This window comes from Hyaena hyaena, unplaced genomic scaffold (genome assembly GCF_003009895.1).
Source record: "Hyaena hyaena isolate Hyena2069 unplaced genomic scaffold, ASM300989v1 scaffold_29, whole genome shotgun sequence".
In the NCBI taxonomy this organism is placed as follows: Eukaryota; Metazoa; Chordata; class Mammalia; order Carnivora; family Hyaenidae; genus Hyaena; species Hyaena hyaena.
The window spans coordinates 2871151-2939131 of NW_024080661.1; the positions used below are offsets into that span (position 1 = coordinate 2871151).

At 54.6% G+C, this 67981-nt stretch overlaps 5 protein-coding genes across 6 annotated transcripts; all 5 read right to left on the reverse strand.

The window, feature by feature from the left end:
• Positions 1-991: 991 nt before the first annotated feature.
• HOXB5 (homeobox B5) lies at positions 992-2984 on the reverse strand. The gene is made up of 2 exons (XM_039227827.1): positions 2423-2984; positions 992-1718 (listed from the first exon to the last, which is right to left on the reverse strand). Exons 1-2 carry the CDS (start codon positions 2982-2984, stop codon positions 1471-1473), a joined length of 810 nt encoding a protein of 269 aa, XP_039083758.1. The 3' UTR covers positions 992-1470.
• A 2038-nt stretch (positions 2985-5022) lies between these two features.
• HOXB6 (homeobox B6) lies at positions 5023-14258 on the reverse strand. Of its 2 annotated transcripts, none has more exons than XM_039227762.1 (3): positions 13789-14258; positions 6969-7493; positions 5023-5923 (listed from the first exon to the last, which is right to left on the reverse strand). In XM_039227762.1, exons 2-3 carry the CDS (start codon positions 7381-7383, stop codon positions 5664-5666), a joined length of 675 nt encoding a protein of 224 aa, XP_039083693.1. In that variant the 5' UTR covers positions 7384-7493; positions 13789-14258; the 3' UTR covers positions 5023-5663. The 2 variants fall into 2 exon arrangements, with proteins under 2 accessions (XP_039083693.1, XP_039083692.1); XM_039227761.1 differs by having other exon boundaries at positions 6969-10299.
• A 2330-nt stretch (positions 14259-16588) lies between these two features.
• On the reverse strand, positions 16589-19962 carry HOXB7 (homeobox B7). Its single transcript, XM_039227763.1, has 2 exons — positions 19485-19962; positions 16589-17413 (listed from the first exon to the last, which is right to left on the reverse strand). Exons 1-2 carry the CDS (start codon positions 19882-19884, stop codon positions 17160-17162), a joined length of 654 nt encoding a protein of 217 aa, XP_039083694.1. The 5' UTR covers positions 19885-19962; the 3' UTR covers positions 16589-17159.
• Positions 19963-22133: 2171 nt separating this feature from the next.
• On the reverse strand, positions 22134-23765 carry HOXB8 (homeobox B8). Its single transcript, XM_039227759.1, has 2 exons — positions 23342-23765; positions 22134-22470 (listed from the first exon to the last, which is right to left on the reverse strand). The coding sequence occupies exons 1-2, from the start codon at positions 23763-23765 to the stop codon at positions 22163-22165; spliced, it is 732 nt and encodes a 243-aa protein (XP_039083690.1). The 3' UTR covers positions 22134-22162.
• Positions 23766-31946: 8181 nt separating this feature from the next.
• On the reverse strand, positions 31947-35533 carry HOXB9 (homeobox B9). The gene is made up of 2 exons (XM_039227880.1): positions 35017-35533; positions 31947-32296 (listed from the first exon to the last, which is right to left on the reverse strand). The coding sequence occupies exons 1-2, from the start codon at positions 35531-35533 to the stop codon at positions 32061-32063; spliced, it is 753 nt and encodes a 250-aa protein (XP_039083811.1). The 3' UTR covers positions 31947-32060.
• Positions 35534-67981: the final 32448 nt, after the last annotated feature.

Consider the following 67981-nt stretch of genomic DNA (forward strand, 5'->3'; position numbering starts at 1 on the left):
AGACTGAGGTTGTGAGGAAGCCTTTGAAACTGAGCTGATTATTATTATTTTGTCTTAGTGGGTGGCAGAGGTGAACTGGGATTTGGGCCAGGGGCCAGGGGGTCTGGGCAGGCCCGAACCACTCCCACAAGGCCAGGAGCCTCCTGCCAGGACTTAGGCCTAACCTGCTTTCCCTGAAGAGGTTTCTAGAGGCTTTTCTGGCTGGCTGGTGGAAGGCCAGGGTGGAGTCCAGCTCAGCCTGTCCCTTACCCCAGCCCCACGTGGGATTTCTGGGCCTCCCAGTCCCCCAGATGCGAAAGCCTATGCCCTGGCCCAAGCCCCGCTCACCAAGCCAGGGGTGTAGGTGGCTGAGAGAGGCTGCTGGTGGGCACCCTGTTTTCCCTTCCCTACACCCCAGATCTGTCAAGAATGGTCTAGGGTGTGCCCAGTGATGGGAGAGGCAGCTCCCCGGAGAAAAGACAAGTAGAAGGGCAGTGGAGTAGGGGAAACATTTATTTGACTTCAAGGAAAGCTACAAACAAATACCAAAAGCGAATCACTGAGACAGGCCCGGCAAAGGCAAAGACAGATTTCACACGTAGCACAGCATCCACTCGCTCACTACAAACGGTCTTAGAAGCGAAATGGGGGGTGGGGGGGGAGGGGATGGGTCTGACCCAGACTCTCCCCATATTTACAAGCTTTGGGCCCTCTACTCCAGACCCACGGACTCACAGAGAAATACACGAGAGACATTTTACACTGAGGATTATTTTTGTTCCCGTACACTCCCAGGCCAGGCCTTGTGGGGCCTACCCAGGCGGCAGGAACCCTACTCTCACGGTTTACCTTCCCCCTTCTCCACATCAGCCTCTTTGGTGCCCCCAGCCCCCTTCCCACCCTAGGACCAAGCCACTGGGAGACTTGGGCCTGGGGAGTGGGGAGGGAGGAGGAGGAAGGTGGAAAGAGACAGTCATGGACTCCATCGCGGAGGCCAGCTCAGCTGGGCCGCGGCACGACACCACCCCACCTCAACTGCTGCCCCTTTAGAGAAGTTTCAAGCTGAAACTCAAAACACAGCGATCATCCTTTTATAAATAAGTTAGAAGAACACAGATGGGGAGGGGAAAGTTCACATTAAACATGCGAGTTTCTTTCTTTCCTGGGGGAAGGAGTGCAACCACAGACACGAACATTCAGAAACACTGGCGGATTTGGGGTGAGTGGCGGGGAGTGGGGAGCATGGAGGGGAAATAATAATTATCATTATTATTAACAATAATAACAAGATTAACCAGTCCGGGAGACAGGGAGCCACAGGGAGACCTAAGACCGAACGAAAAATCGTAACACAAGGCCGGGGCGAGGCAGGCTCGTGGGAACCGGTCCCCAGCGGGCAGTGGCAGCGCAGGGAGGCTCGGAGGGGCCGGGGCAGGGCGAGGGGGGGGGCGGCAAGTGCTCTTGGGCCACCCAGGGCTCCTCCCGGCGGGCTCAGGGCTGGAAGGCGCTGCCGGCTGTAGCCAGGCTCATACTTTTCAGTTTGTTGTCTTTCTTCCACTTCATGCGCCGGTTCTGGAACCAGATCTTGATCTGGCGCTCGGACAGGCAGAGCGCGTGGGCGATCTCGATGCGCCGCCGCCGCGTCAGGTAGCGGTTGAAGTGGAACTCCTTCTCCAGCTCCAGCGTCTGGTAGCGGGTGTACGCGGTCCGGGCCCTTTTCCCGTCCGGCCCGGTCATATCTGGAGCAGACAGAGTAGAGCCGAGAGGCACTGTTATTCCGGTTCAGGGAGGGGGGCCCTGGATGGGAGAGGGGCGTGGAGCAGGACCCAGGCGTCCGTGGCACCCAGCTCGCCGCAGCTCCAATCCTCCCCGCTCCAGACGCCCGGCATCCGAGATCTCGCTTCTGCACCCCCTTCTCCTGCAGCCCCCACTTCTGCCGGCAGTGAATGCGCCCGGCTTTGTCTCTTGCTCCCTCCCTGTGCCTCACCCTTCGCTGGGCTCAGGCGGCCGCTCGCCCCGAGAGGGAGCAGAGCGGCTGCACTTTTGCCCTGGAAAGCTCGTTTTTACTGCTCGTCCCCTCCTTTGCAGCCTCAAAATTTCGGGGGTCGGCAGGACCCTTCCCCACGTTCCATAAACCCCATCCTTCATCCTAGAGCGAGTACAGCTAGCTGGGCGAATAAAACCGTAGCCGAATCTGGAGACAAATGATTAAAAATACTCCTCCCCAGCTAAAGACCTAGCTAGACCTGCTTTGGCTCTATCCCCCCAAGCTGTGAAGACCCTCTTAAAGACTTCTCCCCCTCTGGTTAAAAAAATAATAAATCTATATTTGAGGAAAAGCCAAGCTCTCCTCGCCTCCCCCCCCCCCACCTCCCCAAACGCAGAGAAGGAAAGCCGGGAAGACAAAAAAAAAAAAAAAGGGGGGAGCGAAAGCGAGAATTACCATGGCTGATGTGAAGCTTCCTCATCCAGGGGAATATCTGCGGAGTCTGCCCCTCGGGCGCGGCTGTGGAGGTGGCCATGGGCTCTGGCTGTGCCCGAGCTAGGCTCGGGCTGCTTAGCTGGCTCGCCGCTTCCTCAGGCTCCGAGGATGCGCTGGCCTCGTCTATTTCGGTGAAATTGGCGCTGGAGCTGGCCGGGGTCGCCTGGTCGGAGGGGGACGAAGCGGAGGGCTTGGCGCTGTGGCTGTCGCCGTTGGTGCAGGGCAGGGACTCGGGCGAGGACAGGGAGCAGCTCGACGCCGCCTGCCTGAAGCGGGGCTCCTGGGCGGGCGCGGGGAAGGCGCGCGAGCTCTCGCCCACCGCCCCAAAGTGGCTGGAGGAGGCCGAGGAGCGGTTGACGCTGAGGTCCATCCCATTGTAATTGTAGCCGTAAGAGCCGGTGTGCATGGCAGCGGGATCCCTGTAAGAGCCGCTCAGAGAGCTGCCACTGCCATAATTTAGCAACTGATAGTCCGGGCCATTTGGATAACGCCCCGAGAAGGAGTTTACAAAGTACGAGCTCATTTGGGTGATTTTGGAGGGCTTGATTTGTGGATCGTGGTCGTTATAACCCTGTGCTTCACGATTTATGATGTATTAATGAATTATAGCGATGCACTGTACTTCGTTTTGCTATGTATGCGGCCAAATATGGGGGGGGGTTGGAAGGGGGGATGGGGGGGCGTTAGGGAATCACGTGCTTTTGTTGACCAGTCGTAAATTCTCGCTGATGACCTCAAGAGGTAATTCATGCTCTATGGTTACAAATAATGACGATCCGAGAATCGTTAGGGCCGATTCAATGCGAGCCTCCGAGAGAGGGGGAAAAAAGGAGAAGGGGGAGAAACAGGGAGAAGGTTGGCGGCGGCCTCTGAGCAGAGCGCGCCACCTCCCGGCGATCGGCGGGAGCGCGGGCCGCAGGCTGCCATGGCGGCGACGGCTGCCTCCCCGCTGGCTCCCTGCAACCGCCGGGCGAGAAAAGAAACCCTGGCCCGGCTCACCCGCAGAGTTGAGTCTTTTGGGGGGGGGAGACCCAGTTGAGCCTTTACCCACTTTCTTGGAAGTGGGGTTAGACTACTGGTATCCTTCTCCTTGCCATTATTATTATTATTTCCACTCTGGATGAGATGATCAAAAACTGAGTTGCTTTTCCCTCCTGTGGGCTTTGCAAGTCTCCGAGTTGGGGACGGAAATGGGGGGGGGGGGCGGAGGGTTAGAAGATGTGTGAAAAACAATTATTGCAATGCGTTTCCCCGCGAGCTCAGACCCGCCAGCTTCCTGCCGGGACTGCTGTGTCCCATGCATAGCGTCCAGGCGGAGCTGGCAGCGCTGGGCCGAGGGTTCCACGGAGCCGCTTTCACTTCTGTGCCCTTTAGAAGTTTGGGATCCTCCTCCTGACTCCCTCCCCATCCTTAGCCCAGGCCCGGAGAATGGCAAAGCAGGACAGGGACCCCGGAGGACGAAGCGTGCTGGTGCTGAGCGGCCTGGTTCAGGGGAAACCAGTGGCAGCGACAGACTAGGTGGCCGGGGTTTGGGGTTCTGAGAGTTCGGGATCAAGGCAAGACCCTTTCACCCCGTCACCAGATTCCCCGCTATTGCATTGGGAGGCGCCACTGAAGGCCCCTTGCTGACATCTGGGTAGTTTCAGAACGTGCTCTGCGGCCCACATCTTCCCTGGAAAGGGGTTCCGAGGACCAGCGGCGCCTTGCTGAGCACGCTGGGCGGCCGGAGACCGCCGCAGCTGGGCTCCTTCTGCCGGGTGGCTATTTTCTTTAAAAATAAAAAAGGGAGAGAAAGGGAGGAGGAAGAAAGGAAAACAGTGTCCGCTGCTTGCCGCCTGGGTGAGGGTGAGGGTGGGGGTGGGGAGAGGATGGGTCGTTTTTTTGGTTGAGAGGGTGAGACCACAATGCCCCATCACCTGGCCTCCTGCCCTCAAGTCTCCAAGGAGCAGGGAGAAGTCGTGTCCCCCACCCCACGCCCGCCGGCGGCGCGGCCTCGAGTGCCCCTGCTTGTCAATGAGCTCCTGCTAGAGGCAGGAAGGGGCTCCTGGAGCCTTCAGCTGCGCGCGGAGAGACACCCGGTGGCCCCGATTTTGGTCTCCAGAGCCACAGGCCGGGAGCCCAGGGCCAAGGGCGGCGGAGAGCAGGCCAAGCGGGCAGGCCGAAGGCGCCGGGCCTCGCGAGCCTGAGGACAGAGGCGCTGCCGAGAAGCCAGGCCCTCCTGGCTGTCTCTGCAGGGGCTCCGGGGCTCGGGCCTCGGTCGCGTCCCTCGTGCCACGGACCAACGAGGAATAAGAGGGATAGGAGGGGAAGCGGCCCTTCTCCGTCCCCCAAGTGTGCACCGGGAGAGGCCGTCCTGAGCCTCCGCACCGGCGGCGAGGCGCGCGCGGGCGCCTGGGCGGGACCGCTCCGGCCGTTATCTCCGCTGTAACTTCCGAGTCGTGTCGGGCCCGCCGGGGCCGGCCGGGGCTCCAGCCTTCGCTGCGGAGTTTCCGGCACCGGGACGGTGGGGTGGCCTTGGGGGTGGGGGAGTGGCGGGGGAGGAGCAGAGGTGACCGAGCGGCGAGTTTTAACGTCTTTATTATCATCATCATCATCATCATTAATAATATTAATATTATTACCGAAGTATTTCACGTCCAGAGCTAAGACAAGACTACAAACACAACACATAGAAAATTAATAAAATAGAACTTTGTTTTCTTCTGAGGCTCCTCTTCTTACTTCTAGGTAGTATGTGCTCCTTCCAGTGGCTTTAGGGTGGGGGTGGGAGAGAGGTCTGGGGTCAGGGAGTCTTCGAGGCCCCCGCTGAGGGGACTGCGAATCTACCATTGAACCGTGCACCGGGGACATGGACGGAATGAGACGCGACACAGACAAGAGCATTTTGCTCTGCTTCCAGGAAACATCAAGTGAGTCCGGTCCTCAGTTCTCAACAGGGGAGCCTGACGGGGCCGAAGCGGGTCCCGCAGGGATGGAGGGGGCGCTCAGGGTGCTGGGTGCGCTCAGGCGGCAGGGCCTCCCAGCGCCCGGTGAGAGCTCTGCGGGCGGGGGCGTCCCCGAGGGCGCTGGGCCCCCGCACGTGCCGTGCGCTAGACGGCAGGTCCCCCGGGTCCCCCGCCCGCAGAGCCTTCTCGGGGCTCTCCGAGGCCCTCGGCTCCCCACAGGCCGCTCCCTTCGCGTCCCCCCTCCCTTTCCAACGCCTTCACTCGGCTGGTTTTTCTTCCTCCTCCTCGGCACTGAGCTGAGACGCGCTGAGCAGTTTGCTCTCCTTTTTCCACTTCATGCGCCGGTTCTGGAACCAGATCTTGATCTGCCGCTCGGTCAGGCACAGGGCGTGCGCGATCTCGATGCGCCGCCGCCGCGTCAGGTAGCGGTTGTAGTGAAACTCCTTTTCCAGCTCCAGGGTCTGGTAGCGGGTGTAGGTCTGGCGGCCGCGCCGGCCGCTGGGCCCAAAGGAGGAACCTGTTACGCAGAGAGAAGATGCTGAGGCCTGGGGTCACCGGGGCCAGAGCCCCCTCCCCCACCCGGCCCTCCGACGTGGACTCCAGCCTGTCCCGGGATGCCCTCCTTTCTACCAGTTCCCTGCTCCCCCCCCCTCTACTTTCTCACCCCCCCCAGCGCCCTCTCCAGATGCCCTCCGGGTCTCCCAGGCCTGTGCCTCTGGTCTAGACGCTCGGTGGGGGATGGGAGGAGGGCTTAAAATCCCACCTGAGCCTAGGGGGAGGGGCTGGGGAACCACTGGCCAGGTGTGTCTCTTCCTAGCCTCATCTTTTCCTTCCATCTATCTGGCTCCCCCACCGCCCTGTGATAGATTCCAGCCCTTAATCCGTAATGACGTGGATCGATCCACAGTCGGCATTAACGGCTCCTCACTTTCGTGTCCCGCTAATGGACATCAATTTGGGACTTGAGGCCGACAAATAATCCAACCTGAGACCCAGGCGCCTGCCTCTCCCCGTCTCCCCCTCCGCCGGCTCCCTCTCCCTTTCTTCCCCTGATTCTCCCTCCCTCCTCTGACTACCACCCCTTTCCTGGTGCCTCCTCCTTCCCCAGCGCCGGACCCCCAGGGAAACACAGTCCGGGACAGACACAACTCTCCCTCGCCAGCGTCACGCCGCCCCCCTTCCGATGACGCACTCCGTTTTTAATGGAACCGTCTTCGGGTGGGGGACCCGACCGGGGCTGGGGGCACGAGGGGGGAAAGCCACGCCAGTGGCTGCGGCCCCTGCCCCCTCCCCTGCCCGGGACTCCGGCCCTGGCCTGGCGCTCCCGGGGAGCCCACTCGCTCCCCCTGGCTCCCGGTGCAGCTGGGACTTTGCAAACTTTGGAACTCCTGAGGGCGAGGGGACAGAGCGGGAGGTGGGGCGGGCGCCCCGTCCTCCCTTAGCTCCTCACTGAGATGCCCACCCAGCACCCCGGGGGAGTGGGGGTGGGGGCGCTACTTCTTTCCGGGTGGGGGGGGGGAGGGCCCGCGGGGGTCGCGGCGGCCGCGGGAGGGCTCACTCACTGTTGCACGAATTCATCCGCTGCATCCACGGGTAGACCGGCGTGGAGCACTTCTGCTCCTCCGCCTCGCCGAACACGCTCTTGTCCTGCGCACAGTCTGACTTCCGCGGCTCGGGGTGGAACCGGGGCGGCTCTTCGGCGCCCGAGAGCGCGCAGGCCGACTCCTTCTCGCGGTAGAAGGCCGGCGCCGGCCCGTAGTCGCAGGGCGCCGCTCGGCCGTAGCCGCCGCCAGCCGGCGGGTAGTAGGAGGAAGCGGCAAAGCCCTTGTCCTGGCCGGGCCCGGGCCCGTAGGGCGCGGGGTAGTGCCTCAGCGGGTCCGCATAGCCCGACGAGTAGAGCGGTAGCTGGCCCAGGAAGGACTCCTGCCCGCTGGCCAGAGTGACGGGGAAGGTGGAGTTCACGAAATAGGAACTCATTGGGAGGGGAGGCGCGCTCGGCCGCTGCTGCTCCGCCGGGTTTATGATTTGTTGTGTTTTATAGTCCGAGCGCCGCGCCTATTAGTAGTATATCTGAGATTGGGTTTTAGCTGAGGGGGGATGGCGAGGTGCCAGTGAGGGCCAGAAGGAAATACAACCATCTGATCCAACACTGACCAATAGCAGAGGCAGGAATTGTCAAATAGCACCCAGGAGGAGCGCAGCCCGCGCGAGGGACCCGCGCACAAACCTATCAACCTTTTTTTTTTTTCCTCCTTCTTCTCCTTCTCCTTTCTCTCTCTCTCTCCCCGACAACACAACGCGTCCCCCACCTACGTAGGATCTGCGAGAGAGGCGTCTGTGCCTTTGAGGGAGGAGGGAGCATGTGGATTGAGACCACGCCATCCCCCAGTGATTAAATAAATATATCCCTCCCCTCCCCACGCAGGAGAGGAAAAAGTTAATTGTGTTTTCAGAAAAGTTAACCCCTGCGTTGCTTCAGCCCGGTTCCCTCAAGGGAAGGGTGGGTAAATGTCCCCGGAATGAATCTCCGTGTGGGGAGGAGAGGACTCAAGGAAAAGGTTTGCTTCTAGGGTTTTGTGTGGGTAGGAAAGGAGAAGAGTTGGCTAGTTAGCATCGTTTTCAGAAAGAGGCGAAGAAGAAGAAGAAACGCTCCCCTTCCCAGGTGAAACTGTTTTTTCCTGCTTCCCAGGTCTAGTCTGTCTCCTCCAAGCCTGGGTTTATTATTCTCGCGTCTTCACAATTCCTATGGGCCGGAGGGCAGGCCAGAGCCTGCGGCCCAGAGGACCCAGAAGGCTGGGAAATGGGAGGAGGGTGTGAGCCCTCCGGCTCTGGGGCTGGGTGAAGCCAGGCTAGGCTAGGAGCTAGCTTCTTGGAAGGTTACAGGGGCTGCCCCAGACATCCTGCCTGGTTCCAGCATGTACTGCTTGCTCTTGGCATGAGAAGGGGCGCTGGGGAAAAGGGACTAGTCTTCTCACTTGGGGGATAGGAAGAGGAAGAGGAAGGGGCATCCCCCTGCCTAGCTTCCTCTGATCCCTACCCTGCCTGCAACCCTCACTCCACCCCCACCCTCTACCCGCCCCCCATCATTAGAATATCCTGGGCTACAGATTCTTAAGAAGCAAAGATATCGCAGCACATCGGGTTACAGGGAAGACATTGCTCGTCCTCTATTCTGGGTCGTCAAAAACTGCCTAATATTTGCGGCAGAGACAGCCGGGAAGAGAGGGGCCCCTACTCCTTTTCCAGGTCTCTCCAGAAGCTGGCAGTTCTTTTTAAAATGATTTCTTTCCCAAGACTTGGTTTGGGCTCAGTTTTGTAAGGAGGGAGAGGTGTGTCAGGTGCTGCGGGGCGGGGGGCTCAGCAGGCAGCTTACAACTATCAGCCTGACTCCCCTCTCCAGATGCTCACCACCCTTGGGTCAGGCTCTCAGCGACTCTCCAGTCCCTCCCACAGCTCACATTTGTATCACCAGCTTTGCTGCTGCACAGGCTTGGGTGTGAGAAAGAGTGCTCATCTCTGTTCATCTCCCCCCCCCCACCCCCACCCCCATCTAGGGAAAATGAGCCTTGAAGCCAGGCTGGAAGACTGAGTCACAGTATGTTTTCAACACTCTAACTAGGCTCATGGAAGCCAGGCAGTAAAGGTTGATAATGTTCAGACCTGGGTTCAGGAATGAGCCAGGACATGTGACAATATCTGACGAGGAAGGGGGGCGTCTTGTGCTTTGGGCTCCTTTTCGTGGGCCAGGCTTGCCCACTAAAGATGGCCCAGGATTCCAAGGAAAGTGGTTGGGATACTAGGGAAAGCGCTGAGCTTGGTGGCCCAAAGTGGGAAATTGGTCGGTCGCCCCGTGGCCTACAAGGATCCCGGAACTCAGGACAACTTCTAGGCTATACCTTCATGGCCACATGGTGATCTCTGGATGTCTCACCAACCACTTCCTAGCCCAATTCGGAGGCGGGGGGGGGGGGGCGGGTAGTAATCAAAATTTGAGAAAATAAACTCAAGTCTTCTAATGATGAAGAATGGTAGGTGTCCCAATCTAGCTGTGATTGGGCCCACTCCTACAGAGGAATTGGGAACATTTGGGCCAGGGGAGCAAGGTCAGGAGAGTGCCTGTATGCACCTCTCTCGTCCTTGCCGCCGAGGCTGGGCCTTGGGCCGTATCTGTCCTGCCTCATCCCTGGTCACAACGTCCCCTTCCTAGAAATGGACAGTGTGGGCTTTGCTGTAGAGTCGGGAGTAAGTAGGATGCTGTAAGAGAGGGAGACATCCCTGATAGAGAAGCATGAAAACAATCGCCTCGTCCCTTAGAGTCACGTCCCCAAATTAACCTCACCTCTGCAGGTTGCCTGTCGTGAGATGGAGCCCCAGAGGCAGGGCCTGGGCGCCTGGAGTCCGGCATGAAAGGAAATAGCGCCTCATCGCTCTTATCTAAGCCCAGAGGTATTTATGAGCGTTTATTCGTCTGATCCGTTTGTTTGGGAGAAAGAGCAGACGGGCCGGGCCCGGCCAGAGGCCGCCTGGTCTCTGGAGCCAGATCTCTACGAATCTGTCTGTGGTTCGGTCCACCGCCGTCTGTCTGTCTCCAAGGGGGAATATGTAAATACCCAGCAGGCACAGCCGTCTGCCAGTCTGGGGTGTGTCTCCCAGCCCCACGGTGGAAGAGTGTATATAGAGAGATGGATATAAATGTGTACCAAGTCTTGAGGACACAGCAGAAGGACTGTACAGAAACCCCACAGGCAGAATTTATAATTGTAACATTCTGTGCTGTGAATCCGAGCTCCCCTGGACGCGCACGCATTTTCATTTCCCAGGGAAATATCCGAGTTGTGCTCAGCTCATGAGTAAAATTCTCCTGTACCGGTAACCGCAGGGAGAGGTTTTTGCCTGCATGTGCATGGAGGGGAGGAGGATTTAGACACCGTCCAGGCTTCCCATTTCCCCGCAGCTACGAAGCTGCCCCCACCTCCACCTCACTGGGTCGTGGGCACCTTCCCCCCGAGCCCACTCCCAACTCAGGCTGGGATGGAGCGAATTAAAATATCTCCACTCAGTTCTTCCCCTAGACGCGGTGATTCTCTGAATTTGGGAAACGTAAATGTTCCCAGAGGGACTTCCCAACCTTTGGGAGCTGTTTACTAGGGATATTGCCTTAAAATTAGCCCGTCCGAAGCACGGTACAAAGACCTCATTTCCATTATGCAAATGAACGGCACCGTCTCTGATCTTGGGGGGGGTGGGATGGGCCGGGACGCTCCGCTTATGCTCCCCGTTCCCGGCACCCAGGTCCATGGGCACCCCAAAAGCCCCGAAGTGTTTCAGCCCCCCTGTACCAGCCGCCTTCCCTCCCCACCTGTCCTTTGGATGGCCCACAGGAAAGAGGGGCGCAAGACTTGCTGGGCACGCTCCCTCGGGGCCTCCGCACTGGGCCCGGCCTTCTGGCCTTGAAAGTCAGTCTTTCTGCAGAAATGCTGAAAGGGCAGCTCTCCTGTGGTCTAGACTCTTGAGGCGCCGCAGCCGCTGGGTTTGCCCCCCAGCACCGCTGGGCCCCCTCGCTCTGGGCTGCTCCTCCAGTTGTGAGCCAGACCCTAGTAACACCTCGGCCTGCCTGGCACCGCAGGCAATTTCCTGGACCCCCCGCCCAGGAACTGGGGCCACAGCACCTTGAAAGGAGCGACCAGAGCTTCCTCCTGCGGCTTGAAAGCCCGAGCTAATCAGTAACCCGTGAGACAGGGGCCAATATTCAAACTCGGCAGCAGAGGCCCGCACCCCTGCCCTCGCCACCCCCTTCTGCGAGAGCGCTCGGGTTAAGCGGGTGTGAGGGGTCCGGCAGGAACGGAAATCACAATGGTTTGGTTCCTTAATGATTGATCCCTGCTCCCACTCCCCGTTCTTCCCCGACGCATATTTGTGTCGATTTCGCTTGAAACGATCGAGAATGGGGGAGGGGATCCACACTCACTTGCAGACACCAACAGTTTCCAGAAAATTCGGCTCAGTTCCTTCACCACCGGACTCACCGGCCAAGCAACTGGCAAGACCCACCAGCCAACCCGGAGAACACAGACCCGGTCTGTCTTTTGACAGCCGAGTGGAACTGCGGGGACCGGCGCCTCCCCTGCTGGCCCCCTCCTTTGGCCGGAAAGAAAACCAAATAAACCTTGAACAGCCTTGGCCTCGCATCTCCTGAGCGGCCCGGATGGTCCCGTCTCCAGCCTTGGAGGGGCAGGAGGGTGAGGACACGCGACTCTGATCCCCCAACCCTTTGGTTCAGGGCCCCCTGCCCGCGGGATGCAGTATTAGTCCTCTTTAAATATGTCCTAGAGAAAGCCGGTTTCCCAGCCAGCCGCTGGGTTCGGAGCTGGAATGGGGCGGGCCGGGAGGAGGGGACACTTGTTCTCTATTCCGCACGCGGAAGGGCGGGTACCAAGATCCAGCACAAAGCGACAATCTGGGCCCGGAGTCCCCTGAAATCCGCCGAACCTGAGCAGCAGGGGCTCCGAGCGGGCGTCGCGCACGGTACAGGCAGTGTCGCCAGGCTTGTGGTGCCGAAGCCGCATGTCTCCGAACGGACGGTAGATGGCAGCAAACCGCATAATTTGGGTCAGAGCAAACTGTCTAAGGGATGATTTATACCTCGCCAAGACTACAGGAGAAAAAGACCTTCAGTCTGGATGGGTTTGGGGAATTTTTTCCCTTTGAGAATAGGCCCCGAGTGCCGTGGGTGCTGGCGGAGAACTTCTCTCGCTGTGCCGCCGAGGGACCCCGCAGGCCCCCAGTGCGGGCCTGCTTCCTTCTACCTGTGCGGCCAGGGGCCCCCTTCCCGAGCCACAAGTGGCCTGTGTCCCTCTCTTCCCAGCTCAGGATCCAGAGAGCCAGGATCCCCCTACCCACCCCCGTCCCCCGGCGATCCCCAGGCAACCAGAGGCCCCAGGCCGAACGCTCTGCATTTGGTCTTTAAAAAGAGAAAAGCAATCACCTATTCGTGTAAACCAAACTAAATCATAGTCTCTCCTGCCCTCCACCCCCCAAAACCGCTTATCTCTCCGCTGGCAGCTTCCCCAGAACTCTTCTCCCTCACTCTATTTTTAGGTCCTCACCGGCTTTCCCTTTCTTCCTCTCCACCAGTTACTTTAGGAATTTCGGTCTCCCCCCCCCCACCTTCTTCTCCCCCTCCCCACCCCCAGGAGGCCTGGCTGGAGAATGAAATCAGGCGCCGGAGGGACAGCGCCTGAGCTGTCTGAGCTGAGCGCCAGGCACCTCTCCAGTCCGGACACCCTCGGGTTCCCTAACTGGGTTCTTTTTTTTATTTCCTCCTCCTCCTCCTTCTCTCTGTCCCTCTCCTTTTTTTTTTTTTTTTTTTTAAATTCTTGTTTACAAGCTTCAACCACAACAGCACACTCCGCCGCTTCTTCACAATCACCACGGCTGGATCCAGGAAAGTTTGAGGTGTTTCCACCTCAGACACACGCGTGGCAATTTCCTCCACCGAAATCCGCACACTCACACCCATAAAACGCAAGTAATAGAATCAATAGTGCACAGACACCAACACCGCCGGAACCTACCGCATTAAAAACCACAAAACTGTCTCCCTGCAGAGCGAGGCTCCCTCCTGCGGGAGTGCGGGAGTGGCGACAGACCTGGGCACTCTCAGGCTGGCTTCCTCGGGGGGGGGGGGGGGCNNGGGGGGGGGGGGGGGGGGCTCCCTCGACTTTAGTGCCTCCACCCACAGCCCTTTAATTTCAAAAATGCCTCCGAAGGGAGATAATGAGCATTTCTCTGTGAACTGTTCTTTCTGTGTCCCTCTAGCCGCCGCCTCCACGCCCTCGCGGGCCTCTGCGAACATTCCAGGCCCTCCAGAGACCAGGACGTCCCTCGAGGCCACCGCCCCTCGTGCCAATACCGCCGGGAGACCGCCGATACCCATACCGGGCAAGAGAACCGCGCGGAGGGCAACTCGGGAGCCCGGAACGAGGGGGGGGGGATGGTGGGAGGGGGAGGGGGTGCGCACACCCACAGAGGCCGTAGCGACAGGCTTCTAGGGCGCCCTGGAGCCCAGACACCCCCATCCTCTCCTTTGCAGCCCCCTCGCTTGAGCCTCTCCTCCCAGCTTAAAAGGGCGACATCGAGCTCGCCTCCGTGGCCCCTTTCGGTTCCTCCTCCCGGCCGCCCTGCCTTGGCTCCCCCTCCAGGAAGCAGCCACCCCTCTCTCTGCCGCCACCGAATTTCCTGGGAAGCCTCTTCCTGAAGCGCCCAGAGGTGGGGTTCAGCCCCGTCTTGGAGGGGGGAGGAGGAGAGGGAGACAAACCCAAGCCCCACCCCCTACAAAATCGATGCAAAAGAATTAGAAGAGAATTGTAGAATCTCTCTTACCTTTGTAGACCTTGGGATTTCTTTCCTCCGGTTGAAAGGGGTGAGGAGGAAGGAGGGGGGGAAGCGTTCTGTTTCTTCTTCATCTTCCAGATAATATTGTCCCAACCTGAGAGCCGTCGCTTCCCCTTCTCTGACTTGGGAGAGAGGGTGTTTCGCTTTTCTGATATTTGCATAGAAAATGGAGTAAGTTCTGGCTTTGAAAAATGGTATCAGGCTGCAGTCCTGGGCAGATTGTCCATTTACCCTCCATGATGACTAAAATCCCAGATCAGCAAGCAAATCAACTTAGAAATTAAAATTATTTTTGGTTCTCTCTTTTGTGTAATTCCCACCCCCTCCTTCTCTCTCTCTCTCCCTCTCTCTCTTCTTTCCTCTCCCTCTCTCTTCCCCTCTCTCTTTTTCTTTATCGAGTGATACTGAAGTATAAAAATATCAAGAGGCTGGAGCCCTGAAGGACGACAGTGCTCCGACCTAGGTGTGGTGTCCAAAAGAATGCTGCATTATAACCACCAGGGAAATGATAAAAAGTTCATGTTCACGATCGCCCGGCCACATGACCGGCGCCGGCCAATCGCTGGATTCAACCACTCATAAACTTCTATCACAAAGTTGTAAATTTTCATAAAACAACAAGGAATTTATTGCATTTCTTCATGGCTGCTCCACCAGCAACCCTTTTCTCAGTCGCCATCTTCTTTTCTTCTCCTTCTCGCTATTTGGGGAAACCCCAATATGAGAAGGGGTGAGATTTGGGGTGCAGGGAATCAGGCGGAGGAGCCCCAAGGGGTTCATCTGGGCAGGGGATTCTTTCCAGAACCTCCCTATTCTCGCAGGAGCTCTGCCTCCCTCTTCTAGTGAGAATTCACCCCAAATCCTCCACACAGGGGCCCTTCTGAGGTAGTTTTGGGGTGAGTCGGGAGTAGCAGCAGGTATCCAGAATTGCCACTTGCGTCAGGGCAAAATGAAAGCTTCAGTGCCCCCTCTCCCCTTCTGAATGCCTCCCTCATTCCCAGCCCTCTAGATGGCAGGACCCATCACCTGTGAGGCTTGTAGCATTGCGGGTGTGGGGGCCCTAGATCCCCTAGGGCCTAGTTTTTGCCCCGGGAGAGGAAAGGCAGCCCTGATAGAGGCCAAGATGGAGAGTCTAGCAGCCAGATTCTCGCCTTTGCACCCCAGAAATTAGAAGAGGGGGAAGCCGGACCCCTGCCTCTCCCGCCCAATGCCCGCACACCCGGGTTCCCAGTGACAGCTCCGTGCCCTCTCCAGGGGGTTCTGCGGTCATTAATGGGGGACACTGCAGGTTCAGGGGACTTTTACTTACAAATTCAAATTAAAGAGATCTTCCTAAAATGAGTTTCCATTCCAATCCGCTTCCCCCCTCTCTGTCCTGATACCTGTTCTTCACATTTAAATAATCCGAGGCTTATAATCGAATAAATTCTAAAACTCGGCTCCACAGGTCTAGATGCATAGGCGCCAGCTTCCAGGTTTATGTGCCTCAATCAGGGGGTGTTTTGGAAGAAAAAAAAAAACCCACCACCACCAACCAACAATATTCACCTAGTGTTTCCCAGGCCCCCCTGAAATACTCCCGTATTTTGAATTGAGCTACCAGCGCCCACAATGCAGGAAACGAAATAACATCCCCCCCGCAAATGTTTTTTTCTCTCTTTTCTCTTTCTCTGTACCCCGGAGAAGATTCCAGGCTGCCGGCATCGGGGACCGCGGGGTAGCAAGGCGCCGAGGAAGCCGGCGGAGCTGCGGCCGTGCCTCCGGACCGGCCCGGAGCGGCCGGGATGCGGCCCCACTAGCCGGGTAAACTTGCACCGCTCGGCCTCTCTCGTTCTCAGGGCACCTTTCCCTCCATTTCCAAGTATCCTTTGGATCGCTGTGTGCATTTAGAATGAGATAAATTAAAACACATGCAAGTAAAAGAAGTTGAAATAAAATAACCGAATAGCTCTTGGGGAAAATGTTTGCCGAGAGCGAGTGGGAAGCCCGCAGCGCCCCGGTGTCGGAGGCCGCGCTGGGCCGGCCCGGCATCTCTGCGGACCGGCCTGGCCTCTCGCTCAACGCCAGGAAGCCGGCGTGGATCTGGGCGGCCACCTTCCCTCTCCTTCCCCTCTTCCTTGCATGGGGCCTAACACTTCGGATTTCAGCTCTGGATCTGGGCCCCAGCCGCGCCGCCGCGCCGCAGCCTGGTCTGAAGGCCTGGACGAGGAAGGGTTTGCGTAACTGTGCGCGTTTTGTTTTGGGAATGTGGGCCACTGAGCTTGTGGGCTCATGGATGTGCTGACTGGGGGGCGGGGGGCGGTTGCTAATGTGAATCTGTGTTTATAAGGCAACGTGTGAATGTGCGTTGGTATGTATAAATGTTTCTGGGAGTGAGTGTGAATGTGTGTTTCCTGGTGAGTGTGTGTGAACGTGAGTGCATGCTGGGGTGTGCGAGTGCCTGTGTGTTTATCTATGAACATGGGGCTAGGGGTGTTTATTTGTGACTGCGTGTGACAATGTATATATTTCTTTATGTGTGATGTCAGCCTGTAAATGCGTGTCAGCTGTGCGTTTGGGTGTGTCAGAATGGGTAAAGGGAACGCGTGTGTGATATCAGGGTTCGCTCGTTGGTAGCCCCCGGAACAAGGAGCAGGGAAAAGAGCAGACCCCAGCGCAGAAAGAAATGACTAGCGGCAGAAGTTGGAGCCCAGAGGCTCTGGGATGCATGGCTAACCCTGACCCTCTCCCCGCCCCCCCTGCCTCCCCCCACCTCAGTTTTAGGGAAACAGAAAATAGGGCATATCTGTTCATTTTTAAATTGTGTTTTATTTCTCCATCTTCAAGAACACATACAACGTAAAGAGGATCACAGGGGCTCATGGAAACGAGCATTGGGTAGGCCAGGTGCACAGCGGGGACGGCGAGCTAGTCGGTGGGTCCACGGGGCTCCCTAAGGCCCCTTCAGTGCGGCTACTGTGAAGGCAGGGGGGGCTCAGGAGGACGGGAAACCACACACTGTAAGTCCAGACCCACAGACCACAAAGACAGCGTCAAAAGAAAGGGGCTTACAAAACGGCAAGATTTTACAAAGACCTTACAATAGCGACATAGAAAAGGGGAGGCAAATTCCAGAAGGCTACAGAACAAGTAGATGATGTCCTCATGTCGTACAAAACAAACCCGACGGACGTTTCTATAGGTAGTATTTTTTTTTCAGTGTTAAGAAACCAAAATTTCACCTTCTCTCCCTAAAAAAACGTTTACACTGCTTCCCACTCTTTAAATAGGTTTCCCCCTCCCGATTTAATTGGAGTTTCCTGGTTCAGTTCTCAGAGCTGGGCTTCGGCTCTCCCTTTCTCAGCTCTCTTCCTCGCCTCTCACTCTTCCTCGTCCTCCTCCACCTCGGCCTTGTCCTGGCCTGTGGCCCCAGGACCCGCCGTCTTGTTCTCCTTTTTCCACTTCATGCGGCGGTTCTGGAACCAGATCTTGATCTGGCGCTCGGTGAGGCAGAGCGCGTGCGCGATCTCGATGCGCCGCCGCCGCGTCAGGTAGCGGTTGTAGTGAAACTCCTTTTCCAGCTCCAGGGTCTGGTAGCGGGTGTAGGTCTGGCGGCCGCGCTTTCGGTCAGTCCCTGCACATAGCATTAAAGGCGAATAATCAGCGCGTGTAGGAAAAGAAGGGGTGGGAAGAGCTGTTTTCTCCACCAAACCAAATTCTTATTTTCCACCCCACCCCCACCCCACCCCCAGCGTGTGCTGGCTTTTCTACAGACCTCCTGGGGCAAACATCCCCACTTTCCACCCAGGAAAGTCCTCCAGCTTCGGGCTTCTGAACCCAAGGTTTAGCCTGCTGGCTCTTGTGGGATGAAAGAAGGTTAATCCTCCCCGTCACTCCTGGGACCAAGGGCCCCCAAGCCTCCCCTTTTGGATACTGACTCTCCTGGTCTTTAAGGCAAGGGGCAATGGAAAACCATACAAGTGACCCTGGAGTGGAGCTCCGGGCCTGGCCTGAGTGCTTCTAAAAAGAAAAGGAAACAAAGGAGCCTTATAGACCCAGTCTCTCTCTCTCTCTCTCTCTCTCTCTCTCTCTCTCTCTCTCACACACACACACACACACACACACACACCCTATTATGGAATGAGCAGGAGGTGAGAATTTGCAGATTTCCTTGGAGCCTGGAGCTGACCCAAGAGCAGTTGCCCTCTGATGACCATTTTCCAGTGAGTGGCCGACGTTCAGACAGGGCCAGGCTGTCTTGCCTGCCCTCCGGCCCAGACAGCCCAGTTCTCCAAATCAATACTTGGGCCTCCAGGAGGAAGGCACAGGGGAGACAGCAGCCTGGTTCGGGGTTGGGGAGTGGGGGGCCGAAGGCCAGAGGAGAGGTTTCCAGGTTAGGCCAAAACCCTGAGAAGCTGGGGGGGGGGGGAGGCTGTACTGGGGGGTGGGGCTGTGCCAGCCCTCCTGGGAAGTAGACATGGGAGGAGGGGCTCGGGGCCCTAATTTCAAGTCAGATAAAAGTCAACGTGAAATGTTTACGAGCAGAAAAATTTGGGCTTTGATAAATCAACTGGAAAGGCCGTTGAATTATGGGGCAGGTAATGGGGACCATGGCCACCGGTACTGATGGTGTAGGAGCTGGGCTTCCTCGGGCTGGATCAGGAGCCTGCGGACCACCAGCCTTGGGCCTTCTGAGCCCTGGGGTTGGCCCCTGAGTCCAGGGACGCGTTAAGAAAGATGTCTGGTTCCGGCTACTCAGGAGACCCTGCTGTCCTGGGGCTCGTGCAGCAGCTGGCTCGGTGGCCTGCCCTCTCAGTAACTTTTGATTTGGCTCCATGGAGTCGTAGTCCCTCTCCTAAGAGGACATTCGCCCTTCTGGAAGGATACCTGCAAACTTGCTGGCCAGTTCTCCAGGGGAACTTAGGAGCCCTAGGAAGGGCACCTGAGGAAGCCAGCTGTACTCCTCTGAGGCTTCTCACCCTTTCTCTAGTTCTGCTTCCCCCTTCCCAAGTTCACTGGGGGGTCAGGAGCCTCATCTCTCTTGGTCTCAGCCCCCCTCTCTCCACCTGCCTCTCTGGCTCTGTGTCCCTGGCTGGGTCTTCATCTCTTCTCCTACCCCCTCCTCCCGCCAAGCCTCTGGGACCCACCTCTAATTGTCCAGAAGGGAATAATGGGGGAGCGGGGTTGGCTGGGAAGGAAGGGGGAGGGGAGAATTGCTCAGCGCTGCGGGCCCCCTCCCCCAGACCTCCAAGCTGGGGCTGGGGGACACACCCAGAGCTGAGATCCCCGGCGGGGGAAGGGAAAAGGGAGGGGGGAGACCCTAATGGCTATTCTCTGCAAACCCCAGCCTTCCTCCACAAGACAAACGGCCTCGTCTCCAGCCCGTGCCGGCGCGGCTGATAAATATTTAAAGCTAAAAGGCCGGGAGGAAAGGTGGGGGGCGGGCGGGGGGCTCGGAGCGCCACGGCGTCGGCGGAGAGAGATCCGCCAAGGGAGCAGAACGAGCCGGAGAGCACCGAGCAAAAAATGGGGGTGGGGGCGGCGCGCCGGGTTGCGGCCCCGAGAGGCTGCCGCGTCCCCCAGGGCCGACCTCCTACCGGAGCATTCTGGACGCGGAAAGGGGCAATCGGGCCAGGAAGGGGGCGCCTTCCGGGGAATGTGCCCGGGGCCACTGCGGCCCGGGATGGCTCGGTGCGCGGCGTTACCTGAGCTTCGCATCCAGGGGTAGATCCGGAAGTTACTCTCGGCCGCCAAGTCCGAGTCCTTCTGCTCCTTGGCGCCCGCCGCCTTGGCGGAGTCGCCGGGACACACCCCGGAGAGGTTCTGCTCAAAGGGCGCGCAGTGCATGTTGAAGGAACTCGGCTCGAGCCCGTAGCCGGCCGCGTAGACGCCGGCTGCACTCTGGCCCGCCATGCCCCCCCCGCCGGGGTACAAGCCCTGCATCGAGGCGGCGAAGGAAGCGCCCGAACCCGCTCCATAGCCCGGGCGCTGGGGGTTGGAAGCAAACGCGCAAGAAGTTTGTTCAGGGAAGGCTCCGGTAGCGAAAACCGAACTTGCGGCTGGATATTTAGAAAATAAAGCATTCGCATAATACAATGAACTCATAATTTGGCCGGATGATTTGTAGGCAGGGACGTTTTAGTGTCGGTTTTACGAGATTCCTTGATATATTACAGAATTAGAGTCCAGATTTACACCAAAAAGGACCCCCTTTTTCCTCTCCGGACCACGTGACCCCGCCCACGTGACGTCCCCTCCGCCAATGGCCGGGCGGCCTCCCCACGGCTCCCGGTAATGTGGAAAAAATTGTGTGGCGTTGGATTTATAAAATATGATCAATAATGAATGGGAAAGCCAAGCTCTGTGGATTGGGGCTGGGGGCTCAAGGGCCGCTGCCGACCCCCTTGGGCTGGAGGCAGCTTGCAGGCGAGATTTGGGGAGGAAGGGATTGAGTGGAAGGGAAAATAAATAACCTCCGAGCCATCCGTGTTGTCACCCTCCCCCCCCCCACCGTACACCCACCTCCCCAGCCGGTTACCCAGCGAGAAACAAATGCAGGGACTGCCCCCGACTGGGTGGGTGGGTGGGGGCAGGGCAGGTCTTTATTAATCTGGGCCAAGTCAGCCTGGCTGGGCCTTTGGGGGAACTTGGTCCCCGAGGTTCTCCGGAGGTGAGGATCGGAGGTGAGCCTGACTTCCTGGCTCTCACTGCGTGTCCCCCCAGACATACGGGCAGGGATGGAGTGAGGCTTCGCGGGTGCTCCTACAGGCGCGGGATCCAGCCCACAGGCGTTGCATACTGCGGTTTCTGTTGGCTTAAAAAAAAAAAAAAAAGGTTTGAAAATAAAAAAGGAAGGGGGTGGGGTGGGTGGGAAGAGAAAGGAAGGGAGGAGGGCGGCCTGGGTATGCAGCTCTCCTGGTTCCGGGAGGCGGATGCCTCAGTCGAGCGTGGCTGCCGGAGAAGCAGAGGCAGCGAAGGAAGGAAGGCGGCGAGCCACGACCTCGGAGCTGGGCGAAGGTGGCCAAGTCTTGGAGAGGGAGAGGTGGGGAAGAGTATCTCCCCTCTCCTCCTGCTTCCCCCCCTTACAACCCAGTGGGGGGGGGATGGTGGAAATAAATATAAAAGCTTGTTCAACGGCCCTGCGCTCCACTTTCACCAGCCACCCACCCCAAGCACACACAGGACACAGGAGAGGGCCCACGGAAACAAAAGGGGAGGTGGCGAGGGACAGAGCCACCAACCGGGCGCATCTCTCCAGCTCGGCCTGGGCGCCTGGGTCTCAGGGCAGACAGCCTCGGAACACCAAGGGAGGGGGTTTCTCTGGGCTCCCCTCCCCCGTCCCTGTCTCCTCCAATCAGGCGCAGCCGCCTCCCTCGCCCCCTGCGCCCCTGGGCCAAGGGACTCGCACCACCTGCCTCCAGCCCCCGCCCCCTCCTCTGGGCTGCCGGGCCCGGAGGGCGCAGGAGCCCGGTGACCGGCTCCCTCCCAGCTCTGCGAGGCGCCGGGGGCAAATGAGGAGCGCGGGCCGGGCCAGTCTCGGGTTCTCGCTTGTAAACTTTATTGTAACTCTTCCGCCCTTTTCAGGCGCAGACAACAGAACAAAGTATAGAGGAACAACAAAATATATAATTAGCCCTCCCACCCCCCAATAAAGCAATTCACGGATACAGGATACATTCTCTTCACAGTAAACCTAAGAACACTTTTAACAATTGCCCACAGCGCGCATGCTAACTAAAGTAACCTCTTTTGAGAAACACTTAGGACGAAATTGCCAAACCAAAGGGGGCGGGGGTGTTGGGAGGAAAAGAGAGAAGCAAGAGAGAAAGCCAGCGAGCTAGGGAGGGCAGCGGGGAGAGAGGGGTTGGGAGGGGGAAATGAGGACGAGAGAGAGAGAGAGAGAGAGAGAGAGAGAGAGAGAGAAGAGAGAAGGGGAGGGAGACAGAAAGAATTACGGCGTGAATAGGCAGTTTCATGTTGTTGGGAGAACTTAGCAGAAATCGGTACCTCGGTCATTACAAAGAAGCACGTTCAAAGGAAAAAAGACCATTGCACAAGGAGGCTTTTTACACGGGGCGGGGGCGTGGGGGGCTCAGCCAGGCCGCAGCCGCTCACCCTCGCAGGGCGAGGGAGTCCTTGCTTAAAATCCTTTTCTTTCCCCCCTCCCGGCCCCCGAGAGAAGGGAAGGGGACCCACGGTAGCTCACACACAGAAGCTATGACGAGATACTACCACTAGCGGGGACTGGCGCGGCCGGGGACGCGGCGGCGGCGGGAGGCCCGGCTCCGGCCCCGAGCGCGGTGGGGCGGGGGCGGGCGACGGCGGCGCGGTCGGGGTCCCCGCGGACGGAGGGCGCCCCGGCGCTGGCAGTCCCGGCTGGAGCCTACTTCTTGTCGCCCTTCGGCGCGTCGCCCTCGTCCGCCGCCTCCGGGGCCCGCTCCAGCTTCTGTTTCTCCAGCTCCTCCTGCTCGCATTTGCTGCTGGGGAACTTGTCTTTGTTGTTCTCTTTTTTCCACTTCATCCTCCGGTTCTGGAACCAGATTTTGACCTGTCTCTCTGTCAGTCCCAGCGCATGCGATACCTCGATCCGCCGCTTGCGAGTCAGATAGGGATTAAATAGGAACTCCTTCTCTAGCTCCAGCGTCTGGTAGCGGCTGTAGGTCTGTCGGCCTCGCCTGCGTCCGGCGGCTGCTGGGAATGGGGGAAAGGGCGAGACAGGGGGGAGGGGAGGGTGGGGGAGGGGCGGGGATGGAGAAGGTGGGAAGATTCGTGAACCAGCCTAGGAGACCAGTATAATACTAAGGGGCAGGGGACCTTCTACCCCGCGCAGGGGCGGGGGCGCTGGGAGGCCGCGGTCAGCGGAGCGAGGGGAGGGGGTGAGGGGGGTCAGGCACCACTGAATCTAAGGGAGCCAGAAAGGGGGAGCCCCCCGCCCCTGGTAACCAGCACCAGAGTTGGGTAGGGGTGGTTCAAATCTATGAAAAGTGCCATAAACTTTAAAAGGAAGGATGTGAAGGGGGGGGGGTGGATATAAGAATGTAAAGAGCCAGGATGGGGACGAATGGACCCACCTTGAAAAGCCCCCAGAGCCTCTGCCCCAGAAGAAAAGTTTCTTCAGGGTAATTAAACTATAAAGCAATTGAGAAGTGCAAAAGTTGAGCGCCCCACTCCCACCACCCTCTCTCCGCTACCCCCATAAAACACTAAAAGGGGAAAAAAGGATGAGAAGAAGAAAAGTAAGGCCGGGTGAGGGGTTTATGGATTCAGGAAATGTCGCTTAGCGACCCCCTTTCAAGGGAAACAAAAAAGAAAGGAAGGAAGGAAGGGAGGGAGGGAGGAAGGAAGGGAGGGAGGGAGGGAGGGAGGAAGGAAAAGAGGAAGGGAAGAAGGAAGGGAAGAAGGAAGGGAGGAAGGGAGGAGGAAAGGAACGCGAGGCGATCGGAGCGCAGCGGGCACGTCTTTGCAGCAGCCGGAGGAGACGCCGCCGGCCTGCCCGGCCCCCCGCCCGGCGCCGGGCCCTGCGGTCCCCGTTCCGCCCCGGCCGTCCCCGCCGCGCGCTCACCTTGCGGGCGCATCCAGGGGAAGAGCTGCGTGGGCGACGGGCTCTGCTCTGACCCCTCGGCCTCCTCGCCCAGGCCGCTGGCGGCGGCGAGCTTGCAGTCGGCGTACTGCACCAGGTCTGGGTCCTGCGCCCCGAACAGGCTCTGTCGCTGCAGCGGGTCGTAGCCGTAGAAGTTGCCCGGGTCCCCGTGGCACGCCACGGCGCACGGGTTCTGCTGGTAGGGAGCGGTGGACAGCGACGACGGCCCGTGGTAGAACTCCTGGATCTGCGACGGGTGCTGGAAGCTGCCGCCGCTGCTGGGACCGTACACCACGGTGGGTCGGCCGCCCAGGTCCTGGGCGAAGCCGCAGTCATAATAATTGGGGCGCAGGGACTCCCCGGTTTTGTATTTGGAGAACAGTGAGTTGACGAAATAAGAGCTCATTTTATTGAATTTTGAGGCGGCGGCGGCGGCGGCGGCTGTAGTTGGGGGCTGTTGGGGAGGGGGTGGGGAGGGGGAAAGGGAGGGAGAGAGAGAGAAAAAAAACGCGGATTCGCCGGCTCCTAGTCACCCTCGCCAGGAAAGGAGAGGGAAAGGGAGGAGGGGGAAAAAAGAAAAGAAAGAAAAGGCGAAGAAGATCTCGAAGCCGCCACACTTTTTGTGATTTCCAGGAACAGAAAAGGACAGCGAAGCCTCCAAAAGTCTAAGCTTGCTTGGCAGCCGCGGCTCGCTCGCCCTCCCCCCACCCCCCACCCCCCAAACAAAAATATACCGCCACTTAAAGAGGTCCTCGCTTTACATTTCGAAGAAGGGATGCCAGTTCATAAACAGTTTTCGGTGATTTACTTCCCTGCAAATGAGTTGTTTCATATTTTGCACTGTCTTTTCATGATCATTTGCATCCATTAGAGACCCCGCATCCTATTGGCTTCTTCGTACTCCTCCCGGACAGAACGCAGAGCGAGGGTGCGAGCGAGAGAGAGCGAGCGCGAGAGAGAGCTAGAGCGAGAGAGCGCCAGGGAGTGAGGAGGGCGCGGAAAAAAAAAAAAAAAAAAAGGAGGGGAAGGAAAAAAAAAACACCCAGGGAGAGCGAGGGGGAGAGGGGGAGAGAGGGGGAGAGGGAGAGGGGGTGAGAGAGAGAATGAATACGGATTAAATCTGTTTAACTACCTACATTAATGAGATATCTCTCGCCTCACAACAAATCAAATACCTTCGCAGACCACCCCCAAAGACTGATGTGGGGGAGTCACGGAAAAAAACACGCACACACACATAGACAACGCGCCAGGCGTAGGCACGCTGTTAATTTCGCGATTTTAACGAGGCAGTTGGAGTCTTTTTAAATGTCAGGGTCGCTTCGGAAAAATGTAAAAGAACACGGCTTAATTGCGCCGAGTTTTAAAAGGTCCTATAAATGTAATTGGTATTTTAATACAAGTTATCAAATCATACAGCTTCCTCTCCTAAACATATTTTCAAACAAACGAGGTAGTCATATTTAAGGCTTTAATGATCAATTTCCTTATTATTGATAAAGGTTTAACTATCGTGTGGAGGGAATTGGCTGGGTAACCGGCCCCCAAAAAACGGCTGTAAACTCTTTAACAAACTATAAAACGCAATAAAGCCGGAGTCTGTTGTTGTTTATGCCGCAGCGCATAAAAGCTGTTAGCATTTTACGAGTTCTTTCCTCTACAGCTATAAAACTGCAGCTTCGATCGCCCCACCGCCCGACTGCAGCGCGGTGGGGGTGACGAAGCCGAAATGAGAACGATTATGGGGTTTTTTTTTCGGCGCAAACGGTGACTTTCCGAGATTTTCGCCTCCTTCAGCTGTGGCCGGCACCTGCCCCCATCCCCCCTCTGGAGCCCCCACACCACCTCCGCTCGGCCCCATCCAGGCCACTCACCAACTTTCCCTCATTAAACAAACAAGCAAGGATTTTCTTTGGAGAAGGGGTCCCGGAAGGCCCTAGGAGGGACCGGGAGGGGGGATAGAAACTTTCTGGTTAATGGGCGCTGGTGAAGCAGAGAGCAAAGTTCGCCCTGCAGTTCGGCACTTCTGCAGAGCCTTCTTGGCCTGGAGGGGAGTGCTGGGCATGGAGAGAGGGGGTCTCCAGTCAGTGCTTTGGGGGGCCATCTTTGTGTGACGGGAGAGGGGCCCAGTGCCACTAGCAAGATGACACCAGGATGGGCTGTTCCACTCCTGCACCCAGGCCTTGGGACCCACCAGCCAAGCTCATTGGCTCCCACCCTTCCCAGGCACCTTCTGCAGCACCCTAGGGTGAGGGGGTACCACCACGCCCATCAGCACATCAGAGGGAGGGAAGGGCCATGGAGGTGGCTGCTGGGCATTCACCGAGGCCCAGGTGCTTGCTCTTGGTGCCCCTCTGTTCTCTGCTGTTCTCTCTTCTGCTCTAGGTAGAGGCTGCAAGAGAGTCTGTGTGGGGCGGGGGCACCTTGCAGCCTTCAGCATCCTCTGAGCCATGGTCACTGGCTAAACTGACCTTGGGGTAGATGCAGCAAGGCCACAGAGTCCCCCGTCTTCTCTCCTTTCCCCTTGGGGAGCCTGTAGTTAAACCCAACTCTCTCAACAGACCTGAGGACCTGGGGCCTGGAGGCACAAGCCTAGAAGGCCGAGCTGAGTGGGCGCCACTCTCTCCCGCCTTTGCCTTTCCCAGCCTACTGGCCTGCTGGGGATGGTGGCTTGGTTTGAGAAGGCCCCAGTCCAGTCCCAGGGTCCCAACCAATGACCTCCTGAATCAGCTCACTGGCCAAGGAAAGGAAAGACAGAAGGAAGGGGGAGAGAGAGAGAGAGAGAGAGAGGGAGAGAGAACATTTCTAATAACAAAGGTAGAGCCTTTACAAATACAGTCAAGCCATTGTTTATTCACCAGAGAGTGGTTTGCTTTGGGAAAGGGTGCTTTGGGGGGGGGGGGATCTCATGTACCCCAACCTTTGCAAAAATGAAACCATGAGCTTTTTCCAAGGGGAAATTACCAGGAGGGCCGCTTGGTCCTTCAAAAGTGAATCAGGAGAATGAGAGAGGAGCTGAGAGGGGGAGAGAGAAAGGAGAAAAGGAGGGGAGAGAACCAAGATCTTGGATTTTTCAGTGCAAGGCTGAGGGGGCGGTGAGGCAGCGGAAGGCAGAGTTAAGTTGTTGCCGAAGAGAACATTTTTATCAAGTGCGGGGGATTTTTATGGTCATGATTTGAGGACTCACCGGTGAGGTAGAAATTCAATGACTTGTTCTAAATCATCCCCACACCGTGCCAGAAATTCCTGATGGAAGGAAAATGTTTCTATTATAAGAAAAAACAAGAAAGAGCGAGGAGATAATTTATAAACACCCAGCGGAGCGCAGATTTATTAGAGAAACTCAAGTTGAGAAACTCCGCTTGTCTCTTTGCACCCGGTCCTGGGGGAAGAGAAGAGAGGCCTCGGCGGGGCTAATTTTAAGGAGGGGAGGGAGGGGTGTGTATTTCTCAGGCAGGTTTGTCCGGATTGGGGGACACGAATCAGGCTGGGCCAGGAGGAAATGGGAGATTTGGAATCAAAAGGGTTATGGCCAGACAGCTCGTGGGTCTCAGAAGGAAAACTGCCCCCAGGCCAGGCCTCCAGCTGCTAAATTTCGGAAGGACCCGTGTCCCCGAGGCTTGCCGGGAGCAGGGCCGTCCCGAACCCGAGCTCTCACCTGGAAGCCACGGAATGCGGAGAACCGAGCTCCTGCCTCGAGCCGCCATGCCTGCCCCACATCCTTCCGGAAAACGCACACTTTTTTGGCTGCCCAACTTGGGGCGCGCAGAACCACCGAGAACATACGGGAGACCTCGCGCGCCTCGCCGTCCTGGGGAGCCCCGCGCCCGCATCACCCGCGCGCGCGCGGCCCGGGACGCGCACAAAGGCTCCGAAGCGAAGCGGCGGCCCGCGCGGAGCCGCCCCGCCGGCTTTGGGCACCAACGAATCCTCACCAAAGCCAGGGATCCATTTCTCCCCCAAACTGTAACCCCCAAACCCTGGGCTGGCTCACCCGGTTCCCTCTCCTGCTGATCCCGTTTGGGGGCAGCTTGCTCTTCATCCGACCTTCTACTATCCGCTCGCCCCTTTCACCTGACCTGCTCACCCGCATCCGGCCTGACACTCCTCTAGCTCCCCTCCCGGAAAATCTCAGTTTTTTCCGAAGCAATTCTCCTCTTTTTATTTTGCCCATTTCCTATTATTATTATTGTTATTATTACGACCACTACCCGTTTTCAGGCATTGGTTGCCCTACCGATGGGTGAGAAGCACTGAGACCTCCTCCTGGGGGAAATTCAGAAAACTGACCGTTTGAGGGGAAGGGAGGGAGGCCACACATTCTATCTGAAATCTATAAAATGGGGGAAACGGCCATAAGGAACCCTATGTTTTTATTACGCGCAAATTATTCATGACTTTTGGTAGCGCTCGGTTCCTACATTGAGGGCCGACCAAGGTGCGCGGTGCCGCCGCCAGGGTCCGCAGCCGCCGCCGCACCGGGGATTTTCGCGTGGAGCAAGGGTGCCATCTAGCGGCCGTCCTGAGAAAAGGCGCCGCCGCCACCGGCTCGGCCAGTTTCTCCGGAGATCCAGCCACCGAGGCGACCTGCGGCAGAAACTTTCATTATTAGCAGAAAAGGGGGAGGGAAACGAGAGCAGGCGAGAGAAAAGGCATCGGAAATCAGGAAATGGCTCCTGAAACTGTGCAGATAAGGAAAAAAAAAAAGGCAAGGGGGTAGGGAGAAAAAAAAAGAAACCATAAACTCTTTTCCTCTCATACTTACCCCCGACGCTCCCCCACCCTTACACCTCAAGCCCCTAATTTCTGGCAGAGATCGCCAAGCAGTGGGTCGTTTATGGCCCGTAAAAGGGGGAGCCGAGCACTTTTCAAACCCAATAGGATTGTTTCAGATACTGAGGAGAAACAATTGGGCTTTTTGGGGGGGGGTGAAGAGGAGGCCTGGGAGGGTGAGATGGGGCTGTAAAAGGATCAAGAGGCTGCCCGCGCGCCCAGACGTCTGGCCCCGCCGGACTGTGTGTGTGTGTGTGTGTGTGTGTGTGTGTGTGTGTGTCCGCGCGTGTGTGCACGGGGGGGGCTTCTCATTTACGACGCCCGATCCTGGAGGGGGTGCAGGGAACAAAGACAAGAGTCCGAATTGTGACAACAAAGTGTCCCTCCCTCCCGTGTCCCTCTTCTCCCCTCTTTGCCCCCTGGGGCCCCGGAAACCCCAAGCCGGGCCTGCGGTCCCGGGAGGCGGGGGGGGGGGGGTGCTCCGGAGCCAGACCCACCCATTCGGCCGTCAGCCCCGGAGCCCAGGCCCAGCTGCGGGCTCCCTGAGCTCCGGAAAGTTTCCCCTCACTGTTTGCTTTGCTGCTGTTTAGTTTCTTAACCTTCAGAAATTTATACGCTATAAACTTTTATAGCGGTCATATTCTTTTATTGCTGCGCACACGGAATTGAGTTCCTCTCCCGGCTTCTCTCCGTCTCGCACTCGCGCGGTCTCCCTCTCTGAATCTCTCGCTCCCTTTTATGACAACAGATTTCCCCATCTCCGGCTTCCCGGCCTCCGCATCTTCGCCTTTGTTTGACTTTAAAGAAGCCACCCCGGGCTCAGGACCCAGACGCCGGCGGCGGCTTCCCCGGGAGGCCGCGCCCCCAACCCCGCAGCTCGGCGCCCCGCTCCAGCCGCGCCTTCGCCTTTCCTCCCCGGCGGCAGCTCGCCTGCGCGGCTCCCTCTCCGCGCCCGCTGGCTCCGGGGAGCCCAGGATGTGAAGGGAGCCTAGTCTACACAAGCTCTAACGCCCGATCCCTTCCATAACCCGAATGGAACCCTCCTCGGAGGAGGTTGCGGGGCCGGGGCGCTGCCAGACGCAGGAGCTTCGCTCTCTCCTGCCTTTTGCCATCTGTCCGATTAGTTCGTCCTTTTCGTTCGCCGGAGAGGGGTCGGCCTGGCCTTTTCACTTCCAGGCGCCTCTCCCTCGGGCCACCCTTTGTCCCCACCTCTACCCCAACCCGCAGGGGCTCCGCGGGCCGCCGCGCCGCTGGGGGGGTGGGGGGGCGGCGGGAGGCTCGCCGCTTCCCCCACCGAACCCCACTGCCTGGCTGAGAAACGCAGGGCTGCGTGGGACAGCGGCCTTCGGAAGAGGTCCTGGCGGGGACAGCGCAGTCTGATGGGGACAGAAAGGTGCCTCTGGACACCGAACGTAGCCCTGCGGTCCGACTGGGGAGGGAAGTTTGGTTTTTCTCTGAGACATTTCTGTGGCACCCTCGATCCCCTCTCCCTGCCTGCGGAGCCGCCTGCCCAGCCGCTACCCGTACCCAACTGCGCCCGCCCGAAACCAAGAATGCTGCCCTGTGGCTCCTAGGGGAGCCTCAAACTCCAGGTGGCGGTGGAACCCTAAGGGGCTCACACTCCTTTGGGGCGTAGTCTGGCCTTCCTAAGGCCTCTGTCTACACCCAGTCGCCCTGCTGCAGGGAACAGTTGAAGGAAGTTGGTGCCTTCCTCACTTGCCTGAGATTCTTAGGTGGCCAAACCAAGGTGATGTTCTCAGCCAGCTGAGTGAGGAACTACGAGTCCAGGAGTGGCGGGGCTCTGGGCCGGCGGGGAGGTGTCCGGGCACATTTGAGGGAAGACCTCATTGCTCCCTGCAGACCCGGACCCCTCTCCAAATCACTCCTCTTTTCCTTCCCTCGCCCTCTGTCTCCGGCTCTGTTGGAAGGCATTGCTCCGTAAGCAGAGCTCTTGGCACCTGGGGTCCAGCCCGGTTCTCAGCCCCACCACGAAGTCCTGCTCTGGAAGGTCTAAGGAGGCACCTCTTGGGCTCAGGAGCCTCTCTGTTTTCCAAGCTGCCCTCTGGCAGCGAGGGCCTCTCCCTCTGGCCAGGTGAGGAGAGCCAACCCGGAATAAGACGCAAGGAGAGATTTATTTTCTAGAGTGATATATATTTTTTGTTCTTTTTCTTTTTTCTTTTTTTTCTTCCAAAACAGACAATCAGAGCTCTAGGCCCCTCACCCTCCCGCTCCCACCCGTCCCCCTCCCCCCCACATAAGCGACAACTGAAATCAGGCGAGACAATCACCCCGCAAAGAAATCACAAAACACAGCACAATTTCACGACAGCCACCGACAAAGCAAAGAAAGTTCTACTGGAATGTCCCCTTGCAGGGTCGGGAGAAGCAGGAGCAAGAAGAATTCATGGAATTGAAGGGGATTGGACAGTTCAGGGGAGCAAGGGGCGGGGGGGGGGTGCAGAGAAGGGACGCAGAGGGTGAGCTGCGGCCCGGCTGCTGAGATGCGGTTTCGCCTCTTTCCTCTGCACGCGGGACCGCGTCCCCCCAGAAGCGCGCGCGCGCCCGGCAGTCGCGCAGGCCACCAGCCAGGCCCAGGGCTCGGGAGGCAAAGCCCGGCGGCCGGGGCCGGTCTCCGTCGGCTCCTCTGCATGGGTCGAGACGTGGGCAGGATGGGGAGGCACGCGCCAGGCTCCGCGCGCGCTGGAGCCTCGGCTCCTCCCGGGCCTCCGCAAGTTCTCCCCGGAAGGGAGCTCTCTCTCTCCGGGAATCGATTCACAATAAATTCTCAATGGGACTCTCCTGCCCTGGCTTTCCCGGCCTGCAGCAGGGTTGAGCTAGCAGGGGATGGAGGGTGGAGGGGGTTTTCTACGCGGGGCGGCTTGATACGCTGGTGCAAGGTGGACTTGGCCGACCAGAGTCGATTTCAGAGCTGGGAAGGACGGGGAAGAACGCAGGGCCTGCGTGGAGCAGGAGAAGCTGCAGTCTGTGTCAGGCGGGGCACAGATGAACAGACAGGCGACATTGTCAAGGCTTATGACCCACGATTGGACCTCCTTTTGTTGGAAGGAGAGGAAAACAACATGCAGAATTAAACATTTCCTGCAACAAAGTGTGTGTGTGTGTGTGAGTGAGAGAGAGAGAGAAACACCTTCATAAATCCTAAGCTACTTCTATAAGACCCCTGCTGCCTTTCCTGGCCCCTTCTAGCTCACCAGCTTGGGGGCTGAGTTTACCCCATTTGCCCTTGGGTCCAAATGGGGTGTAGACAGGGGTTCCATAGAGATGGTACTGTGACCCAGAGCCCTTTGGGCTACAGAGCCTCATTCAGGAGTGTGCCTCTGGACACCTTCTGGATGTGCATTTGTGTCAAGGGTAGAGTCTGGGCTCGCTGGTGGTCTGAGGGCTGTTCTGCCAGATCTGGGGTGCGATGGTCTGCATTTGGGGTGCCACTTCATTGGCGTGTTGGCTGTGAGCTTTCCTCATGATCACAGTGGGCTCCAGGCTTTAAGTATGTGGGCTTCTGTTGGGCTGTATGCAGCTATGGAGGGTCCCTGGGTGACGCAGGACAGGGACGGGGTGGGGAGTGGAGACAGGTAGGCTGGAGGTGGGGGGCTGGAGCTTCCCAGGAACATTCAGGGGATCGCTAGGGGCTCGACTAGGGGCTCTCTTTCCTCGTGGCCTGTCACCTTGTTAGAGACCAACTACATGTCTACCTTCTAGATCAACAAAACTTCCTTCAGAGGCTCAGGGAGGAGAGGACAGGCAAGGGCAAAGGTAAAGGGGATGCTCTAGATGCAGAAAAGGACTTTGAAGAGAAAAGACTCCCTTCCCCATTCACTTGAATAAATCCCAGACAGCACTGGCCCTACAGCCATCACTTATAAATAAGCGTGAGATGGGGAAGGGGCGGGGGGGGGGGGGAAGATCTTCACTCTTTGCCCTGTTCCTTATTCATTTTCTTCATTTTCATCCGCCGGTTCTGAAACCAGATTTTGACTTGTCTCTCACTCAGATTGAGGAGTCTGGCCACTTCATGCCTACGGTCCCTGGTGAGGTACATATTGAACAGAAATTCCTTCTCTAGCTCCAGCGTCTGGTATTTGGTGTAGGGACAGCGCTTTTTCCGGGAAGAGCGAGCGTGCAGCCAGTTGGCGGAGGGGTTGGCTGAAAGAGAAGCAGCGATAGAATCAAAGAAGGGAAGGGGAGGATGAAAGGGCCCCATGTTCTCCTTCCAGGAAGATGTACCCCTGGGCTCCAGTCCCCCGTCGTCGTCGTGCATCGCAGAGAGGGGACCGGGGTCTCCGAGTTCCCAGAAGGGGTCCCAGAGATGGGCCAGGAGTTTCTATTGACACCTCCGGGTGAGAAGTGACTTGGACAGAGCATTTCCAGAGCTTTGCCTGCCTGCCTCGGGTTCTCTCTCCATCTCTTTCTCCGCTTGAATCTCCACTGGTTAGGACTCAGGTCAAAGCCCAGCATGGCTAAAGCCCCTTCCCCTCCCCCCCCCCCCACCACCAGACTAACCAGAGGTGGCTGACCTGAAGGGTCCTGGCTCTAGGGTCTGGGAGGTAAGAGGAGGGTTGGGCTGAGGGAGAGCGGCTTCTGTTCAGCCACACCAGAGAGCTCCTGGCCCCTCCAGTGCGGCCAGGTACACCCTGCCTTCATCACAATCTCGTATCTCCTGGCCACATGGCAGCAGATGTGTGTGTCTGTAGATATCTTGTCCCCCCCACACACACACACTGCAAACGTGGGTCTGCACTTAGAGACGCCAACTCCAGCACACTCCAATTCACATACAACCCAATTGCAACCATTTATCAACTCCAGCCTGTGGACAAGGGAGCGCCAGGGGCTCACGGATAACTTATGGTTGCAATAGTCTCTCCTTTCCGCCCCTGCTCAGCTCGCACAGTTTGGTTAAAGCAAGTTCAGGGAAACTGGGAGACAAGATTGCTCTGGTCCCGGGGTGGAGAGCCATGGATGACGTGGGGGTAGGAGAAAGCCCTTCACAGCACACCCAACTCCAACTGGCTCTGTGTGGTGGTGAGGAGGAGCAGAGAAAGGGGTAACTGAATGGAAGAAGGGAGGGGGAAAGAGGAAACAAAAATGTATACAGGCTTGTCTCCCTTTCACTGTCTCTCTCCCTACCCTGGAACTCAGAAAAGTTGCCAAATAAAGCAGAGCCAATTAAAAATAACAGCCACCCTTTGCTAGATTCTTCTCCCTAAATGAAAAGCACTGAATATATTAAAAAAATAATAATAATCCGGCTCATCCTACACTAAGAACCGTGTCTTACCAATTTGCAGTGCTATTTCCTTAATGTGATCGCCTGGGAGGGGACCCGCAGCCGCATTAAATATGAAAGAGGAAAAAAATCTGTTAATAATTGATCCTAGCCAAACCGCTGCCTTGCAGTAATGGGCTTTCCAGGCAGAGTTTGGGGGTTTGGCGTGGGGGGTCTGTTTGGGTGAGAGCGGCCGCGAGGTTCTGCGAAGAGCCCGTGTTACTCAAACGCTAGTTCTTGTTATTAACCCTGGCAGGCTGGAGGTGGCAAGACCTCGCAGGGACCTCAGGGGAGTGGGGCAGCTCTCTGCCCTCCAGCAGACAAGGACTCCCCAGAGGGCCCCGCGTGGGCCACTAGGTTGATAAGAAATCTGGCATGGCAATCAGAGACGGAAAAAACCTGACCCTCGCTCCCCCCAAAGAGTGAGGGGTGAGGACTTGTTCCGGTCAGCCTGAGGCTTATTGTGTGGAGCTAAGAACCCCCCCCCCAACCGATTTGCCTTTCTCAACCTTAAAAACGAAAACGAGGAGACTCCCCCCTACCCCACATCCAGCCAGCAGCACCTCCTGGAAATTAGCCAGACTTGGGCTCCTGGCGGGGGGGTGCTTCTGGAGGAGAGGGAAAGATGAGGAGGGTAAAGTTTTCCGCCCAGCCGCCAGCCTCTCTTCCCCCCACCCCCACCCTTCCCCTCCCCAGGGTCCCTTCGCGATCTCTCCTTCTCCACTCTGGCTGGCCGCCCCGAAGTTCAGAGGCGATTCGCGGACTCCCCGCGAGACGGACAGCTCGGGCTGGGGCTGGGGAGCCCCGCGGAACGCAGCGGGGGCTGCAGAAAGGGAAGCTGCGGCCCGGGCGAGGATGCCAAAGGAGGGGAGGGGGCGGCCGCCGGAGGGAAGGCTCCCGGGGAGGGGCCGGCGCATCCGGGGAGGGGGCTCAGTCACCGGGTCCGGGGCTTCCCCGCCCCTCCCGGCGCCGGCTGCGGACCCCGCGCGGCTCCTGCGAGAGATCTGCTAGGAACAATCCTCCGCCAAGCTGTTGCATCGCAAATAAAATCCTAATGAGCCCCCTCCCACTTCCCCTTGGCCGGCTTTTACGGTCTGCGCGTGGCGCGGGGAGCTCTGCCAGCCGCGCGGCCCCGGGCAGCCCCGTGCGCTCCCGCCCTCGCCGGCGCGCGGGCCCTCGGCTTCTCCGGCTGCCGCCCGGGCCCCGGCCCCGCCGGCCTCTCTCCTCCCGGCCGGCCCGTCGTCAGCCTCCTCCCGGGCTTGGAGCCCGAGCCCCGGGGGGGGGGGGGGCGAAGGGGGGAGTGGGGGAAGGGAGGCCGAGAGAGCAGCGAGGTGGTGCGGGCGCCCCAGGTCCCTCCAGGACGCGGAGCGGTGGGGGCGGCGCTCCGCCGAGCGGCCTCGGTCTCCCCCTTCGGGGGGCACCCAGCTGGCTTTGCCTGCTTCCTTCCTGCCTGCCTCCCCTCTCCCCTCCTCCCCCGCTCGCTCTCCGGCCACCGCCGCGGTCTCCCTCCACATTGTCCGCAGTTTATTGCCTCGGCCCTCCCCTCCCCCCCTCGCCTGGCCTTCGGCCTGGTATTTCCTCACTTTTTATAACTTACTTTGATCCGGCCTCTCTTTGTCCTCGCTTCCTTCGCAAATTTTATTGTCCCCGTAGCCGGGTCTTTGATTAGACAGGACGGCCTCCCTGCCCGCCGAAGTTTCCAAACTGTACTCGGGCGTGCCCTGTTTGAGCAGCTCCCCAGGCGCGCCCAGCAGCGGCTCCGCCTTCACCGCCGCCTGGCCCTGCCCCGGAGCAGCTTCGCCGCGCGGCGCCGGCTCCAGCCAGGTGCGGAGGTACCTGCTCTCGGCCGGCGGGACGCCCTGGGGCTGCAGGTAGGGGTGGTAGACGGACGGCAGGCTTCCGGACGCGTGCGGGCTCAGCGGCGCCCAGGACGCGCCGAACACCGGCGCTTTGGGCTGGAAGCTGCACGAGGGGAACTCCAGGTGCTCCGCGTGGCCCGGCTGCCGGGGGCTCGCGTACTGGCCGGAAGGAAACTTGGCTGGAGGAGCGTCCTCACTCTCGTGACTTATGATCGAGTCGACATAATAGCTGCTAAGCGTCCCAGAAATGGACATTCTCAGACATTATCCGGGCGCGCTCGCAGGGGGAAGGGAAGCGCTCGCGCGGCGGCGCCCGAGCAGGGAGAGGTGGCACCCGGACCGGTGTGAGGGCTTTCGGACGCGACCCCCCCCAGCCCCCCACCCTCCCACCCCCACCCCCTGCTCAACTTCTCAGCCAACAAAGTACAGTGGAGCAGCCCGGCTCGGCGCTCCTTGCAAAATGATTGGTCAAAGTTTTTCCGACTGCCTGATAAAGCGTCAGCTCCGACATAAATCAATCGGGCGAGGGGGCTGCGCTCTCGCTGTCATCCGTCCGCACCGCATTCCATATCGAGGATGGATTGTTTTATGCTGATGCAATGTGCTATCACGTCAGGGCTCCGGCGGCCACGTAACCTCAGCCTGAGCTGCCGGCCGCCCGCCCCCCCCTTTTGCAGGAAGGGGGGCCATTCTCCACATGGGGCGGCGGGGGCGGAGGAGAGGCGGAGGGAAAGAAGCGGGCTGCCTCCGGAGGGATGCAGGCGGTGGAGCCCTCTCCCCAGGCGGGTCCGGGAGGGAGAGAGGGAGAGCTGGGCAGAGGGAGGGAGAGGACCCCAGCCTGGGGAGCCGACCGAGAGGCCCAGGGCATAATTAAAGAGGAGGTGGTCCTGTCCCCACCCCCACCCCCACGCGCACTGCCACTCCACCCCGCAGGCCTCGTTTCCTGTCCTCTGTCCCCTTGACACAAGATGTTTATTAAACAACAGTGCGGCAGGAATCCGCTGGGGATGAAGTAAAGGGGATGGGAGAGAAGTTGGGGGGGGTGGTTTATAGGGCATTATCTGCTCTGGAGGGTTCTCTGTGACTATGTTGGGAGGTTCACAGGCCTGAGTAAACCCCTCGGTAGCTGACAGAGGAGAGCGGGGTGAGTGTCCAGTGATCTGGTCCTAAAATCTAGCTGTCCTAAAATCAGAACCTACATGAGGTTAAAGGTATTCATCGGAGCCTGAAAAGTTGAGCCTCGGGAAGAGTTTAATACAACTAGCCAAAGCCCCTTTAAATTCCTAGGGCCTCTCTCTGGCCCAGGTCAGAGGGAAGTAGGGGGTTGGGGGTGGGGGGCATAGCCATCACTCTTTTCCTCCCCCTGATAACGGGGCCCAGGCCCTTAAAATTGCCCGATGAGGAGCTGGATGTGAGAAAGGGTTAAGGGAAATTCCCTAAGGTGTCAGCAGAGCAGAGGTGTGGGAAGGGGTCCCGCAGTTATCTCCTCTTACACCCAGGTTTTGACCCTTCCGGATGGCTCCTCTCAGCCGGCATCGCCTTCCTGATAGATTTCCAAATACCAGTATTGGGCACCAGTGTAGACAGACCGAGGGCTTGCAGGTCAGTCTCCCGACCACCCGCCGCCTTCCCTCCTGTGAAGTCTCTGGCTGGAGCTTTCAGATAGCCAGTTTTATTGGTATCTACTATGAGGCCCTGCGCTGGTTTTCCCCTGGGGCCACCGGCTGGCTTCCTGGCTCGTCTCCCAGCCGCCGCTCCTCCATCCAGCTTCTGCCCTGGGTACAGTCGCTTCTTGTGGTGTAGATGCTCAGGGAGGCGCAGCCCCTGGACAGACCCGGTTCGCCTGCGGTTGGGTTTAGGAGCAGGCTGGGGCAGGTTTTCTCAGCATTGCCGGGCCCTGGGCCCTTAAACGATCGGCTGTCCCCAGCCCTGTCCTTTTAACAAAAGCGGGGCCATTCTAATTTGAGGTTTTATCTTTTTGGCCACGTACCCCTCTGCCTGCAGAAGGCTGGAGATCACCTCCGCGCACACACAGGCACGCTCCCGCCCGCTTTTCTTTCCAAATGAAGCCATCTCGTGTCATTACGTGTGAAATACGAGGGCGAAGCGCCATATTTCTTCACATTATGGCGATTTCAAAATGATTTTTTAAAGATCAATGCCAGCGCCCAGCCGGCCCCCTCCTTCTCCACCCCAGCTCTCCGAGGGCGACAGCCCAGCAGATCCGGAACCAAACAGCGTGAAGATCTGCTTTTTCCATGGGACCCAAGTGGGGAAGCAAATATCCGATGCAAATTCTTCTAAGTAGCGGTTGGACGCTTGGGAAAGTCGAGGGAGCTCCCCGGACTCAACAGCCAGAAAGCTGGGCGCAGAGCGAATGAATCACAGTTAAGGCAAAGCACCTGTTCCCGATTTGCCAGACGTATGGAGTCTGCTGTGGGCTTTACCTGTAATAAATATATTCTTCAAAAAAAAAAAAAAAAAAAAAAAAACCTCTCCTGCCATAAATAATGGTGTTATGAAGCATGGCGGGCTGAGTATATGACTTTCTGTAGTATATAAATTAGGGCCCAAAAGGCCATGTGGACTGTGGGGAGGGCCTTTTTTATTTATAGAAAAGCCACAGCGCAGGGCTGTTTTTAAGACCCAGGCTCTGCAGGCGCTGGGCTCTGACTGCAGCCCTCTGGTTCCCATTCCTGGCCCAGACTCTGTGGCTGCCTCTGTTTGCAGCAAGAGAGAAGTCAAGAGGGACGCTTAGTTTAGGGAGGAAGTTAGAGGAAAAACCTTTGAGCTCATGGCTTGTGCTCTACAAGGGCAGAGGGACCCAACAGACAAGGCTTAGGTTTGTGAGCCACTGCCTTTATGGGGAGTCACCCCTCTCTCCTGGTGGCTCCTAGGTGCTGGGAAAGGAGGAGACCCAGGCCTCTTTTCTGCGACCAGAGCCTTAGCCTTTGCTCCTAAAATTGGAGTGTGGGAACAATCTCAAAACGACAGGTTTTGAGGTCTCAGGCTTCTCAGGAGAGGGGACTCTGGAGGGAAGAGAACAGAACCAGCACCCTAACCCTGGGCCTTGCACCCCAGCTCATCTCCCAGGTGGGGATGCAAATGCACCAAGCGATAGTCCCACCCCAGCCAGGCTTTCTAGAAAACACTGCTGTCTCAAACTAGAGCTCAACCCCGCTCAAGCAAAGGGTTAAAGGGGCAGCTGGGAGGGAGCCCGCTGTTTGGGTGCTCTGAGGGTCTGTGGATGCCCTCAAAACCTTGTTTCCTCCTCCAAACAATGGTACCCACCATGAGGGAAGGAGGAAAACAGGATTGCCGCACCCCCCCCCCCACTGGAGCTCAGCTTCTAAAGATGCTTAATAGAGAGGTTGCTTGAGTGCGGGTCGCTCCGCACCCCACTCCTAATCCTAAAGAGAAAGTAAGAAGACCTTGCCTTCCCTCCCAGTCTCTGGCCATTCCCAGCACAGGAGCCGCGCCCGAGCACAGCTAGGGCCAGTAAACTGGTGGCTCCGAGAAGGACAGGCAGGGAAAAGCTGCATCCCTGGGCCACACTGGGGCCCAGAGCAGCCAAGAGCGAGGCAGAGGTGGGGAGAGCAGAGGCTGACCCCGGCCAGGACCAGACGGTGAGTGCCTGTGCTTTTGGGGCGGCTTTTGGAAAGATCCTTGTCAATCAGGAGAGAGGGAGAGAAAAAAATCTAGGCAGAGGGAAGGAAAGGAAAGAGAGGAGGAAGAAAGAAAAACAAAAACAATAAATGGGAAAGGGGGGGAAAGTTCGTTTTTAATAGATAAGCTAAGCTGAAATTTATGCATTTTGTATTTGAATAGATGTGTATATCCTGTATGTATATTTCAAATCGATATTTATTTATGGGGACCCACTGTGCGAATATGCTATCCTCTACGCTGTGTACAGAATATGTAATAAATAAATACACCCAACTATAATACTGGATGTGCTCGGGTGTTCACATAGAAGACCCAATGGTCCATATGTGGATGCATGTATAACCCCAGTGAATGATGTGAGTTTAAGATTCCGTTCATATAAGAAGGTCTGTAACCCAAAAGCTTGTGCATACATTTTTATAACCATCACACACCTATGGAAAGGGCAAAAACTTGAGTATTTTGTGTACCTGGATTTTGGCTATAAAATATTGGTTGATTAGGAAGCTTTGCTTGAAAATCTCCTGTTGGCTTGATATTCAGGCAAAATATTTACCGCATCCTCAAACAAACGCATGTGGCTTACATCTGAATCCTTTGACAACTTTTTCCCAAAATATGTCTGTGGAAGGTGAAGGAAATACCTCACATTGGCCCAGGTCATGAAATTTTGTGATCTTTTTTTTTTCTTTGTCCGACCATGACATCCTTTACTGCGGATATCACCCAAAATTGCAGGAACAGGGTACATCGTGTGATGTTTATTTCATGGTAGTGATGGACGCAAGGATGAAGGCACTATTACTTGCGCATGAGTGTGTCCCTCACGAGTGTGAATCTGACCAGTGGGCAAAGATGAGCTGAATGTGAAAGCCCTCAGGTGATTGTGGGGGTCACACAAAAGCACTGCTGTCCACAACGAAATTAGAAAGGTCCCCAAACCTATGTCTCCAACTACCAAGAGATATTTCTTCTGACCCAAAACTAGAGTCAAGACCCACTCTGGGAAAGAAAGAGGGGTGGGGATGTTTGCTTCAGGGGGGGGAAGAACTCAAGGTCCCCAGAACCTTCAGTCTTTATACAAAGCCACCTCTAAAATGGAGCCCATCGAATCTACACGCACGGGTTCAAACCTCAATGCTTCCATACCCTCCAAGTGGGGATTTGGATTGTAAAGTAACGAAATCTGCCAAATCTCCCTGCCAGGATGTCAGAGGTGAAAGGAAGAAAAAGGAAAGGGTCACCGGCCAAAGCAGACCTCAGGAATCTTCTTCCCAAGTCTCAGCCATCCCATCGGGGACATGGAAGGCGGTGTGTGTGGGGTGGGGGGGCTGACTCTTTGGGAGGGGGTATCCAGGAGGCCAAACGGGGTGGGCGGCAGGCGGGGCGGAAAGGAGCTGAGCAGGTAGAAGGTTATTACGGAATTGCTTCCATAAAACCTGAGGCTGTTGTAAAACCCTCGCTTTCCAAAGACTTTATTTCCTCTTTTCTCTCTAGCATCCCCCCTTTTTTCTTTTTACAGCACTGTTCCTGGGAGGGGGTGGTCCAGAGATGCCGGGGATGGAAGAGAGTCAGGATCCAGGCTCCGCTGGGTGGCTGGGCAGGTTTGTGAGAGGCCCAGAGAGAAGGAAGGTAAGGCGGAGAGGCCCCCTCCACCACCTTCCCCCAGGCTGGAGGACAAGAACAAGTCAAGGAATCTTGGGGTTGGCCTTCGCTCACCAGGAGGGTGGATTGAAGGCTGCATTTCCCCCAGGGCCAGGGGTGGGTCTCCCAAGGGCCTGTCCACTCCTAGCAGATGCCCCTTATTCAGAGACACCCCCTCCTCCACGTCAGCTTGGCGCCAGAGCCCCATCCGGTCGGTCGGGCCTCTTTCCAGGCCCCTTTCCACATTTCCTTGCCTCAAGCAGAGGGGAAAAGTTTGGGAACAAAAGTTAGCTTATGCTTTGGACCGTCCCCTCCTTCCGCCAGTACTTCTAGTTATTCCTCTCCTGGGCAGAGAGCCAGCAGCCTGGAATGGGTTGGGGTCAAAGAAGGTATCACAGCTCTGCCCCCGTCCCCCCCCCGCCCCCCCCATCTCCTGTCAGACCACCAGTCTGGAATGAACTACCCAACAGCCTGGGCTCCCCATTTAGCCTGCAAATCAGGCCCCTCTCCCGGGGGGTGCCCTTTAGGACCTAGGTAAACCTGTAGCCCAGCACAAGACTCTATGGGGAAGTCTTGGCCACTCTGTGAGGCAGAGCTGAGGGGCTGGGAAAGGTAGGACTTCTTTTCTTCACCCACCTCTGCCCCACAAGGGGGCCCTAGGAAGGACCCTGGAGGCAGAGAGGCTGAGGCTACACGGGATCCTGACATTCCCCCTCGAGAATGGGACATACTGAGCCCTCTTCAAGGACCTGACATTTCTTGTTGAAGTGGAGTCCTGTCCCACCCCTCCAAGGGTTGTATAGACTTCAAGGACCTCCCCCCCCACCCCATATCTCTTGAAAGCAAGCATTTGCCAAGTTGGAGAAGCTTGCTTTGGAAAGTCTAAATGTAGACAGGAGCCCAAGATCCCAAGGCAGGAAGCCTGAAGCCCCCAACTCCCAGTTCTTTGGCTCTGTGGAACTGCCCAGCAGGGTGCCTCTGGAGAGTAGAATGTTCTCCATGCCTGCCTTCCCTCCCAACACACACTTTTAAAAGACAAGTGGAAAGACACCCTAGGACTTCCCAGATCTTTTCTCTGGGGGACATCTTTCCTGCTTCTGGGTGAGGGACCTCGAGCCTCTTCACCATTTGGCAAGAGTGATACGCCGGGCCTGACTTGGCTTCTCTGCCCAGCGCCCTGCCCCACCCCCCACCCCTGCACACTCCTCCAGCTAAGCGAGGAGCAGTAGCTGCCGTGAGTCGGGTGGTTTAATGTCGTTGTGTTCAGAAATCCAGGCCCAACAACATGAAACTACCTAATTCACTCAGCAGCTCCAGTTCACGCTCTGGGTCAAGGGCTCACTGAGGGCAGGCCCCCACAGCCATTTTTGTGGGCCCCAAACGGCTGGCCAACTCCCTTCATTTTCCTCCACCACTTTCCCAACAGAGCCCAGTTGCTAGTAAACAACGTATCTAAAGAACCGGACGTAGGACTTGAGGCCCAACTACTGACCAGCTTCGATTCCGGGAACCGTTGCTCTCTTCCAGGAGCCCTGGCGGAGGCGGACGGGGACCCTAGGCCCAGCCCCAGCCCTGGACAAGGCCTCACGGATACACCTGCCTGGTCACCACCCCTCAGCCTCCGCCTCTGCAGCGGGAGGTCTCCACAGATAAGATTTCTCAACTTCAAACTGTCATGAAGGTGTGTCTACACTCCCCGTCGGGCTAGTGCCTATATTCCAAGGTCGCCCAGGGTAGCTCTGAGAGGCCGAAGCTTCAAGCCCTCCACCAGACCCCTGCTTTGAGACTGGAGTAGAGACGGGAGAGTTGGAGAGGAAGCAAGTGACCGCTGGGGACACACACGGAAAAGCACAGTGTGAGAAAAGGACCAGGAAGGCTAGGGAGCAAACGGATGAATGTGACTGGCAGGCAGAGCGGGTTGACCTGGACAGTCGCGGCGAAACGTCCGGGGTAGGGGGATGGGGGGCCGCAGAGGCCGAGCTGTCCCAAGTAAGAGGATCCACTCCGAATTCACAAATGAAACCTGGAGGCTGAGGACTCCGATTGGGACGCAGAGAGCAAGTCCGCTTCTTGCTTCCTGCCCTTCAGCCCCGCGCCCTTCGCTCTCCGCCCCCACCGATCTCCCCTGCGGCCACCCCTACCCCCTCCAGACACCCGCGTCGTCGCAGGTGCTCGGACACGCAGCGCACAGCGGGCAGGCGCGGACTCACCTGAGCGGCGGCGGCGGCGGCGGCGCGGGGCGGGAGCGGCCGTCGGAAGGTGCGGAGCCAGCGGCCTGTCCCCCGTCCGGCCCGGCTCCCTCCCGCCCTGGCCCCGGAGGCGAGGGTCCGCGTGGCCACGTGTCCGGCGGGGAAAGTCCGAGGGAGCGGAGGAGTCGGCCCGGCCGCCCGCTCCCCCTCCCGGGTATAAATCTTGGGGACCGGAAATACAATAAAACTTCACCGTGTTGATGAACTTCAAATGGTTTACATCCCCTCCTGTCCTGAAAAGAAAGACGGCCCGGGGTGCGGGGGGGGGACGGGTTAAAAGGAAGGGGGAACAAATTTACGAGCCGCAGAAGCAGCCGCCTCGGCCCCCTTTCTTTCGTCCGAGCAGACCGTGTCCGCGTGGAGAGAAGCGGCCCCGGCCCCCGGGACTTTGCCTCGGCTGTCCCCGCCGCTGGGGACGCTTCTCTGCAGGAGTCGCGGGTGCGGCGACCGGCAATTCACCGGGCCGCACGCCCAGCCCCGGGCTCAGCGCACCCGGCCCTTCGCCCAAGCGGAGTTAGGCGCCCCTGTGCTTCCTCGCCGAAGCCCTGGCTGTGCCGGCCACGCCCGGTGGCCTCCGTTCGTTGCATCTTTCCGCTGAAAGCGGGTTTTTTGTTTTGTCTTTTCTCGACTCTAGCTGCCAGACCTTTGCCCTGCCCCACCCACTTATTGCCAGGTGCCTGCTCGTTGGGGAGAGAGGGTCAGAAGGCCTCCAGGGGCTGAGCCGGGCAGGCGCTCCCAAAGGGGAAACAGAGAGGCTGGTCTTGGCCAGAGTGGAGGTGACGGCTTCCCGAGTCGGGTCCAAACTGGCCTCTGCAGAGGGCTCTGCCACCGGCTCCCGTCTGGTTCCTTCAAAGCCTCCAAATCAAACAAAAACAGCCTCTACCTGAACCTCCACTGCCCTCTCCATCGCTCTTTTCTGCTCTGGACCTTTTGTTTTGTTTTGTTTTGACCAAACTTTGTGGAATCCGGATTCGGAATCGCTATGAGGTCGTTGTGAAGGAAAACCAAGGAAAATCTCTTTTCGCTGTGGGCTCCAGATCATTGGGAGTGAAGTTGTTGATTTCCCGTTCACTTTGTCGGCTCGAGGGGCCCCGTCAGGTGCACTTCTGGGTGGGAGAGCAAAGGACTTCGGTCACGCCTCACAGTTATTCACCAAAAAATATCAAGGATCTAGGTCTAAGAGGCGCTGGAAGGCTAAGATGAGATCAGGCTGAGTCAGGGCTGGGGGACAGGACAGAGGCTCAGCGGCAGACCCGGGCTCGGGCTTGGGGCACGGGCAGCCCCTTCCGCCCACAGACACACACAGGTGCGCCCTGTGTGACCTGCGGGCTCCACGCCCATCCCCCTTCCACAAAAAGGGCCCAAAACATTACAGGGGCCTTCTTTTTAAAAGTGACTTTTAAAAAATGGGGACACCTGGTTGGCTCAGTCTGTACAGCAGGTGACTCTCGATCACAGGGTTGTGAGTTCAAGCCCCACATTGGGTGTAGAGATTATTTTAAAAAGAAAGAAGGAATGCAAGAAAGCAAGACAGCCAGAAAGAAAGAGGAAGAAAGAAAGAAATTTTTAAAAAATAAAGTTATAAACAAATGGAATGGGCAGGGAAAATACTATATGGTCTACAGTCTGCAAGTTTTTGGAAAGGCTAACTCTGAGACACGCAGTTCTACTCTGCCCCGGCCGGTGGGGGATGGGAGCTGTGCCCTCCGGCTCCTTCCCTGCACCAAGGAGGAGCGAGGCGGGAGCTCATTCACAGCTGGAGGACAGGAAGTAGCTTGTTTCCGTGCCCATATTCATATTCCAGGATATGCATTAAGGAGGCCCCTCGGGCCCCCTCGTTATTACATGCCCGAACTCCCCCATTTTGCTCTTTATCATGCTATATTTTTAATAAAAATACTGTGATGGCAGCTACTGGCAGTCACCCCTGCTATGAGGATCTGCCTCCGGGAGCTGTTAGCGATGGGCGGAGGGCAGGACTGAGGAGCCAGCAGTTTCCACACCATTCAAGATGGTTATTATCCACCCCCGCGCCCCCCCCCCCCAACCTGCAGTGGGGGCAGGTTCGTGTGCTGGCTCCCTGCCCATTGCTGACTTGGGTCTCGGGATTCCCTGGGCCGAGGAAAGGGGATGGAACCATTTTAGACTCTTCAGCTCTGGAAAATCCGAAGAGGCCAGAGCCTTAGAGCAGACGTATCTGTGCACGCACAAGTTTTGCGTATAGTTTTCAAGGGCTTTGTAAGCTTCCCCCACCCTCCATCCCTGGTACCCGGAACCCAGGCCACGGATCCCAGTTTAAAAAAGAAAACTCTCTGCGTGGGACTAGACTGACACCTCAAATACATTCCCATAGATGCCCACTAGCCTTCTCATTCCGAGGTTGCGGGCCCCAAAGGAGTCATCTTTCCATGCGCAACGCAGATACCCACCAACAGGGGCGCTGTTGCCGACAGGCACCCTCCTCAAGGCCACTCCTGCGTTCCTTGAGCTCATAATGGTCACTCGGTGAGTGTAGGCCATTTAGGCGGTGTTTGTTTTCACCCTCAAATGTCCAAATACTCTCCCCAACGCACGTCGATCTCCAAGTATTTCAGAAAATTGAAAATGTAGGTAGGAGTTAGGGGTAACTTTTCCCTATTCTTGTCCCTCCTTGAAGACAAAGTAGAGTTCTAGCATAACCGGAGGGCACTGGACATGGGATGTTGAGAGGAGGCAGTGTAGACACAGAGGCAGAACCCAGGATCCTCAAAGAAACCGAAATTGAGACCCCCTTCCATTTAGTGAGAGTTGCAAGGAGAATAAATATTTCTGGGCCTTCTTCCTCCGTCTCCCTTCCTAGGGTTCATTATGTTGGTGGGGTGGGTTTCCGAGCAGGCAGACGCGCCGGAAGCCGCATCCCTGAGACCCAGGCTGGCTTTTGTGCCCCCAATTTCTGGCCCCGGCTGCGGGAGCGGCTCCGCGGTGGCTGGGGCGCGAGGCTGAGGCCGCCGCCGGCCTCTAGGCGGCGCCCTGGCGTCGAGTCCTCACGCAGCTCTGTGTCCCGCGTTGGTGCGCAGGGGCCGGTTCCTGCAGACGCACTGCGCTGGGCCTGGAGCCGGCCGCCGGCGCGTCGCCTTTGGCGCCCTCTGCCAAGCAAGAGAAACACGATGAAACGAGTGAGGGCTGGGAAAGGAAATCGGCAGCTACTCGTGGCTCCATCCGCTCCCCACCCCCTACCCTCACTCCCGACTCTAGGGAGCCTTCCACCGCCCGATCTCCTTTGATCTCCGCTCAAGGGCAGCGCCGGAAACCTTAACCCCTCCCTCCAACTTGCAAACGGAGACTCTGGGGCCCGAAGAAATGAAGTGGTCAGCCCAAGATGAGAGCAGCTATAAAAAGGCCTGGAGGACAAGTCCTTAACTCCAAATGAAATGCTCTTATCCCCACATATGACGCCCCAGCAAAAATGTCTTTCTTGTTAGCAAAATTCATTTCCAGAAAGATAGCCTTTGGAGAGTTGTCTACGTTGGAAGTTTGGGGGTTTCTGGATTTAAGATTTGGCGGCGCACGTGAGGGGAGTGGAAGCAGATATAGGAGCCTCTCAGCTAGAATTGGGAGACGTCCCTCCCAGGACGTGGCCAGTTCAAAGCTTATAAACTCCCCACATGTGTGTCGTCGAGGGCAAGTGCCCGAGGCCCCCAAAGGCCCATGCGAAAACGACCCACTGGACGGGGACACTGTGAGGTTTGAATACTATTGTAAAAGAGGTCCTGATGACTAAGAGAAGGTGTTGGATACAGAACTGCCCCCATAAACCCAAAGGAGAAAGGCCTTTTGGGCAGGCAGGCAGGCAGGTCCCTCTCCTTGGCTCAAATGGCCGTCGGATCACAGGGAAAGGAAGCCAAATAACAGGTAGGGAAAAGGAAACCTTGCTCGGACACGGTCCCTTTGAGTCTAAGCTCAGAGACAACCCCCCCCCCAGAACCCGAGCAGCACGGGGTAGGAGAAACTGGGGTCCCTCTTCCCCTCCTTCCAAGGCAGAAACGCCATTCACACTACGGGGCCCACTTGGAGACATCTCTCCAAAGTTACTCGTAGGGCACAGGTCCCAGAGAATCCCCTGCGGAAAAGGAAGGGAAGCAGAGGGGTTAAGGGGCTGCCGGGGCTGGGGCAGCAAAGAGCACGCGCCCACGGTGCGGCAGACTAGCTACCCGCCCCCGCCCCCCCCAAGCCCCGGTCCGCAGCCTGGAGAGACGCGCCTTCCCTGCAGGAGCTCTCGCGGACGCCTAATTACCGACAGCACATCTGGAGCAGCTGTGCCCTAGCCGGCCTCGGGCACATTATTCTGCTCCAAACCCTATTTTCATTCCCGAGCTGAATCATAAAAGACTCTAGAGGCAGGGTAAATTCGGGTCTGTGTGTGTCAGCATTCTTATACGTGCGCGCGCGCGTCTGTGTGCGCGCGCGCCCGTGTGTGTGTGCGCGCGCGCGCCTGTGAGCGTCCGGGAGGCGTCTGTGCGTCTCGCTGTGATTGCCGAATCGATTCGCAAAAGTTAGGGGGAGAAATGGAGCAACATCAGGCGAATTCAACTGAGAACATACTGCCGGCCTCATTATCCGCCCATTTCCAGGGAAAGCATTTGGGGCTGGGAATTAGCCAGTTAATTGCATCACTTCTTTTGTTCACTTTAGGGCTGGAGAAACTATCTGCTTTCTGTTAAAACATTCCATATTTCAAAAACTTTAAGATCTTCTCATTGTCAATTTTCTTTATTTCCATCCCCGTTACAGCACTTGAACATTCAGATCTGCCAGTATCACATCAACATTATTACGCGCGCGCGCGCGCGCGCGCACACACACACACACACACACACACACACACACAGGCTTTATGCTGGGAAGAGTCACCCAGTTTCTGCATCTGCAAAATCTGGATGTCTTAACTCTTAAGGTTGTTGTAAGGATTAATTAATGTACAATGTGCCTAGCAGTTAGGACGATGCCTGGTGAACAGGGAGTATTTAGTAAAGAATGACTATTAATAACAAGGAAGAGGAGGGGGGAAAGTGGGGGAGGAGGAGGAGGGAAGGGAGGGGGGAGGAGGAAGCCTGCTTTGTTCTCAGAGAACCAGTCTAGGTTGGAGGGTATGTCCTCAGCCTGTATATGTATAATGTATTCTTTTGACTTAGAGCAATGTCCATAAAAGCGAGGCCCCTTGAACCCCTTGGCCTGTAACTACCTCTTCAATAAGGAACACAGAATTGCGGCAATTATCTGGCTCATTTCAGGTTCAAACTCCCTTTCGCCTGAAGTATCTGGATCTGGTGGGGGAAAGGTCTGGGGAGTGGTGGCATATTCTCATTCAGCTTCTCAATAAGCTTTTTCCCTTTGCTGGAGCAAACAGGATCCTGCCTCAGAGAATGGGTAGAAAAGAAATAGGGGTTCTTCAGAAACAAAAAAACAAAAAACAAAACAGGGCTTGTTTATTTCCTGGGCATCAGGAAGCCTGCACCAGCCTCAGAGATTCCCCAAACAAATCACAGATCTTTGCCTGGTGGGAACCTTCATTTCACATTCCACAGACATCTCCTGAGTGCCTACTGTGTGCCCAGCACCAGGCTAAGCTCTGGGGCTCCAGCGGGAGCTGCACTCTACCAGTTAGCAGTGCTGACTTGCAGCTGGTGAGAGGTCTCTGCTCCCAGAAACTAGTCCAGGGATCCAGTAAGGGTCAGACCCTGCTGGGCAAGAACTTCTGGCCAATGACTGCATTGCCTTTCCAGGGCCAAAGTTCTGGTGCAGGGGCGGAGCCAGAGGGTCTGAGGGCAACCCTCCCCCTCATTGTCTGTCAGAAAGAGGCCAACTCCACAGTGGGGATGGCCTTGTGGGGGAGGGGTGGGGCACAGGGAATTGAGAAGGGGCGAAGAGATGGCTCGAGGCTCCTGACCCCCAGTCGGAAGTTCCCGAGAACACCAATTAGCTTTTTTTTTAATTACTAAAGTAGGAAACAAATGGGCATATGTTTCTTCTGCTCTGATTAAAAGCATTTAGGTCAGGTGTTCCCGGCCCGAATTATTCAGTTTAAGTTGTCCCAAGCAGAAAATTGTTTATTTTTTCTTTCTTTTTCTTTTCAGCCAGGGGTCTGAATACTATTAGCCAGCCATTGGCTTCTGTGTGACAGCCCAGAACGGTTGGTGGGGGCTGCTAGTTGATGGTTGTGTAGGCCCAGAGAGAGGCAACTGGCAATGGGCTGAGGTCTTTCCTTCCTCAAGTCACATTAACTTGACATGTGTAGGCAATTGAGGACCAGCCAGGAGGGTCGGGTAGTGTGTGAGTGTGTGTAAGGTGCAATAAACCTAGATCATTTCCTGTTCCCTGAAGGTGTCTGAACACAGTCCTGAAAGAAGGAAGTTTGTTCACCTCTCAGACCCCAATGAGACCTGACTTTTCAGGGAGATCAGTTCACAAGAGTGGGGAGAAAGCCAAGAAGCTTTGACTGGGCTGTGGGTGAAGAGTCTAAAGAAGCCGAAACACACAGGCTGGGTGAAACTAGGGGGTCCCCCCTATGTGTGGCTCCTCCCAATAAGATAACAAAAATGTTTTCACCCAGAGTTCAGTATCTCTGGCCTCTAACCTTGGCTAAGCCCTCAGCCCCATGGAGAGCTGGGGTCCTTAAAGAAACTGAATAAGTAGATCAATGGGGGACACAAAAGAACATTCCACTGCATGATCCCCATTCACTTGGCTCACAGACAGCATTATCTAGAGGGTTGTTGCCAGACAGCCTTCCCTTTCCAGGAGCTTCAGTACCTTTTAAATTCCCTGATATGTTTCCTCATGTCCCACTTCCCTCTGGCAGCTAGTCCCACCCTGGGCCAGCCCAAGATCAGCTTCTCCCAGCAAACCTCTTCCCATTTTCCTGAGCCCCCCTGGTCTGGGAAAGAGAGAAAGACTACCTCCCACTGGGAACCCAGCCCCTATGGTAGTGGTGGGGAGAGGGACATTGCCAGATGGGTGTTTTTAAAGAGAAAGGTCAGGGGCGCCTGGGTGGCTTAATCGGTTAAGCGTCCGACTTTCGCTTAGGTCATGATCTCGCGGTTCGTGGGTTCGAGCCCCGCGTCGGGCTCTGTGCTGACTGCCCGCTCAGAGCCTGGAGCCTGTTTCGGAGTCTGTGTCTCCCTCTCTCTCTGACCCTCCCCTGCTCACGCTGTCTCTCTCTCTCTCTCTCTCTCTCTCTCCTAGAAATTAAAAAAAAAAAATCTTAAAAAACAATAAAGAGAAAGGTTGACCTGGCAAACACCCACGGTATCAGCTACAGGAATAAAAGTGAATACTTATATTAACTGACCATATTTGGTCTCAGCAGTTTCTTTGATCAGTCCAAATAGGAGTTCCTAACCTGGGGCCCCAGGGGTTTGAAATCCTCTGAAATGGTGGGATTTGGTGAGTATTACATAAGTACTTCCCCCCCCCCCCAGGGAGGAGGGAATCAAAAGCTTTCATCAGATTTTAAAGTATCAGTGAGTGAACCCAAAAATGTTAAGAATCTTTCATCCACCATTCACATACAAATACCTCAAATGTATGCAGAGGGAGGCGGTGAAATAGATTTGGGTACCCGACATGATAAAGTAAAAGAGAGGATGAACAATTGTGTCACAAGCTCGGGTGGATACTGTCATCTGGCCTTCCCCAGAAGCCTGGGCACCTGCTCACAGGTTCCAGGGACTCCGGGACCAAGACAGGTGGCCCACACACCCATTCTGACCTCTCTGCACACTTGCCCAGGCAGAGAAGGACTGTGCAGGGTCGCTGTGTCTCTAATCAAAATGATATGGAGCCTTTCTCCCCTGGGGCCTGGGTCTTCTCCAGCCTTTTGTCACCTTGTCCTGAGTTGGTCCATACGGAAACAGAACTGAAAGTTTCTGAGGCCTGAGGTGCCTTGTCCGAGACCGCAAACCTAGACCGCTGGCCAGGCCGCTCGCCATGACCTTAAAATTCTCTTGATCTCAGGTAGGGCGCGGAAAGGGGAGCGAGAGACAGCTGAACAGGCAGACAGACAGAAGCAGACACCACAAAAGGGGCCCTTGAAGGCAGCCAGAGAGAATGACAAAGAGCGAAGGGAAGCAGCCAGACGCGAGCTGGGAGCCAGAGCGCAGGGGCGGTGGAGCGGGCAAAACCCGTGTGCTGAGAAGGGCCCACGGGGGCGGCGGAGGCAGCCAGGCGCGTCTCCTTTACCCATCTTTACCGGGAGGTTAATGACTTTGTGAGCGCCCCCTCGTTCCAAACTGCCTATTTACAACTCCTCGATCTCCTTAAGGCTCCCTGATTAATTAGTAGGTTCGGGAGGACGGAGGTGGACCAGGCTGGGTCCGTTGGTTAATTGCGGGGAGGGGAAACCCAGGGCTGGGAAAAGAGGGCAAGAGGTGCTGGCGCCCGCAACCGGAGGGAGCAAATGAACCTTTGGTGCGCTGGGTAGCGGAGCCTAGGACCCACTCGCCCCCCACCCCCGCCCCGGAGCAGAACAACGGGAAGATGCTTCTTTGGCAAAGGCGGCCTGTGCCAGCTTCTGCCAGGCCCCGCGCGCCCAGGTCCCGCTTGGGGCGAGGCGCTGGGTCAGCGTTGACAGCCGCTCCCTGCGCCGCCGGTGGCTGGACAGAGCCCCCCACCCCGCCTCATCTCTTCTATCAGAGAGCCGAGGCTGTGTGTCTACAGGCCCTTGGCGTTGCGCCGTCCGAGGGGGCACCTGTGTAATTGCGACCTCCCTTCGCCCCTTTATTGCCTTTTCCAGCCGCCTCGGCAGATTTGAAGGCCTCTCTTTCTAATCCCCCTGTCAGGTTCCCGCCTCAGGAGGGCCGGGGCTCAGAGCTAGGCCCTCCCAGGCTTCCAGATTCACCCCTGCGGCGCCAACCTGCGGCTGGGCTGGCGGCGGCTGAGGCTGGAGGCGCGCAGAGTCGCGGCGGCTAGGCTCCGCCGCCCCCCTGCCCGGCGACCCGACCCCCCGCCCTCCTGCCCACAGCGGAGAGGCAGTAGCAGAGCTGGCCAGCGGCTGGCACTGAGACCTTCTCTCCGCGCCCGGCCAGGAGGCGAAGGTGATCCCCAACGGAGCACCGCGCAGCGCGCGCGGCTGGGGACGGCTGGGCCGGCCCAGCGCAAGGGAACCCTGCACAGATCTTGGGTACGTTCCGCGGAGCGCCAAGCATGTCTGGAGTTGGGGGATCGAGGGGCGCAGCGGTCTCGAACCCCTCGCACGGAGGGGCGGCCATCTCAGGAGACCTGGTTCCACAGCGGTGGGCAGTGACGCGGTCTCTCCCAGGAGCCTGCACGAGTCGCAAGGCAGGTTCACCGCAGACCGCAGGAGGAGCTGCGGAGGGAGAAGATTGCTGCGAGGAGCCTCCTCCCCTCCCTCCTCTTCACCCCCGAGCCCGGGAAGTCACCCGGCCAAGGAGCCACCGATTGAGGAAGAGGTAAGAGGCTTAAGGAGTAGAAATTTGGCTCCCTCTTTTTTTTTTTTTTAATTGTTTTAAAGGATGAGGTCTCTGGGTATTGACTTCTCTCGCCATAAAAGAGTTTCGGGCAATTTGACTTGCCCTGGAGAGTTCTGGGCTGAAACGTGGGCCCTGGTTCATAGTTTAAGAAAAAAAAAATTGTTGGCTGGTAGAGGGTTAGGAGTTTGTGGTTATCTTTCTCGTTATTATTTGTTAATATCCAGGTTATTTTGGACTAAGTCCCCACTTCCACTCCAGCCGAGATTCAGCCTTGATCAGCTGCAGGGGGCTGAGAAGGGGGCAACTCAGAGCCGCTCAAGATGGGCAATGGGAGGGGGTTGGGAGCGCTTTGGCCTTAATCATCCTTGCAAGTAAAGGCTGTTATTCCTATAACTGGGGCGGAGGTGCGCAGGTAGGGTGGGTGGAGTATGGATGGAAAGTGGGCTGAGGATGGCCCTTCCAGCACCTTCCTGAGGAAGAAGGAGTTGAGATTGGAGCTCCTTCTAGTCCCTAGTGGCTTTCGCCCTTTGCTTTCCAGACAGTGGTGGGGAGAAGAGGGCCGCTTGGGTGCTTTTGCAGGTGAAGGTCAACCTGGGAAGCACCAAGGTACCAGCTCAAGGGGGAAAAAAGTAAACACCTACATTAATGACCATATTTGGTCTCCACCTTTTCCAGACACAAATTCCTCTGATGGTCCAAACAGGAATTCTTAACCCGACATCCATAGAGTCTGAAATCCTCTGAAATTGTGGGATTTCATGGCTCGGCAAGAAAGCCTTAGCCATCTTCGGAGGAGGGGAAATAAGCAAGAGGAACGTGGGGACAGGAGGGGAGAGGCCACGAGCCCTGCAGTCTAGCTCTATAGTCACTGAGCTCTGAAATCCCAAATCTGAAGCTTCTAGCTGATCTCATGTACACATTGCCAGATTGAAGAGTGGAAAGTTGCAAGATGACCGAAGAGAAAAATTTTCTCCACTGTGTTCAGGATGGGTCTGGGGGCCTAAGTAGATTACAAATCGGGGTGTTTTCAGGGATTTTTCCCCTTTCCAACTATTCCTGATTTTAAAAAATTTTGTTTAATGTTTGATTTATTTCTGAGACAGATAGAGACAACGTGAGCAGGGGAGGGTCAGAGAGAGAGGGAGGTACAGAATCTGAAACAGACTCCATGCTCTGAGCTAACTGTCAGCACAGAGCCCGATGCGGGGCTTGAACCCACGAACTGTGAGATCATGACCTGAGCCGAAGTCAGACACTCAACCGACTGAGCCACCCAGGCGCCCCTATTCCTGATTTTTGAGAGGGCTCAAGGGCCTATGGGGTAGCCAGGCAGGAGGGAGATCTGGACCTCCAGTCCCCTGATCTCACCTCCACCTTATGAACAGCCCCAGGTCCCCTGCTGGCTGGGTCAGGGCCAAGCCTGCCCTTGCCAAGCCAAGGCTCTGTTGGTGGTAGGCCTTGCCCCAACCCCCCTTGGCCCTGAGGACTCATTTCTCTCTGAGCCCATACCTGCTACCCAAACTGCACATCTGGCCACCCAAATAACACCAGTATTTTTTCTCCTTCCTGTCTTTGAAAACTGCAGAGGTCCCCAATCCTTAGTTCCTCTTAAGGAAGTTGGTGCCACCGTTGGATCTTGGGGTGCGGAGGGGGGCTGTGGAATCAATCTCTAAGCATTGGCCAGCAGGGTCTATTCTGATCACTTGGACCCTCCAATCACAGTGCTGCCCCGGTGGGCCACACATTTCCTCTTCTCTCTCCTCCCTTCCCTCTAAGCCCAGAACAACAACAACAACAACAAGTTATGGATTTTCTGTCTTTCTGGGTTGGAGGTGGGGAAAGAGAAGACAAAACCCAAGAGTCCGAGAGCAAGCAATGAGCAAGGAGAAAAGTGAGGGGGATAATCCCAGTAGATTAAAATAAGCTACCTCTCTTTCTAAACCAACGGCATCTGAATCCAGGCCAGGAAGAGAAGTTGGAGGCAGGGTGGGTGGGAGACTAAGTTCCCAGCCTAACAGATGCTCCAGTCATGGGGTCAGTGGCTTCTGAGGCAGTGACAAGGCCGAACTGCCAACCAAGCTGCTTGGGCTGAGCTGGGTCTCCCAGGTTGCAGTGTGGGAGAGTGAAGAGCTCTTCTTAAGGGCCTCTGAGGTCTCCTACAGTGCCTTATCCGGGGTCAGTAAAGCGTTCCCTTGCGTTTCTTTTGAGGCAGTGTGCAAATGTAGGTGTGTGTTGGGTGTGCGTGTGTGGTGGTTCTACACCATGGCAGAATGAGGGGCTACTCACCTCCTGGGGAGTCTATGTGATATGGTTAGGAGTGGAAGGAGGTTTCATCCCTTCTGGGCTGGGGGAGTGAGGAGGCCTCTCTGGACTTGAAGCCAAGTGCTCCAGACTCCAGGGAAAGGGAGGAGCTGCAGCTCCAAAGAGAGATTTGCAGGGAAGATCGGATCAGGAAGAGCCCCAGACTCCCTTCCTCCAGGGATCGGGGAAATACACTGAGAAATGTTCACTCAGAGTACACCTCCTTTCCATTACGGGTCATTGTGCTTCTACTAATACTGCAAAGTCCAGTTCGGTGCTGTATGTTTCCACATTCAGCAAGTGTGGAATATGTGAAATATACCATTCACTGATCTAATGTGGAAGGGGGGGTATACAGGTGAAAACGTCATTTTCCGCCGGCTACCTTTATTATTGAGCACAACTGGGGACACCTAATTTTCCATCTCTTTTCCATGTTTTCACCAATCCTCAGTCTCTACACAGTGCTTCAATACTGGGAAAGGCAGGCTGCCTTGATACGGGATTCCCCACTGATTACTGAGGGTTACGAATTCCCAAGATACCCCATAATGCTGCATACCCCTTTCTGCCTACTACTCTCTACCTGCCTTTTCAAAAGCCAATATTGACCCCTGAATCGGTCCAAATAGATTGTGAAATATCCTTTCCCCGCCTTGTGCCCCTTACCATAAACAACAGGCCCCTCTACAAACATGCACGCGCATCATTTTTGTGAGTGTGAGTTTCAAGTAAGATGGCGGCGCCAGGCAGCCCTCCAGATTCGGATACAGGCTTTCCCAGGGCAGATCACCCTAGTCACAGTATAATCCAGAGGGGAAAGGAAACCTGGGTTTCCTTGCAGCGGTGGAAAGTGGTTAGAAGCAAGAGACTCCCCCAAACATTCTCTCTCCATCCCTTCTAGGGGGACTTCTAGAGAGCTGATTCTGCACCTTGGGGGCCTGGCGCTCACGTATGGCCCCAGAGTTCCAGGCCAATTTCTAATTTCCACGGAGAAAGAATAACCTTTGTCCCTTTCCAAGCCACCCCCACCCACGAGGCTTTTCAGGCCAGCCAGCCCCGGTCTCTCTGGCTGCCTCCGCTAGGAATCCGGGGTTGCAAGCGGGTAGACCTGGTGGAGAGGGTCTGAGGCTCGCAGGGCGCTCAGCACCCGGCTCTGGGGAACCGGGGCTGCGGGCAAAGGATGGGGAGGGGTAACCCTCTGCTCCCTTACACACCTTCGCTTGGAGAGTGAGAGTTCAGTGGGAGCGGGACGGGGAGGTCAAGGCGTTGCGGGGGGGGGGGGGGTGCCCCGAGGCCCTGCTGGGGAGGCTGGATCCTTCCGTGGCTCAAGGTTAACTGGCGGCCCGGGTAGCCCACGCCCGCCACGGCCGATAAGTCCTCAAAGCGCGGCCGAGGGACTGCGCGGCCCCAGAGGGGTCTTTCCCGCCTCCGCTGTGATCTGCGTGGTCGCGGCCCCCAGCGGCGAGAGGCAGGGCTGGGGGGGTCTCACCTACCTCTCCGAACCGCGCCGTCCTCCGCGCGTCTTCAGAGGCTGCAGGGACCCGGGGCTCCGGGCGCTCCAGAGCCTAGGGACGCTGGTGATGACGCCAGGGCCAAGGGCTCATCGGCTGTGGGTCGCCGCCCCCGCCCCCGTGAGGCCTCTGGCCGCAGTGTCTAGGTCTGGGGCGGCGGCGCCGACGGCGCTGGAGGCGCGAAGGGACTGGCGCGTCCTCAGACCCCCTGGCGCCCACGAGGAGGTGAGAGGGGCGAGGACGGGACCCGGGCGGCGGATTGGCGCGGGCGCCACCTTCCCCCGCGTCCGCCCGGGCGGGGCTCTCGCCAGCCTCACCTGCCCCCTTGCTGGGGCGCCGTCGGATCACCGCGCGGCGGTTCCAGGAGTGGGCCTTGCGCCCTCTGAAAGGCCAGAGGCGCGGAGGAAAGGCGCCGAGATGGCCGGCAGAGGAGAGACTCGCGTGTGTGTGTGTGTGTGTGTGTGTGTGTATGTGTGTGTGTGTGTGTGTGTGTGTGTGTGTGTGTGTGAAAGAGAGAGAGAGAGAGAGCGAGTGAGAGCGAGAGCGAGCGAGAACGGACAAGAGAAAAGGAGATACAAAGAACGCTTCCCAGAGAAGCCGTCAGATGCAGAAATAGACAAAAGAAGTAGGGGAGAAGGAGTCTGGGGGTCAGAAAGAAGCCCCCGGGCTTCTGAAGCGAGCGACAAGTTGTCCTTGGGAGTTGGGAATGTGAGGGGGAGGGGCGAGGCCCGAGGAGCCTGAGAAGAGGAGGGGGCGCGCAGACCCTTGGCTGGAGGCGACTGATCCGCGTGCTGGACCCAGACCCCGGACAAGAAGAGCGCGGGACCCTCCTCCGTCTCCCCCTCCCCCAGCCCCTCACCCCCAGCCCCTTACCCCGTTGCAGCCGGTCTCTGGCTGGAGGAAGCAACCCGGGGACTTTCCTCGCTCCCCTCCCGCTGCTCCGCAGGTCCCGGCTCCGTCCTGCCTGGGGGGACAGCACCAGCCTGAGGGCTGCCCTACTCCCTCTTCCTTTCTTCTGTTCGCTGGGCCTTAAATGGGATTCTCCCCTCATTAAATGATAAGGACACTCGAGTCCAAAAGGAACGACCTTGGCCAAGGTCAAAGGAAGAACTTGGAAGTTTTACTTTCCATCCCAGCCCTTAGGATCCTTTTGCGTTTTGGCCCTTCTGGTTACTGGAGTGGTGTCCTGAAACCGTAGGCTTTTCTCTTCACTTCTCTCTAGGGCCCAGATAGAGATCCCAGCTTACCTACCGTCAGTGAATGGGCCACAGATGACCCAGTGGGCATGTCTCCAGAAGTTATCCGGCCTCAGACCTGAGACCTCTCTCCTCAGCCAGCATGAGGCTGGGGGACCCACTCATAATCCAGCCCCTTCCTGCAAATGGTATCCAGGGTCGGGGTGGGATGTGTCTGAGATCTGAGTTTTAGTCCTGGCTCTGCAGATCTAACTGTGGAACGTCAGCCCCACCCCCTCTCTCGGTTTCAGTCTATTTCCTCTGTATATGGGGTAGCAGGCTGGATTTCTGTTTTGCTTCCATACCCTCCTCTGGCATGGACCTTCTGGTGAACTTGCACTGCTCCATCCAAGTGGTGACAATTTCATTCTATAGCCACTTAAATATGAGTACAGAAATAGGGATACAATTAAATTTTGTTTCCATGACTCCATTTTTCTATTTTCCTTTCCTGTACTTTTTAGTGATGATAGTGTAAGGCTCAAAGTATTTTGCGTGTGTACGCATGTGTATAATGTCCACTTAGATCAGGAGATTTCCAGCCTACCAGAAGGCTCCCTTATAGCCTTTTAGTCAAAACTCCCCCAGAAGTAAGCATAACTCTGTCTTCCATCACCATAGATTACTTTTGTCTGTTCTTAAACTTTATATAAGGAAATCATGATATGTAATCCTTGGTGTTTGGCTTCTTGTGCCCAGTATTATGTGTGTGGGATTCATACATGTTGCCATACTGCTACAGTTCATTCTATTTATTGCCATATTCCCTTGTATGAATATGTCCCAATAGATTTATCCATCCCTCTCTTCTCGGATGTTTGGATTGTTCCCAATTTGGAGCTATTATGAAAAAGCTGTTATGAGCGTTGGTGTCTGTGTTTTTTTTTAATTTTTAAAAATGTTTTATTTATTTCTGAGAGAGACAGAGACAGCATGAGCAGGGGAGGGTCAGAAAGAGAGGGAGATACAGAATCTGAAACAGGCTCCAGGCTTTGAGCTCGCTGTCAGAACAGACCCAGACGCAGGGCTCAAACCCACGAACCCTGAGATCATGACCTGAGCAGAAGTCGGACGCTTAACCGACTGAGCCACCCAGGCGCCCCTGTGTCTGTGTTTTTTGATGGAAGCAAAGAAAAGCAGTGAAAACACTGTGTCATAGGGTAGGAATAATATGCTAGATACTGATAGTTTTCTAAAGTGGTTGACCATTTTACACTCCCACCAGCAATGTACAAGGAATCTAGTTGCTTGCATATTTTCCAGTGCCTGGTATTGTCTATCTTGTTCATTTTATTTTTATTAGTATTATTTTTTTAATGTTTACATATTTTTGAGAGACAGACAGAGTGTGGGCAGAGAAGGGGCAGAGAGAGAGGGAGACACAGAATCCGAAGCAGGCTCCAGGCTCTGAGTCGTCAGCACAGAGCCCGACATGGGGCTCGAACTCACGAACCGTGAGATCATGACCTGAGCCGAAGTCAGATGCCTAACCACCCAGATGCCACTGTCTTGTTCATTTTAATCATGCCTGCGGGTTCATAGTGATATTTCAACATGTGTGTGTGTGTGGGAGGGGAGTGCATTTTAAAAATCGTGATAAAAACAAATAACAAAGCTTCTCATCTTAACCAAGTTAGGTTGTACAGTTCAGTAGTTCATTATATTCATATCACCGTATGATAGATGCCTGTAATTTTCTCATCATGCAAAACTGAAATTCTCTATGCCCACTGAGCACGAAGTCCTTCTTCTCCCCCTTCCTGCAGGCTTTGGCAAGCATATTCTACTTCCTGTTTCTATGAGGTTGACTACTGTAGACGTTTCATACAAGTTGACTCACACAGTATTTGTTTTGTTATGACTGCCTTATTTCACTTAGCATAGTGTCCCTGAAGTTCATGCGTGTTGCAGCATGTGACAGGATTTCTTTAATTTTTGAGAATGAACAATATTCCATTGTACGTATATACCACATTTTCTTTATTCATGGATCTGTCCATGGACATTGGGTTGCTTTTACCTCTTTTCTAATTTTTTTTTTTTTCTGGGAGAGAGAGCATGAGCAGGGGAGAGGCAGAGAGAGAGGGAGGGGGAAATCCCCAGCAGGTTCGACACTGTCAGCACAGAGCCTGATGGGGGGCTCAAACTCACGAACTGTGAGGCTGTGACCTGAGTCACAAGGGGGTGGGGGAGAGGAGAAGGGGGGTGATGGGTATGGAGGAGGGCACTTGTTGGGATGAACACTGGATGTTATACGGAAACCAACTTGACAATAACTATAAAAGGAAAAAAGAAATTGAAAATGAGTAAAAAAAAAAAAAGACATTTTAATAAAAAGTTAAAAAGAACAAAAAGAGTCGGATGCCTAACCAACTGAGCCACCCAGGTGCCCCGGTTTTTTTTTTCTTTAATGTTTTTATTTATATCTGAGAGAGAGAGCGACAGCGTGAGCAGGGGAGGGTCAGAGAGAGAGGGAGACACAGAATTTGAAGCAGGCTCCAGGCTCTGAGCTGTGAACACAGAGCCTGATGCGGGGCTCGAACCCATGAACCAAGAGATCAAGACCTGAGCCGAAGTCGGACGCTTAACTGACTGAGCCACCCAGGTGCGCCCCCCGTTTGTTTATTTTTAATAGCAGTTATTCTAACAGGTGGGAGGTGACCTCTCATTGTGGTTTTAATGTGCTTTTCTTTGAAGCTTTACTTGACTTTTCTAGTGAAGTTGAACACTTTTTCATATTTTTCTTGGTCATTTGTATATCCTCCTCTGTGAGAGCCTTTTTTCAATAAAAAATTCATTCATTTTGGAAATCATTAACTGCTAGGCATTGGGAGGTAACTAAGACTTAGGCAGGTCCTGCAGTTGGACAATACACGTTCTAAAATATTTTTTTAATGTTTATTTTTGAGAAAGAGAGAGACAAAGAGTGAGCGGAGGACAGGCAGAGTGAGAGGGAGACACAGACTCTGAAGCAGGCCCCAGGCTCCAAGCTGTCAGCACAGAGCCCGACGCAGGGCTCGAACTCCTAAACTGTAAGATCATGACCTGAGCTGCAATCTGACACTTTACTGGCTGAGCCCCCCAGGCGCCCCCACCAGACAACTTTCTTAAAAGGCTTCAATAATTCTTATTTCTACCAATAGTGTTTTTATCCATTACTTTAAGTGCCAATATGATAGAGAAGAGTTATCTCTTTTATTTCATTTTTATCTGAGATAGTGGACAGGCTGCCCATCTTTATTTCTGGACCATAGGGGTATGCTCTTTGCATATTTTCTGTTTAAAAACGTTCTTCATTTCTGTACTGAGTTTGTAATTTAGAAATTTACAAAATACCCCGTGTGTTATAGTTATCAAACTTTTATCAGTTACCTCCATTGCAAATATTTCTCCCAACTTATCATCAAGTTTGTTTATGGTATCTTTTCCATCTGTTTTTAAAATAAGATCAAAGATCCTTATCTTTTTTTAAAACTAGAAATTTGGGGTATCTGGCTTTATTTAGAAAGTTCTTTCCAACCCATAAGGTGTTCATATAGATACCTTACTAGTTTTCAATTGCTACCACAAATAATTCTCACCAGTCTGTCATCTTACAATTTGTAGGTTGGAAGTCACACACAGGTTTCCCTGGGGTGACATCAAGGCATCGAAAGGGCTACATTCCACGGCTCTAAGGGAGGATCTGTCTCCTTGATCATTCAGGTTGTTGGCCGAATTTAGTTTCTTGTGCTTGCAGAGCCCTGTTTCCTTGCTGTCTGTTAATAGAGGGCTGTTTCCTAGTCATCAATGGGCTGACCAGTCTCCTTCATATGCTTCAGATTTCTTTTCCTTCTATTGTTTTCTCTTATCTCTGATTCAACCAGGGAAGTTTCCGCAGTTGTAAAGATCCACATGATTAGATAGGTCCCACCCAGACAATCCAGGATGACTCCCCTTCTCCAGGTCCTCAGTCTATCTACAGGGTCCTTTTCCTGTGTAAGGTAATCTAGTTACAGGTTCCAGGAATTAAGGTGAGAATACCTGTGGCAGAGAGGTGAGGAGGGGGGGCATTATTCTGTCTATTACAACACCTCAATGGTAGTTTTCCTTATTTAAAAAAAAAAAATGTAAGCCTTTAATATACCTGAGATTTATTTTTATATATGGTCCAAAAACGTAAGTTTGTTAACAGGCTTGATCATCTTCTCCTATGATGATTGGCTCTTCTGTAAATTGCCCATTTAAAACCTTAGCTCATTTTCTTTATTTATTTAAAAAAATTTTAAATTTAAATCCAAGCTAGTTAACATATGGTGTAATAATGATTTCGGGGATAGAATTTAGTGATTCATCATTTACATGTAACACCCAGTGCTCATCCCAGCAAGTGCCCTCCTTAATGCCCCTTGCCCATTTAGCCCATCCCCCCACCCAACGCCCCTCCAGCAACCCTCAGTTTGTTCTGTGTATTTAAGAGTTTCTTATGGTTTGTCTCCCTCTCTGTTTTTTATTACTTTTGCTTCCCTTTCCTTATGCTCATCTGTTTTGTGTCTTGAATTCCACATAAGAGTAAAATCATAGGATATTTTTGTCTTTCTCTGACTGACTTATTTCGCTTAGCATAATGCAGTCTAGTTCCATCCACATTGTTGCAAATGGCAAGTTTTCATTTTTCTTGATTGTTGAGTAATATTCCATTGCGTATATATACCACATCTTTATTCATCTGTTGATGAATATTTGGGCTCTTTTCATACTTCGGCTGTTGTCAACAGTGCTGCCATAAACATTGGGGTGCATGTACCCCGTCAAAACAGCACTCCTGTATCCTTTCGATAAATACCTGGTAGTGCAATTACTGAGTTATAGGGTAGTTCTGTTTTTAATTTTTTGAGGAACCTCCACACTGTTTTCCAGAGTGGCTTCCCCAGTTTGCATTCCCACCAGCGGTGCAAAAGGGTTCCTCTTTCTCCACATCCTCGCCAACATCTGTTGTTGCCTGAGTTGGTCATTTTAGCCATTCTGACTAGTGTGAGGTGGTATCTCATTGTGGATTTGATTTGTATTTCCCTGATGATAAGTGATGTTGAGCATTTTTTCATGTGTCTGTTAGCCATCTGGATGCCTTCTTTGGAAAAGTGTTTGTTCATGCCTTTTGCCCATTTCTTCACTGGATTATTTGTTTTTTGGGTGTTGAATTTGTTAAGTTTTATAGATTTTGGATACTAACCCTTCATCTGATATGTCATTTGCAAATATCTTCTCCCATTCCATCAGATGCCTTTTTGTTTTGCTGATTGTTTCCCTCACTGTGGAGAAGCTTTTTGTCTTAATGAGGTCCCAATAGTTCATTTTTGCTTTTGTTTCTCTTGCCTCAGGAGACAGGTCGAGTAAGAAGTTGCTGAAGCTGAGGTCAAAGAGATTGTTGCCTTCTCTAGGGTTTTGATGGCTTCCTGTCTTACATTTAGGTCTTTCATCCATTTTGAGCTTATTTTTGTGTATGGTGTAAGAAAGTGGCCCAGGTTCATTCTTCTGCATGTCTCTGTCCAGTTTTCCTGACCCAATTTGCTGAAGAGACTGTCTGTTTTCCATTGGATATTCTTTCCTGCTTTGTCAAAGATTGGTTGGCCATACATTTGTGGGTCCATTTCTGGGTTCTCTATTCTGTTCCATTGATTTATGCATCTGTTTTTGTGCCAGAACCATACTGTCTTGATGATTACAGCTATGTAATACAGTTTCAAGTACATATATGTTTATTTTTTAAAGATTTTATTTTAAAGTAATCTCTGCACCAATGTAGGGCTTGAACTCACAACCCAAAGTCAAGAGTAGCATGCGCCATGAGCTGAGCCAGCGAGGTGCCCCAAAACCTTCGTTCATTTTAATCATTGTTCTTTTCATCGTCGCTTAATGAGCGCTCTTAGTTTTTTGGTAAATACTAATCTATAACACTTTATCTGTTAGTCATTGTGAAATTGGCCTTTTGTTTTTTTGAACAAACACATTTCTTAACCTCATAAACTTACATTCTGGTGGGGCCATAGATGTTAAATAAATTCATTAACATAGAAACCAACATTTAATTACAAATTCACAGAAAGTACTTGAGGAAGTAAAAAAAAGAAACTGGGTGCTATGATAGAGAATAATAGAAGAATATAATTTTAAAAATTTTTTAATGTTTTATTTATTTCTGAGAGAGAGAGAGAGAGAGGCAGCGTGAGCAGGGGAGGGTCAGAGAGAGAGGGAGATACAGAATCTGAAACAGGCTCCAGGCTCTGAGCTAGCTGTCAGCACAAAGTCCCACACGGGGCTCAAACCCACGAACTGTGAGATCATGAACTGAGCCGAAGTCGGATGCTTAATCAACTGAGCCACCCAGGCGTCCCTGGAAGAATGTAATTTGAAAGAGTGGTTCAAGGATGTGATACCGAAACTAAGATCTGAAAGGCAAGATAGGGGCCCTGGTTGGTTCAGTTGGTTAAGCCTCTGACTCTTGATCTCAGCTCAGGTCTCAATCTCAGTGTTGTGAGTTCAAGCCCTGAGTTGGACTCCAGGTTAGGTGTGGAGCTTACTTACAAAAAAATTTGAAAAACAAGATGAAGAGTTATCTAGGAGGAGCATGGAAGACAGGAGTGTTCCTAGCAGAGGACAGCTAGTGCAAAGATCCTGAGGTAGTGTATCAGGCTAATTAGAGAATAGTTTTCTGTCATTCTGTAAGGCTATCTTTATAGCAGGTTATTTACCCTGGGTTGAAGAAACGTGGTACATAGAACTTTTTTCTGGAATGTTTTTGTCAGTTTTATATATAATAAATTCACTATTTTAAAGTGTATATAGTCCAATGATTTTTTTTTTACAAATAGTTTATTGTTGTTGTTGTTTTTTTTTTTTTTACAAGTAGTTTATTGTATAGTCCAATGATTTTTAACAAACATGTACAATTGTGTCACTACTACCACAATCATGATACGGGACATTTCTGTCGCCACAAAAAGTTTCCTGGTGCTCTTTTGCTAACAATCTGCCTCTCACCCATCCCCAAGCAACCATTGATCTGTGATCTTCTAGTCACTGTTGTCTTGATTTTTCCTGTAAATGAAACCATTGAGAATGTAGTATTTTTGTCGGGCTTCACTCACTTTGCATCATGATTTTGGAATTTAACTACATTTGTGTTTCGGTAACTGTTTTCCCTTTAACACAGTGTATTTATTCCTTTTTATGGATACACCACAATTTACTGATTGGTTTAACAATTTTTGGACATCGGGGTTGTTTCCAGTTTGCAGCTATTGTGAATAAAGCTGCCACAAATCTTCATGTGGACAGATGTTTTCAATTCTGTTGGGAAAAGACCTAGGAGTGGAATTGCTGGGTCATCTGGTTGGTGTATATTTCACTTGTAGCCTGCGGCCTTGTTAATATCTCTTATGAGCTCTAGGAACTTATTTTGTATATTTTCAACATAGACGATCATTTCGTCTGTGGATAAAGATGATTTTATTTCTTTCCAATCTACATGCCTCTTATTCATTTCTCGAGTCTATTTCCCTGGATGGGTCCTCTAGTACAAAGTTAATGGTGACAGCAAATCATCCTGTTATATCCTGATGTGATGGGGGAAGCATTCAGTCTTTCACTAGTAGGTATAATGTAAGGCTACGTGAAAGGTTTTCTTCATTGCTCTTTATCAAGTTGAGGAAGTTTCCTTCTATCACTAGTTTGCTGGAAGTTTCTGTCATGAGCGGATGGAGAATTTCATCAAATTGTTTTTATGCCAGGGTCCCTGGGTGACTCAGTTGGTTAAATGTCCAACTCTTGATCTCAGCTCAGGTCTTGATCTCAGGGTTGTGAGTTGAAGCGTGTTGGGTTCTACCCTGGGTGTGGAGCGTACTTTTTAAAAAATGGTTCTCATGCCTCTATCTTTTTTGGGGCACCTGGGTGGCTCAGTTGGTTGAGCATCTGACTTCAGCTTTGGTCACGATCTTGCGGCTCGTGGGTTTGAGACCCACATCGGGCCTGCTGCTGTCAGTGCGTAGCCTGCTTTGGATACTCTGTCCCCCACCCCGCCCCTCCCCCACTTTCTCTCTCTCTGTCAAAAAATAAATCAAACCTTTTTAAAAATTCGTATGCCTCTTTTTAATTTTTTTTGGTGTAGTGAATTGAAATCCATTGAGTAGTTTTTCATGGGTCAAGCCAATCTTGCATTCCCAGGATGAACCCCACTTGATCTTGAGTCATTAGGCTTTGTATTTATTACAGCATTTGATTTGCTTACATTTTAAGGCCTTTTGTATCTATGTTTGGATCTATGGCCCTCTCCCACCATAGTGTTTGGTCAGGAGCTGAAGGCAGGAGAGACCACCGCATCTTTCAGGTGGAATAAGCTAGGAGACAGGTTTGGCTCCATCCTGTAGATGCCATTGGCATGTTAGCTAGGAGGCACTGATGGCCATGCCAAGCTTATGGGCAACTGGTTATGCAGTAATAGGTAATTGGAACAAGTAACCACCAACATTTATTGAGTACTAACCACTATGCCATCCTGACTCTTACATGGCTATACATTTCTTTATCTGTTTTTAAATTCGCTTTTCTCTGTGACCCAGAAAAAGGTCAGACATTCTCTGGTTAGGCCTTAGGGCGGTCTAAGAGCAAGGTCTTTGGGGACAGGCATTCCAAAGCATGACTATGGCTCTGTACTCACTGTGTAACCTTGGGCACCTTGATCAACTACTCTGACTCCCAGAGCAGTTTAAAAAATATTTAAAGGTCATCTGGGTGGATCAGTCAGTTAAGCGTCTGACTTCGGCTCAGGTCATGATCTCATGGTTTGTGAGTTCAAGCCCTGCATCGGGCTCTGTGCTGATGGCTCAGAGCTTGGAGCCTGCTTCAGATTCTGTGTCTCCCTCTTCTCCCCGCCCTTCCCTGCTCTCGCTCTGTGTGTCTCTCTCTCAGAAAAATAAATAAACATTTAAAATTTTTTATTAAACTTAATTTATTATTTATTTATTTATTAAAAAATTTTAAAAAGAACTTTATTTATTTAAGCACTCTCTACACCCAACATGGGGCTTGAACCCACAACCCCAAGATCAAGAGTCACGTGCTCTTCAGCACACCTGGGTGGCGCAGTCGGTTGAGTATCTGACTTCTGCTCAGGTTATGATCTCACAGTTTGTGAGTTTGAGCCCCACATCCGGCTCACTGCTGTCAGTGGGGAGCCCGTTTTGGATCTTCTATACCCCCCTCTCTCTGCTCCTCCCTGACTCGTGCATGTGTTCTATCTCTCAAAAATAAACATAACCAAAAAAAAGTCACATGCTCTTATGACTGAGCCAGGCAGGTACCCCCCAGTTTCCTTAACTTTAAAACTCAGCTAATAATTCTGTAAGATAATTACATGCAATAATATATGGAAATAGCATAACATAGTGCCTGTCACGTAATAAGCCTTCAGTAACTGTTATAGTTTTTATTACCTGATTTGCACCCCTGCTGTTTACTTGCTGTGACCCAACCTGAGCCTTTGTCTCTTCATCCGTTATGGGAGGAAAAGAATAACAAGCATCTCAGGGCTGTTTTGAGACCTTGCCCAGTGTCTCACCTGTACCCTCAGTGTAACAGATCTGGGCACAAATGCCAAGAACCCACTCCCCAATTCATTGTCTCGGGACCCCCAGTACTCTGGAGCTCAGACATCTCTATAATGTAAAAGCTCCTACAGTACACCTTAACACACACTCTCCCCCAGCCAGCTCATCGCTCAGCCCTGGATACCGAGGGGGAATTCCTTCTGTATAATATAGTGGTGCAAACCTGCCTTCCTGGAGGCGGATTGTCCTGTGTTCAAATCCCAGGTCTTCCTCTCATTGGCTGTGTGAAATGGGACAGATGACTTAACTTCCTTGAAACTCAAATACGAACTGGGACTAAATAATGCTTATCCTCTTTCCGTCTATCATCATAGAGAAGGCTGATTCCACCCCCTGACGTTTAGAGGAAAAACTAATTGCACAAGCAAGTTAGATTTTTAAAATAAGCTTTCTGTTTTAACCACAGATCTTGTCACCAAAAAGAGAAGAGATCTAAATTCTTCATTTACAAAACAAAGAGGGGGTGGCTGTGATATGAAGAATTTAATTTACAGTCCAAATAATAGTTTTGGCAGCATGGGTCACTGAAAGAAAACTGGCTTGATTATCGTCCTGAGCAGGCAGTAAGAGAGCTTTAAGAGAACTAGATCGGTGGGTTTTATATGGTTTGGGGCCTATATATATACCTAGGTATCGGTATCTATTCATATATATATAATCTATATGAAGATATGTATGTGTGTATAATATATGTGTGTAGATGTATGTATATGAATATATGTAGGTGTGTATAATACATACACAACATAATCTATAGATCTATGTTATACACACATCTATAGATAGATCTATAGATATATATATTATACACACATACATATATTCATATATGTTATACACATGCCCAAACTGAGAATATGTATGGGTTATTATGCACTCTGGTATTTTCCTGGCCTATTGCATTTTTGTTTTTAAAGTTCTGGTCACAATCTGCTAAACTGTTTACGCCAACTCATCAATAAGGCACAGCACGCAGTGTG

What these genes read in the sequence shown, in the direction of transcription:
- HOXB5 (XM_039227827.1), bottom strand. Translation starts at nt 2,984, where the DNA reads ATGAGCTCGTACTTTGTAAACTCCTTCTCGGGGCGTTATCCAAATGGC. An exon ending in GAAGCTTCACATCAGCCATG is followed by an intron (nt 1,719 to 2,422) that starts GTAATTCTCGCT and finishes TGTCTGCTCCAG; the next exon opens with ATATGACCGGGCCGGACGGG.
- HOXB6 (XM_039227762.1), bottom strand. Translation starts at nt 7,383, where the DNA reads ATGAGTTCCTATTTCGTGAACTCCACCTTCCCCGTCACTCTGGCCAGC. An exon ending in GCGGATGAATTCGTGCAACA is followed by an intron (nt 5,924 to 6,968) that starts GTGAGTGAGCCC and finishes TCTGCGTAACAG; the next exon opens with GTTCCTCCTTTGGGCCCAGC.
- HOXB7 (XM_039227763.1), bottom strand. Translation starts at nt 19,884, where the DNA reads ATGAGTTCATTGTATTATGCGAATGCTTTATTTTCTAAATATCCAGCC. An exon ending in CCCCTGGATGCGAAGCTCAG is followed by an intron (nt 17,414 to 19,484) that starts GTAACGCCGCGC and finishes TGCTATGTGCAG; the next exon opens with GGACTGACCGAAAGCGCGGC.
- HOXB8 (XM_039227759.1), bottom strand. Translation starts at nt 23,765, where the DNA reads ATGAGCTCTTATTTCGTCAACTCACTGTTCTCCAAATACAAAACCGGG. An exon ending in CCCCTGGATGCGCCCGCAAG is followed by an intron (nt 22,471 to 23,341) that starts GTGAGCGCGCGG and finishes CCCCATTCCCAG; the next exon opens with CAGCCGCCGGACGCAGGCGA.
- HOXB9 (XM_039227880.1), bottom strand. Translation starts at nt 35,533, where the DNA reads ATGTCCATTTCTGGGACGCTTAGCAGCTATTATGTCGACTCGATCATA. An exon ending in CAAAGAGAGGCCGGATCAAA is followed by an intron (nt 32,297 to 35,016) that starts GTAAGTTATAAA and finishes CTTCTCTTTCAG; the next exon opens with CCAACCCCTCCGCCAACTGG.